Below are 72089 nucleotides of genomic sequence, written 5' to 3' on the forward strand. Positions count from 1 at the left end.
AGTATCATCAATTGTGCATAAGGAAGTAACATTCTTTCTCTCTTGTTTATTGCATGGTGAGCTCATTTATCAAAGTCAAGGAGAAAAATAAATATTCCATCCCAATCCAAAGATATGGAATTAATGAAACGCTGCTGTTGCGTGGCACGCTCCTGGCTGTTCTTACAGAATGGGAGTGTTTTGGCACGTCACAAAACATAATTAATCTTCTGCTAAAATCATTTGCTCCGATTTTATACTCCCTAGTGTTTGAGAAGAGCCTTCTGCTCCTCCTAGCTTCTCGTGGTGAATTCCAGGAAGTCTTAGTGTCTCTGAGCCCCAGTGCTGCATCGCAATCAAAGAGCGCATGGCCCTGGCAGCTCTGCCCCTTGCTTTTGGACCAGGGGTTACCTGCTACTGGCATTCAATGAGCAGAGGCAAAAATGTCCTGACCTAAATGTCTATAAACACCATTTGAACAATGGTGCTAACGATTTCCTCTACAAAGTTCATACCACGCCACGGTGGCGCTAGTTGCCATTAACTGAGAAAAAAAATTAAAAGTGACTTGAGGGGCTAGGAAGATTGCTCAGGGGGCCAAAGCTCCTGTCACCAAGCCTGAAGACCTGAGACCAATCCCTGGGACCCAGATGGTAGAGGGAGAGAAATTGCACTCCCAGGTGTGTTTTCTGACCTCCACGCATGCCCTGTATCTCCCATGCACTCCAAACATACACATACATGCAAAGTAAATGAAAATATGATTTATAAAAATGAAGGGACTCATATTTGGCTTTTTTTATATATTCAGGGTACCACAAAGAAATTCATGAGACAACTCAAGGGATGTGTGGGAACATCCTACAGGAAGCCCTTGTGGCCAAGTATGAAAGAATATAAGCAATAAAGTAAATAATGATGGATTAGAAACTTGACACCAAAACAAATACTTGACCATTTAGACTGATATTACAGAAGTTACAGGTATGAATGGAAGAAGAAGCTACAGAACTGAATTAATAAATACAGAAACCTCTGGACACGTTTTTCCAGTAACCACCACAGTGTGATGAAGAAAGTTGTAGTTATGCAGTGCCAGCTTATCTGCTTAGAAGACGTTTATACACTTATCCATACCCACTAATGCGTGAAAAATACCAGGCAGATACATTGAGGATATTACGATTTTGTCAAGTGTTCTTGGATCATCTTTTACCTGGACAATAGAAGGTTGGGACTATCAGTATCCATCAATGGTATCAGAGTCCTAGTGAACACTCAAAGACTAAGGGCTGCAAAGACAAGAGGATATTCAGAGATGTGCTAACTCAGTGTAATCTAGGATCAGAAGAGACACTAAAAGAAAAGTTGATAGCATTCAAATAAGATCCCTAGATGAGCTAATAGCACTATGTCGATCTTGATTCCAAGTTGTAGTACTAATATTTAGGTCATATAAAATATTGACATAGGGAGAGCGGGACTGAAAAGTAGACAGGAATTCTCTCTGTGTTGTATTTCTTCCTTTTTAGGGGCAACTTTTCTGCAAGTCTGGAGTTATTTCAAACCTAAAAGTTTAAAAGTGAAAACTGTTGTTGCAAGAGGGAAGTCCCAATGGCCTCTGAGCCTCATGCCTGACCTTTGATGTAAGCTACAAAAGAGTGTCTCCTTCGTAGATATCTGCCAACCCATATCAAAGGGAGTGATGCTTTTGAACAACAGCAGAGCTTGTGTCTCTGCTGTATCAACTTTTTAAATGTAAAGCTCTTATGAGCCGTCGGCTCGGTTTGAATTCAGCTCTTCTTCATCGGCAGAGTCAAGAGTCTCTGAGTTTTAGCCTCTACCCTTCACATTGCGACCGACAAAAGAAATCACTCATCTGAATCACTAGCAGAGGGGAAAATGGAATCCCTAGAGGGCCTTCCACACTGCTTCTCCGTCTCATTTTCACATAGCCCACAGCCCTGTAAACGTGTCCTTAAATATGTCCCCAGAACATACATAGCATGCTGTACTCTCTAACACTGAGGAAAAGCCATGACTGCAGATCACTATGTACAGCGGTGCTAGGCACTGTGGTTGCCCAAAGAGCTGGCATAACAAATAGCTTGTTCTTACATATCAGGCATTAAACTAGTTTGTGACTTATTTTTTTGTCCCTTCAATAATTCTATAAGTACGCATTCACTGTATATATCTAGCTTCAGAAGAAGATCAGGTGATACCCTGAACCCTGGGAAGGTGACTCTCTCTCTCTCTCTCTCTCTCTCTCTCTCTCTCTCTCTCTCTCTCTCTCTCTCTCTCCTCTCTCTCCCTCTCTCTCTCTCTCTCTCTCTCTCTCTCTCTCTCCTCTCTCTCCCTCTCTCTCTCTCTCTCTCTCTCTCTCTATATATATATATATATATATATATATATATATATATATACATACACACAAACAGCAAAGTCCATTGCTTCCATTCCATCTATTTACATATCTCGATTTATTTTATTCAGTTGGCATTCTTGGTACATACCTGTAGGATGAAAGAAAGCATAGAGAAGGAAGGAAGGAAGAAAGGGAGGGAGAGAGGAGGGAGGGAGGGTGGAAGGAAGGAAGGAGGAAGGAAGGAAGGGAGAAAGGAGGGAGGGAGGGAGGGAGAGAGAGAGAGAGGAGGGAGGGAGGGAAGGAGGGAGAGAGGAGGGAGGGAGGGAGGGAGGGAGGGAGGGAGGGAGGAAGGAAGGAAGGAAGGAAGGAAGGAAGGAAGGAAGGAAGGAAGGAAGGAAGGAAGGAAGGAGAGAAGGCTCAGAGGTTAAGAGTATAAGAACATACTGCTCTGGTGGAGGACCCAAGTTGGCTTCCTCCATTGCCATATAACTGACTATTTAACTCTAGTTCCAGGGAGATCTAACACCTCTGGCCTTCATGGGTAACTGAACTTGCATGAACACACACACACACACACACACACATACACATGCACACACACACAGACACACACACAATTGGGAATAAAAGTAAATTTAAAAAGAAAGGAAGGCAACACCCCAATTTGCATGGGATCATCGGTTTGATGGGCTTTATGCTAAGGGCATTCCAACACGGAGGAAAAATTCTCAGGAAGAACATGGAAGACCTGCTCCATAATGCAAAGGGCCGTTGGAAGTGTGTGTTGTTCTGTAAGGGGAGAATGGAGACACTGGGTGGAAGTTCACAGCCTCACCCGCTAGTCCAGTTAAGATGGTTGCTGACGGGCATGGGGAGCTCTTGGTCCAAGGTGGAGAAAGGAGGGTAAAGCTGAGGGTAAGACCTTACATAGCCGGGAAGAGCCCTTCTGCTTCTGCTTGCCACTGGCTCAGACCTGTACACACGCCACATGCAGTCCTGACTCCCTGGTGCCACTGTTGGAGACTGCTAACAACGTAGACAAGCAAATCGGATGGCTTTTTGAGATGAGAGTCTGACTCGCATGCCTCTGTTAGGTGCTTACACCGTCCTACAGGGACAGGAGAGATCTGTATGAAGTATGTAATGTGGAAGGTACGTACGTTCCTGAACACATACATCTCCTTCATGGCCATGGCCCATCATCATCTATAAGGGGAAGACTGTGAGAGAACGACCAGTCACTAGCCCAGCTCACTCCATTTTCTTCCCTTCTGACTCTGTTTTATTCCTATCATTTGCTTTGGTTTGATTTGTTTTGGGTTTGGGTTTATAATCATTTTTTTTCCTGAAGTTACATTGGATTCCAGGAATTACAGGTCCAATGGGTAAACATTTTATAACAAAGGACCAAAACTACCCCCAAGTAGCAGTAAGCCTCACAAGACAAAGCACGTTTAATAAGGTTACCCCTGTACCCTTTGCCTGTGCGACAAGCTGCCCAGACAGAACAAACGTTCCACTCACCTAAGCAGCTCTCTTGAGCCTTCAGCCACGGGGTCACAGTGACTTCTAGCCTTCTCTCTACCTGTCTGCAGGTAATGAGTATAGTATGCTTTACATGACAGGTGTGTGTGTGTGTGTGTGTGTGTGTGTGTGTGTGTGTGATATGTCTCTCCAAACAACTTTGACAAACAAGCACTCATGTTGTACCTGAACAGTAGCCTAAGATACAATGGGCATAGGACAATGGACTCTTGTTTCTGATGGTTGTCAGGGCAATAATATTATGATATATGTTGTTTTTTTTTTTTAGGTATTTTCTTCATTTACATTTCAAATGCTATCGCAAAAGTCCTCCTTACCCTCCCCCACCCACTCTCCTACCCACCCACTCCCACTTCTTGGCCCTGGCGTTCCCCTGTACTGAGACATATAAATTTTGCACGACCAATGGGCCTCTCTTTCCACTGATGGCTGACTAGGCCATCTTTTGATACATATGCAGCTAGAGACAAGAGCTCCTGGGTACTGGTTAGTTCATATTGTTGTTCCACCTATAGGATTGCAGATCCGTTTAGCTCCTTGGGTACTTTCTCTAGCTCCTCAATTGGGAGCCCTGTGATCCATCCAATAGCTGACTGTGAGCATCCACTTCTGTGTTTGCCAGGCCCCAGCATAGTCTCACAAGAGACAGCTAGATATATGCTGTTCTTTACGTAACAGGAATCCTTTCAGAAGCTGGTGATTAGCATATTTGCTTTGCAGGCCCCACCCACAGACAACCATGTTCCTGGACTTAGATGCATCCCAAGCACCCGAATATTTCACAGTTGGTCCTCTGATCAGAGTATAAAAGCATTCTATCCTATGAGCACTTGCCACATGCAGCCATGTAGCACTGCATTGTGATTAATCCAAAAAAGGTGATATACTCGTGTGTGTGTGTGTGTGTGTGTGTATGTGTGTGTGTTAAAATATTCCTGATCAGGGCCGGGCGTGGTGGCGCAAGCCTTTAATCCCAGCACTTGGGAGGCAGAGACAGGCAGATTTCTGAGTTCAAGCCCAGCCTGATCTACAAAGTGAGTTCCAGGCCAGCCAAGGCTACACAGAGAAACTCTGTCTCAAAAAAAAAAAAAAAAAAAAATCCTGATCAACATCATCTCACTTTTCTTTTTCTTCTTATTCTTTTATTTTTCTCCCATATATTACATCTTCACTGCAGTTCCCCTCTGAATGTATACTCATAAGCATTAAATACATACCAGATTTTGAAGAAGAGCTTGTAAAATAACTTTCATAATTTTCGAATTGGCAAAATTGTGAACTGATGCATATTATCTTAAATAATAGGTCATTAAAATAAAATTTGCCTGTTTCTTTGTGCTTTTCAATGTAGTCACTAGACACTTTTTAAACTACCTCTGAGGCAGGCCTAGGTTATTCCCAGGATTAGCTGTTTGGACGTCCACACCACTGGAGCATCTCTCTACCTGGGAGCGTAGCTGGAGAGTGGAGAGTGCTGGTGGGATGTGCTGTGTGACCTCCACATGGAATGGCTTTGGTTTGCATACAGATCATAGGGAAGATCTCTGAACTGCAGAGTTCCCAGGATTCTGGGACTCAAAACTGTGGTCATATAGACTGTAGAGAAACAGGGGGCAGTGTCTATAGAGGGAAATGATAATCCGACACCCAGGTTCTTGATGCTTCCAGCCCATGCCTAACCTTAGAACTCTTTCACCTCATGGGGAAATGTGGGAGCTATACTTGCCTGTTCCACTGACCACAGGCTTCAATGTATCCATCAGGTCTGTGACAATGATCCCTACTCACTGACCGGGCCTGGGGTAGCTCAAGTAGGCAGAGATGATGACTAAGTATGGGTGGGTAAAGAGGGGAACCCACCAAATAAGGGCTTGAGGGGCAAACTGGATAAGCTATTTCCTCTATTCCATCTAAGCTCTGGCCAGAGCAATTTAAAATGGAAATTGTTCTTTAAGCCATGGCCACATCTGTGTGAGGTTTGCATTGCCAGGAGGTACCTAGGAGCTGAAGTCCAACTCCGCTCAACTTTTCTAGCTTCAAATCTATGAAGACTGCATGGGTTGAAGATGTCCTTTTCCTAGTTTGTGCAAAGGCATGACAGAGTCCAAATGATCACCCTGTTTCATACGCCCAAGGAAATGCAGTTGCCTGAAAGCCCACCACATTGTAGAAGAATCAAGAAAAAGCCCATGACAGTCCATTATCTTCCAGACAGAAACTGAATGGTTATCTGTGAGAAAAAAAAAAATGTCTAAATACATAGAGCCCTCTGAGATGCAATGAAGGGGCATCTAACAGAATCTTTAAGTGGTCCCTGTGTGACTTTATGATGTCTCATGGAGGTCAGGAAGGGTCCAAAGGAGCCTTAACACACAAAGCTTGCTATTTAATGTTCCCAATACTCTTCTCGTTAACCCTTGAGTGGCTTTCAGACACTGTGCCATTTCCTTGCAAAATTAAAATTAGAATCAATACAATGAATACTCACTATGCAAAACCATTCAGGTCTTTTTCAGCACCAAGTTACATTTAAACTTGGGGGGATGAAAAGAACAGACAACCCTTTGTTCTGTTCATTCCACAGCCCTGCAAATGGCCTCTTAACCAAAATAGCTCCTCTAATCTTTAAGTTTTAATTAGCTGTCCACAATTCATAAACCATCAAGAATTAAAGTGCTGATACCTCGTTCTCCTGAGAAACGGCACACAATTAACCTCCCTCTTCTGGTCAAAGGCAGAAACTGAGAAAGGGTAATGACAAAATTAATCTATTCTGGCGGGGAGACCCGCCAGAGGGCGAGAAGCAGCATCGGCTCCTGCATCCAAAGGGTCAGCGCCGGCTGGTATGTCCGGAACTGCACATTCCGTCCGCCTTTTGTACTCCTGACAAGTTGTCTCACAAACGCTGGGTCCTACTGTCTAATAAAAATGTTTAATGAGTCCATAGAATATACCACCTAGCTCAGCTTTCTAGCTTTCTTCTCTGTCTGAAAGTAGTCACACTACGTTCCAGACTTCACTAAAGCACTAGGTTTTTTTTTTTTTTTTTTTTTTTTGGATATGTGGGTGGAGTAGGAAAAGGATGGGAAACTTAGGGCTTCCCAGTGTGGACGCAAAACTGATGCTGGCTGCAAAGCCAAATGGACTTACTGTCACCGACGTTGTGCCTTTCTTTCCCTGATGGTCACTCTCCCAAAAGACAGATCCTGCTTTGTAATTGTTCAGAGCAAATCACATGATAAATATCTAAAGGGAATTAGATATTTATATTATCTATAGATATTTATAGATATCTAAAGGGAATTAGCCACGGCCACTTAAACTTAGCCAAAAACTCACAGGGCAGAATCAAGCCCATCCTTTAGACAGGTCGTGAGTGAAGTCATCCTGAGACGGTGTTGGAACAGAGGCATGGAGTCCTCCTGCCTGGTTCCAAACCTCACCAATGAGGAGGAGCTGTGTATCACAGGGAACGGTACTGAGCTTCCACGAGCTTCTCTTGTGTGCCTCAAAAAACAGGAACAAGAACTTGTGCTGTAAGGATGAAGAGGAGACTATCTCTGCGCCCGATGATTGGCTCAGCACCCGCCTTGTGAGCACCTGATAAGATCAGCTACAATTATGGTTTAAGTTTTCACCTCTAAGCACGTCCTGGAATCAATTCCCAATACAACAGTATTGGGATTTGTATGGATGGATTAATATTGGATAAGAAGGGGTGTAAGGTCACTTGGTCAAGCTCTTGCTGTCTTGTATCCTTCCTCTCTCCCCTGTGAGTTGCCTTCCACCATGGAATGATGCAGCTAGAAGGTCGTGACCAGTCATTGGATCGTTGATCTTGAGTTCCAGCATTCAGAACTTGTGAGCCAGTGATTTCTCATGATAATTCCAATCGTAGTTGTTATGGTTTGTATATGCTTGGCCCAGGAAGTGGCACTATTAGCAGGTGTGGCCCTGTTGGAGCAGGTGTGTCACTGTGGGTGTGGGCTTTAAGATCCTCATCCTAGAGGCCTGGAAGCCAATAGTCTGCTAGCAGTCTTCAGATGAAGATGTAGAACTCTCAGCTCCACCTGCGCCATGCCTGCCTGGATGCTGCCATGTTCCTGCCTTGATGATAATGGACTGAACTTGTAAGCCAGCCCCAATTAAATGTCGTCCTTATAAGAGTTGCCTTGTTCATGGTGTCTCTTCACAGCAGTAAAACCCTAACTGAGACAATAATCTTCACAGTCAACGTGGCTAGACTTAGAATGGTCTAGAACACACACCTCTGGAAGCATCCATGGCAGTGTTTCCAGGGAGACTCAAGTGAGGTGAGAAGACCGTCGTGGCAGAGGTCCACGGGCTGGGGTTCTGGACTGACTAAAGAAGAAAGTGAGAGGGGTGTGTCAGCATCCGTCCCCCACACGTCTGCAGCCATGCCTTCCCTCTGTGACAAACCAGGAGCCAAGTAAGTGCCTCAGGATGTTTCTGTCAGGATTCTGACACAGTGATGAGACAGATAAGTAACACTTTATCCTCTGCATCCCTAACTCCATTGTCCATACAGATCTATGAACAAACTCTGGGTAATGTCTTAGGAGAGGAAGAAGAAAGATAAGATTTGTTCTGGAGTTATCTGTGGAGTGAAATTCAATAAAATGAGATAGTAACTATACCTCCCCAAAGAGGGACAACGTGATCTACTTCTGGATTGTTCCTTTCTAGAAAGGGCTTCAACTACAAAACAGCCACAATAGGTGCACAGGTCATCCAATGTGATTGATGGCTTATATTAAATGTCTACCTGTCAGGATTAGAATCGCCCACGTCTGCACACACCTGTGAGGGAGTGTCTCAATTAGGTTAGTTTCTGGGAATGTCCATGAGGGATTCATTAAATTGGGCCAGTTGAGGTTGAGAAAGGCCACCCTAAACGTGAGTGGAACCACGCCATAGGCTGGGATACTGGAGTAAATACAAAGGAGAAAACCAACATTTGTCACTCTGCTTCCTGACTGCGAACATGACATGGCCAGCTTCCTCAATCACCAGAAGCTGTCACTCCACCCCATCCCCGCCTCCATGATGGACTGAACCCTCAAATTATAGGTCAGAGTAAAGACGCCCTGCCTTAGGTGGCTTCTCAGGGTTGTATATTCAGCAATAACAAAGAGACTTACATAATTCGCATCTGCAACAAAAATTCTCAATAGTTCTATTTGTCTTCCACGCCGTGGTTAATGTGGCACATGGAATGGCCTCAGGCTGTGGCACCTTAGAGCGGCTGAGTAACTACAAGTTACATGGCACAAAGCAAGGGAAGAATGTCAGGGAGCTGGCTGTGTCGGCTGCCTGCACTGGAGAGGCCACACAGCTATGGTGTCAGCTTTATCCCTTGAGACAGGTGCCCCTGCTCTCAGCTATGTGGAAGCAGGCCAGTTTCTCCTCAGTCAGTCAGGTTGGCTCAACGTTTTATACAAGTAGGTCAGAGTGTGTAGCAGAGCCCACGTTAAACTGCTGGCTGTTTCGTGACTCCTTTAGTGAGGAATGAGATGACTGGGTAAGACACTGATCTATGAGTACATCAAATATCATTAGGAGTCATTTTTATCTTACTTCTTAAGGCTAGTTGCCTTTGGTTTTGCCATAGGTTGTTGGGCTGTCTAGACCCCGGTTCTAGGTTGTCCTAGAAGTATCAGATATGGGTTCCTTCTGGTGGAGTGAGTCTTATGTCCAATCAGACATTAGGAGGCCACTCCCACAAATTCTGTGCCCCCCCCCCCCGTTGCCCTAGCCCATCTTACAGGCAGGGCAGATTGTAGGTCAAAGGTTTTGTCTCTGGGTTGGTGCCCACGTTTCTCTCAGTAGCCTGCAGAATGCCTTCCTGCACCAGAGACTGGATCATAGGGGTGAGGGCTCCATGCAGGCACCAGCTTCACTTCTCCATGACCAACAAGTTGTAGAGGTACTGCCCTCAGCAAAGGGACCCGAGCTGTCAGTTTGCAGAGATTAAGCTTTTGCTTTTGTCTTAGATTCAGCCTGGGTCACTTGGGGATTCCCATGGGACGCTCCTCCCCCTCGCTCCGCACCTGCCCTGGCCAACCACTCAACTGAATGCTGTTCAGACCTTCCACTGGAAACCTTGCCTGACCGCAAGACATAGCCAGTAGTTACTCCATATCCCCCACTACTTAGGAGTCCTCATTAGGGTCACTGTCATAGATTCCAGGAAGTTTCCACTGCACCAGCTTCCATATAGCCCTCCTTTTTTTTAATTAATCAATTTATTCATTTACATTTCAAATGATATTCCCCCTTCCCAGTTACCTGTCCACAAACCTCCCCATCCAATCCCCCCTCTCCCTCCCCTTTGGCTCTATGAGGGTGCTCCTCCATCCATTCACTCACTCCTGCCTCACCCTTCTAGCATCCCCCTATGCTGGGGCATCAGGCCTCCCTCCCCTCCCATTGATGTCAGATAAGGGCATCCTCGGCTACATATGTATCTAGAGTCCTGGCTCCTCCTTGTACACTCTTTGCTGGTTTAGTCCCTGGGGGCTCTGAGTGGTCCAATTACTTGATGTTGTTCTTCTTATGAGGTTGTAATCCCCTTCAGCTCCTTCAGACCTTCCCCTAGCTTTTCCACTGGAGTCCCTGGGCTCAGTCCGATGGTTGGCTGTGAGTATCTGCATCTCTATTGGTCAGGTGCTGGTAGACTCTCTCAGGGAACAGCCATATCAGGCACCTGTCAGCAAACATTCCTTGGCATTAGCAATAGTGTCTGGGTTTGGTGTCTACAGATGGGATGGATCCCTAGGTGGGGTGGTCTCTCAATGGCCTTTCCTTCGGTCTCTGTTCCATTTTTTGTCCTTGTCTTTCCTTTGGACAGGAACATTTCTGGATTAAAAATTTTGAGATGTGTGGGTGGCCCCATCCCTCAGCTACTGTGGTCTCTACAGGCTCTATCTCCCCTTTGTTATGAAACACTTAATTACCCCCAATTCCAGTCCTCTCTCCATCTATTCAATCTCCCCCCAATATAAGCCCACGTTATGTCCCCAGTCCACCCACAAAATCTATTCTATTTCCTCTTCCCAGGAAGATCTGTCTTCCCCTCTAGCTCCCTCCTGTTTACCTAACCTCTCTCGGTCTACAGATTGTAGCTTGGTTATCATTAACTTAATGGCTAATATCCACTTATAAGTGAATATATACCATATTTATTCTGGATCTGGGTTACCTCTCTCAGGATAATTTTTTTTTCTAGTTCCATTCATTTGCCTGCAAATTTCATGATGTCATATTTTTTTTAACAGCCGAGTAATACTTCAGTGTGTAAATGAACCACATTTTCCTTATCCATTCATCTGTTGAAGGGCATCTAGGTCGCTTCCAGTTTCTGGCTGTTATAAATAAAGCTGCAATGGGCATAGTTGAGCAAGTGCCCTTGTGGTAGAATGGGGAGTCCTTTGGGCACATGTCCAAGAGTGGTATAGCTGGGTCTTGAGGTAGAACTATTCCTAATTTCTGATGAACTGTCCTGTTGGTTTCCATCATGGCCATACAGGTTTGCACTCCCACCAGCAGTGGAGGAGTGTTCCCCTTGCTCCACATCCTCGCCAGCATGAGCTGTCACTTGTGTTATTGATCTTAGTCATTCTGCCGATTGTAAGATGGAATCTCAAAGTAGTTTTCATTTGCATTTGCCTGATGGCTAGGAATGTTGAACATTTATTTAAATGTTTCTCAGCCATTTGAGATTCCTCTGTTGAGAATTCAGAATGAGAGTATTCTAAACTCACATATGTTTCCCTCCCTCCTATTAGCTGTCAAGCTATTAAAACAATGGTTCCCAAGATAGGAAGTCTCATGCTGGATGGAGCCTGGTGGAAGCCAGAGGCAGCATTTGTTTCCTCCGAAAGACATTTCACAGTCTGACAATTCATGAGGCCATCTTGCAGGACAAACCGGAACTGAGACAACAGAGTCTGTGACAGACAGGACCACACAATGACTGGGGCTGCTTAGCTATGCATTTCCATAACTCTCTACTTCAGAACCCAAAAGATAGACTTGTGAGGTGGAAGTGTGTGTGTGTGTGTGTGTGTGTGTGTGTGTGTGAGTGTGAGTGTGTGTGAGTGTGTGTGTGTGAGTAGTGTGAGTGTGTGTGTGTGAGTGTGAGTGTGAGTGTGTGTGAATGTGAGTGTGTGTGTGTGTGTGTGTGTGTGTGTGTGTGTGTGTGTGTCTCTCTCTGTCCCTCTTCCCAATATGAGCACGTTACTTTGCATCATTATTTGTTTGCTTAGTTGACATACTGAGGATGGATGGCTAAACTCAGCTTGTTATGGGGATGTGAGGGCTTGGGCTCTGGTCCTGGTCACTCTGGTAGCAGGAGCAATGCAGGACTGACAGAGCCAGCCATAAGAATGCCATATGACAGAGGTCAGGATCTGATGGCACAGCAATGGCAGGAAACCAAATATTGATTGCTCTGGGAGCTGTCAGGGCCTTGATGGCCAACAGCTGCTCTTCAGAGGGGACTCCCCACTCCAGCACACCTGCAGCAGGGCAACATCTGTGCAAATGAATAACCCCACAGGAATTATTGAGTTGATAGTTGAGGCATTAGATACACTGTTGCCATGTAGCCACTTTTCTATTTGTGTTGCACTGTTTGGTTTCTAATTCCCTGAACCCAAAACTTTTATTTAGTTCTTTACTTCTGCTACAACTGAAAGCTTTTCTAAACCTTGTTGATCTGAAAAGTTCTTTGAACTTTGTGTTTAAAAATAGCAATCAAAACTTAGTAAGTAGCATGAAAGATGAAGAGAATTCTCCTGTTGCTAGGATATTTATTACTGTGTCATGTGTAGCTGCTATGCTGGTTCACAGGTCCAGGCTCATGACCGAACTCAAACTGGGTCAGTGTCCTGACAGCTCAAGATCCCCCAAATGCCTCTCCTTGTCTGTTAGACCAGGACAAGCACATGGCTGCTGCTGCTGCTTCTCATTGATCGTGCAGAGGGTTAGAACAGCACTAACTAGCACAGAGGGTTAGAGCAGCACTAACTAACTAACCCAGAGGGTTAGAACAGCACCAGAGAAGGAACTGAGAGCTACAGCCTGATCCAAAGGCAGAAGGAAGAGGGGCGCTGCAGGGGCTTTTGAAACTTGAAAGCACACCTTAGAACCACACCTCCTTCAACAAGGAGGAGCTGAAGGGGTTTGCAACCCCAAAGCAAGAACAACAATATCAACCGACCAGACCCTATCCCCCACCCCCCACCCCAGAGCTCCCAGGGACTAAACCACCAACCAAAGAGTACACATGGAGGGACCCATGGCTCCAGCCACCTATGTAGCAGAGGATGGCATTGTTAAGCATCAATGGGAGGAGAGGTCCAAGGTCCTGTGAAGGCTCTATGCCCCAGCGTAGGGGAATTGGAGATCAAGGAGGCAGAAGTGGGTAGGTGGGCGGGTGAACACCCTCAAAGAAGCAGGGGGAGGGGAAAAACTGAGAAAGGGGATAATATTTGAAATGTAAATAAAGAAAATATCCAATACAAAAAAAAGAAACTTGAAAGCCCAACCTAGTGCCATACCTCCTCCAACAAGGCCACACCTCCTCTAACAAGGCCACGCCCCCTCCAACAAGGCCACGCCTCCTAACCCTTCTAATCCTTCTCAAGACTCTCCCTTATGACTAAGTATTCAAATATATGAACCTGTGAGTGCCTTTCTTATTCCAACCACCACACGTGAATTTATTGTTTATCTATATGACGTTCCTGAAGAATAAAAAAAATTAATTCTCTATGGAAAGGAGAGAGGGAAGGGTGAGAACTATGTAAATACAGTCCTTATTTATGAAATTCTCTAAAATTTTAAATTAAAAAATATTCTCTATATGGATCTGTGGTGTATAAAAAAGAAGCACTACTTGATTTGTATGCCTCAGCTTCATTTAAATATGTCTGAGATTGTGTTGGCTTTTTCCAAAAGCACGCATGTGTGACATGCATTTGTTTATTTATTTATTTTCATCTGTGTTTCCAACTTTGAATGACTGTTGACAAGCACAATGGGATTGTTAACAAAGAGTGCTTAGCAGAACGCTTGGTGACTAGAGAGGACCCTGTAACTGGTGACTGCCATTTTCTGGGAGCTTTGTCCCTGGAGTCTGTCAGGAATACCTTGCTCACTGAGCTGTGGAGCGTGGATCCAGCCTGTAAGTCACGCTTAGACTATTCACATGAACACTGAAATATGTGGCACTAATTTGAATGCCCCACAGACCTTACTAGAATGTTGCTCTGTGGGACACCGCACACTCTTTAAAGACCTTTAGTGGTTAACTCATAACAAGACAATTCACCCTCCCAGACTGCATTAACGATTATTGCGGAAAATACATATATTCTTAGAATTTGAGGCAAATTTAAGCAATTGTATTTCTGGTCAAGTTTCCAACAGCAAACAGATTGAGAAATGATGATATTATAACATGATCCACTGAAAGGGAGACAGTATAGTCGAAGCTAATAAAGGGGGCATGGTGCGTGTGCATACTCATTACGTGAAGGTCCTAATTAAATACACAATGCTCATCTGGTTTTACTGTGTGTGCTATGATTATAATAGCGTCTGTATGTCATAGTTCTGGACTCAAATGAGCGGCATATATACAATAGGAGGGAAACGTTTACTCCAGGGTTTATTTATAAATCACCTTGGACCTTTCTGGGGAACTCTGAGGAGGTAGACACAGCCTGGACATTGACAAAAGGATTGGGCTGAGCACTTATGCTCATGAATATTTAATGAGTGCGGTACACAGGACAATTCAGAACTGATAATGTGTGACATCCATGAGAGAATCCAGCACTCGGGGAAGACAATAAGTTTTCAGGTTACAGTTAAAGACTTTAGTTTCTATGATAAAATACATACAGAGAGACTATAAATAAGAGGTTGGCAATGTGCACACCAGATATAACCACAGAACTCCGAAGGGCGTGTCCTGGGATGGAGGGTGTTTGTTCACCTTGCCCTGGGCTCCATCCAATAGCTTGGCGTGGACCATTTCAGACTAGCTCCAAAATGACGCTGACACGCTGGACGCTGGTCCCCAGACCACACTGACAAATACGAGTCTAAACAAAATCCGTCACTTACTTAAATGTAAGGAGCTATAATGCTACTACCACCCTTTATCATTAAGCAAGTGAACCTGCCCTGGGCCGCCGCAGTGTCGCTCTCTTGCATCTCTAGCAAAATCCTGAAGCAAGCACCTGAGTGCGCAGTAGGATCGGCACTAAAAAGTGGGGACCCGAATGACATTTGGACAGGTCTTTGTCACTTCCAGGGCAGACCTGGCCTGTTCCCCAACAGGACAGAGATTCCAGACGGCCGGCGCGCGCCTGGACTGCCTCCCGGGCTCGCGCACCGGACCGCTTTCCGTGTCCAAGCAGCCTGGAGGCCTTGGCTCCGCATTGCGCACGCGCAGCAGCGCCTCCGACGACACCCGGAAGTGCCTGTGCTTGTTGCCTGCCCCCACGGGTGGGCGAGAAAAACTGCTTGCGTCTCTCCACGACCCCAAGTCACCGAGTCCGAGATGAATTCAACACAAGTCCTCAAATGGAAGGATCTTAGGAAGTTTGCATTCCGCCAATTTAAAACTAAAAACCAGCTGCCGAAACCCGGGATCGAACCAGGGACCTTTAGATCTTCAGTCTAACGCTCTCCCAACTGAGCTATTTCGGCGCCGTGCCTGCTCAATTCTAGAGTATCCTATCTCTGAGTACTTCGGGCCCAGTCCTTCCGTGTTTCTTCAATAATTAACTTCTATTCCGCGTTTTTGCTTGCTGTGTTTGAATCGCGATTCTTCCGTCTCGCTTTTCCCGACTAAAAATGCAAAGATCCTGCCTGGTCCCTTCCCGAGATCTGCTCGGCGCGCGCAGCGGGAGCGCAGGGACAAGCGAAGATTCGGGTTCCCGCCAATCAGGTTTGGGGGTCTCCTAGGTGAACAGGTAACATTTTTGGACAGTACAGGAATGTCCCAGATCTGGTTGGCTGGCAGCGTTTGCCCAGAGCTGTTGGTTGGCTGGGTGGCCGGCCCCAGGTGCGACATCTGTAGAGTCCCTGAGACCTGTGTCCTGCAAAGGCCACACACAGCTCGGTTACAAGCTCTTTGAGGGAACCTGTTCTGCAAACGCTTGGGCAGTTCATGAATGATAATTCAAAGTCAGCGCCCCCTCCCGTCACGCCGGTTTCTGAAGCACCCACTACCTGCTTGCTCCCTGCATCTAACTGAGATTGTTTCCTTTTTGTCTCCGATTAAATAGTATTAATCTCAAAGCAGTTTACTTTCTCTTGACGCCCTTTTAGCCTACTTACGACACTTCTCTTTACCTAGAAGCGTCGCTCTTAATTTGGGTTGATGGATGGATATGAAAGAGAAAAGAAAAGAAAAAGAAAGAAAAGAAAAGGAAAGAAAAGAAAAGAAAAGAAAAGAAAAGAAAAGAAAAGAAAAGAAAAGAAAAGAAAAGAAAAGAAAAGAAAAGAAAAAGGAGTGCTTAGCAACCTTCATTGGGTCCCCCTCATTCAGTCTGCATTCTACAAACGAGTCTCTGAGCGCCCAGGCTGTAGGAACCAATCACAGAGTTAACCAAATCCAAGTAACAAAAGAGCTCGAAAATTAAAGAGGTCGGTGGATAAGGAGGAGAGAGAGACCAAAAAGATGCTTAGATTGGAAGGAGGAGATAGGAAAAGTCATTTAATGTGTTTTCCAGCTACCTTTCGAATTCTCCTCAAAACACTGCAGCAAAGACTTGATGATTTTCGTTAACTCTTTGGGCAACCAGCTATTGTTCTTGTCTGTGGCTGCCTGCCTGCCTGCCTGCCTGCCTGCCTGCCTGCCTGGTCTGTAGAGTGCTGCGAATCAATCTCAGGCTCTTCTGGTCTTTCCACCTCTTCCTCGAGACTTCCAGAGATGAGAAGTCTGAATGAGAAATGTCCCCTATAGTCTTGAACATTTAAACACCAGTTTAGGGGGGGTTAAAACGTGCAGCCTTTTGGAGGAAGAATGTCTGTCACTTGGGGTCCTTAGAAAGTCACCTGTGCACTTTAGGTCCTCAGCTTCCTCGGCTAAAAATTTACATTCCAGATGGTCTCATGAACTGGACATTCAGAGTCTCGTTTCAAGGACTGGACTCTGCTCTCTTCAACTTAAGGCCCTGTGAACAAAGTAAGCTCATCACCAAGATAGATTGCTGCTGAGTTTGAGAGAAAACTTAGCTTCATCGGCTAGACTGCAGAAGGGAGATGAACCATCGGAGGGTCAGGTTGAGTTGAGAAAGAGAAAGTATAAGGATATAGAAGGAGATTCTAGCCTGAAAAGAAACTTTTTGTAGGCTACACTTCTGTCTTCCCAGTTAGCCCAAGGATTTTTGCTAACCCCAATCTAACTGCTTATGATAACTATGAAAACTAGCCAGCAGACAGAAGACAAATTTAAAAAACAAAACAAAAAAGCAAACAAGTCTAAAGGAAGCTTGCTGTCTATGTCTGAAAGTTTTTAAACGGTTGTCAATTGATTATCTGTTCTTAACGTTGTTCCTGGAACCCCTATAGCACAAACAAAACTCCAATAACATTTTACTTTCCTCTCATTTTAGTATTTGTCATAGGGAAGTTTAAGAAAAATTGATGGGAATATTACAATACCTAAAAGCCTACTGACAGGCAGTGAAGACTGGTCCCAGAGCTGAATGAATTCAGTGTCATAGTTAAAGACTCATTCGGTGAAGAATTAACGGTAGCCAGGAATGTAGCTCAGCTGTTAAGAGTGTTTGCCTACCACACATCAATTCCTGTTTCTGGTCCTCCGTCTTACTGGGGTCATGTGTGGAGCTACACGCTTGTAATCCCCACATTCAGGCCTTAGAGGTAAGAGGGTCGGAAGTTCAAGGTTATCGTCAGCGAAATTTCAAGCTCAAGGCCAGCATGGGACAGGAGAGACTCTGCTTCCGAAAATGAGAGAAGGAAGAAAAAGATGATGACAGAAATGGGGGAAGTGACTGAGGTGGCCAGTCGAGGTTGGATAACTGTTATACGAGGCCAGTACAAGGCTTTAAAGGTTCCCTCTACACTGTACTTAATAGTTACAAGGGGAAAAAGTAAAAGCTATGCCATGAAGAAACCAGCCAATGCCTTGACTGGTTCATCAAAGGTAAGATCAGCAGCGAAGAGCATTTGGGCATCATATGCCCGGAGACACCACACATTTACATAGAGTCCAGCCATACATAGCTAGGTTGGAATTGACCATGAAGCAGCGTCAATTGCCAAACAAGAGCTGTTCTCTTGTAGATAACTAGAAGAAAAGCTGGGAACCACCACCACCGCACACACACACACACACACACACACACACACCCCATATTCACACACACACATGTGTTCTTGGAATCAAGAACTAGCTCTCACACTGGAGGAAAAGGAAGCTGTGGGGACATTTGATGAAACTGGGGCTGCTGTTTTCTCCAAGGTTGGCAGCCATAGTTATGTGACTAATGATCCTTGTTTTTAGGAAATGAAATAAATAAAATAATAATGTAAATTCACAATGTTTTAGATGTGAATAAACACATGTAGATATGAAGATTGCAAAATACTAAGAATTGTTGAATCTGGGTAAAGTATACACAAGTTCTTTGTGCTGATTTATAATTTTTCTGAGAACTTGAAACTCAGATTTTATTTTTCTTTTGGTTATTTTCTGGAGGATGATAGTTTCAGATAGAATCATTAATGCCAGAACTGAAAGACAACTTGAGTTTATTTAGCCCAATCCATAAAGTTTGTGTGTCCTCAAGATGAGCTGGAATTATTATATACATAACATACTTAACCTCACTGTATTAGTCTGCTTGAGCAGCCACAACAAAATACCAAAGGTTGTGTAATTTACACAGAAGTTTTGGCTGCCTTGCCCCCTAACACACACACACACACACACACACACACACACACACACTGTCCAATGCATCTGTGTGCATACAGAAAGATACCTCTCCAAAAAGGTCATACACACTGTGGGTTATTGCCCCATTCTTAGAACATCTTTATAAGCCTTATATCCAAATATAAACACAGTAAGGGTTAGCCTTAGATATAAGAACTGAGGAAAGTCCATAATTCGGTCCATACTAGTTAGACAGTTTGGTGCACACAGCAGCTGATCCACAAAGCAGGTTCTGCACCTTGCATTGAACACTTGCATTTTGTGAAGTTTGAACCCGTGGCCTACAGTGTGCCAGGCAAGTGTCCTACCACTGAGATATAACCCCACTCCTTGTTTGAGACAGTTTTTGCAAGTTAGCCCATGCTAGCCTTGAGCATGCTATGCAGTCTGGGCTGTCCTTACCCCATGCCCACACCTCAGCTTGCCATGTGTTGACATTATAGACAGATACATGCCGTCACGCCCTGACACTGTTAACCTTTAAAGAGACCCCATTTTAATTAAAAATCGATATAAAAGTTTAAGTTCATAACCAGAATCCAGGGCTGGGCCTCACCCTTGCTGTTAGGTGGTTTTTTGTTTTTTTGTTTGGTTGGTTGTTTTTTTTTTTTGGGGGGGGGGTTGTAGGTACATGACCATGAATCTTGACGTTTCTCTGTGCACAGAAAGTAACACCTTCACTTGACGAAGGCAAAATGACTTCTCCAAAGTCGCCACTGAGGGGAGAAACATGAAAAAGTTAATAGATTGCAAATATCATCGGTGTGTCGAATCGATCCAAAAGAAGTTAATTTATTTAAAGCCATTAAACCACGGGTCGATGAAGGCCTTATTTTTTTGTTTTGTTTTGTTTTTGTTCAATCACATACATCAATACAAAGCCTCTGGGTACACTCACTGGGCCAGAAACAATTAAGAAAATGATACTCAAGAACAACATACCAAGCTGTTTGTATGTTCTAACCCACTCCTCCCACACCCACTCAACAAGAGTCTAACTCGCCTTTGTGGATTTTGCACGATGCCCTAAAGGTCAAAGAACACTTGGATTCTGGATCCTGAATGTTATAAGCTCGGGCCCTCTTCAGTCCTTCTTATCTTAATTGCTTGTGGCTTACAATTAATGGCACAGTGGACCAGCCTTCCAGGTGTTTTCTTCTCCCCATCTTCGTGCCTCTGCCTCCTACTCTCCAGAGGTAGGGATAAAGCCTAATTATTTCCTAAATCCTTGTTAATAAAAAAAGAGGGGTGGGGCAGGGGAGGGAGGGACCAGGGCTGGAGAGATGGCTCAGTGATGAAGAGCTACACTGCTCTTGCAGAAGACAGGCGTTCTGTCCCCAGCAACTACAAGTCTGTTTCCTTTTCACCTCTTTAGGTGCTTCAAGTAGCTGGGATTCCAGACTATGTCATCAGTCTTAGATGGATGCAGCATTTATTGGAGCTCCTCTGATCTGACTGGAGAGATAGGGACTCCTAAGAGAAAACTCTGCCATGAGCCTCCTTGTCATGGGGAATCCAGCAAGAAGACAGTTGGACAAGACACTGCACAGACATGATTGCAAACTGTCATGCCTTCCAGTTGCTCCCTCTAATGGAATTCCTCTCACTGCTTGCCCCTCCCTTAAGTCAGCCTATCATCCTTAGCTATGCAGGCAGCCTCTGTCTTAGAATGTGAGTTAAAATGATTCCCACCACTCGCTTGCCACAGGCTGAGTCAGAAAGCACATTTGCCCTGTTTGCAGGGACTGTCCATGTATGTGATGCAAAAGTGACATCTCTCTTTGAGAATGATTGATATGTGACTCTTTGCCTCAGGACAGGAATGTTCTTTTTTTTTTTTTAAGATTTATTTATTTATTTATATGTAAGTACACTGTGGCTGTCTTCAGACACTCCAGAAGAGGGCGCCAGATCTTGTTACAGATGGTTGTGAGCCACCATGTGGTTGCTGGGATTTGAACTCTGGACCTTAGGAAGAGCAGTCAGGTGCTCTTACCCACTGAGCCATCTCACCAGCCTGCAATGTTCTTTAAGATACACTGATCAGTGCTGCGGCCACTGGGGACTTGCCCTCACTCCAATAAATGATCACATATGAACGTTCATGCAAGCAACCCAATTAAACCCAGTAGAGCTTGGTGGGACACACACATACACAGAGAGAGAGAGAGAGAGAGAGAGAGAGAGAGAGAGAGAGAGAGAGAGAGAGAGAGAGAGAGAGAGAGAGAGAGAGAGAAAGAAATAGAGACACAGAGACAGACACAGAGACAGACACAGAGACAGAAAGATAGAAACAGAGAGGTGGGCTAGTGGGCTGGAGAGATTGCTCAGTGGTTAAGAGCACTGACTGCTCTTCCAGAGGTCCTAAGTTTAATTTCCAGCAACCACATGGTGGCTCACAACCATCTATAATGAGATCTGGTGCCCTCGTCTGTCTGGTGTGTCTGGAGACAGCTACAGTATACTCACATACATAAAACAAATAAAAAAATTTAAAAAAGAAAAGAAAGGAAACAGAGAGGCAAAGTCACAGTAGGAGAGAGATTTGGGGTCCAACATAACTGAAAGGGGAATGAGGGAGGGTAACAGAGGGGTAAACACATCCAACACATTTATACATTGTGCTGTTTTGTTTTGTTAGCATGACAGAAGCTAGGGTCATCTGGCATGAGGGAACTTCCGTTTAAGAATGACCTCCATCAGACCAGCCTGCTGGTGTGTCTGTGAAGCATTGTCTTGATTAATGACTGATATGGGAGGACCCAGCGCACAGTAGGGGGTGCCATCATGGACCAGATGGTTCTGGGGTAAGAAAGCCATGGAGAGCAACTCAATAAACAGGACTGCCCCAAGGATTCTGCCTCATTTCCTGCTTTGGCTTCCCCTCATGAAGGACTACAGCCTGTAAGATGGACTTTAAACCCTTCCTCGCTACTTTTCTTTTGGTAGTGGCCTTGACCACAGCCATACAGAGCAAACTAAGACATGCACAAATGAAATTGTCAAACATGAAATAATAAATGCGTACTGACATTTGATCCTGTCGGTATGTGATACTGACAAACTTTAAGGCACCATAGGGGACCTGTAGCAAGGCCTTGCTATCACGTGTGGGTCAGTGCAAGCCCAGACCGAATACTGAGTCCCAGTGACACATGTTTACCAACAGAAGTGGGCCTAGAATTTGGTTTCAGGTCCCCAGTCAGAGCTGTCACACCGCATCGTGCTTGTCCCTAAATTAGATTAGCTCTCAGGACAAACAAGCGCGCTATCACTTACGATTCATAAACTTTTAGAGACAGTCAGCTTTGCATCAGAGGTTCTGTAGCCGTGGATTGAAAATATTTTGAAAAAAATCCTCCTGAACATGGATTAAAAACTGTTTTTGTCACTATTCCCTAAACAATACAGTACATTAAATTTAAATTTCTTCTATATTATGTAGGGTATCCTAAAGTAAGCTGTAGAAGTCCTAAAGTATAGGAAAGGATAGATATATATTATATGTCCATAGATATATGTTATATGTAAAGACTTGTAACTTTATAACAGGAATTCAGGCATCCATCCGGTTTTGATGCCCTCAAACTTCTCAGAACCATGTGGCCTGGGATATCTAGGAGCAATCATGTAACATTTTGAGAAAAATGCTCTTCATCACCAAATTCAATACCAAATCTTGGTACTGACACTAGACGAGAATATTTGGATCACATGAAAAACTTTTATATAAGCTTAGCTGAGAATGCTTAGGACTGTCATTAACTAAAAATCTAGACCCAGGGCTAGATAGATGGCTCAGCAGTTACGAGCTCTGGCTCCCCTTACAATTCCCAGAACTCACTTGGTAGCTCACAACACCTATAACTCCAGTTCCATAGGATACAATACCCTCTTCTCTTGGCTTCTATACGCACCAGACACATATTGGGTGCACAAACATGTATGCAGGCAAAACATCCACATACATAAATTGTTTTTTAAAAAAAAACTGGATCCATTCCATTCTTATCTCCTTGCACAAAGCTCAAGTCTGAGTGGATCAAGGAACTCCACATAAAACCAGAGACACTGAAACTTATAGAGGAGAAAGTGGGGAAGAGCCTCGAAGATATGGACACTGGGGAAAAAATCCTGAACAGAATGCCAATGGCTTGTACTGTAATCTCAAGAAATGATAAATGGGAACTCATAAAATTGCAAAGCTTCTGTAAGGCAAAGGACACGGTCAATAAGACAAAATGGCAACCAAAAGAATGGGAAAAGATCTTTACCAATCCTAAATCCTATAGGGGGCTAATATCCAATATGTATAAAGAACTCAAGAAGTTGGACTCCAGAAGACCAAATAACCCTATTAAAAAATGGGGTACAGAGCTAAAAAAAAGAATTCTCAAATGAGGAATGCTGAATAGCTGAGAAGCACCTGAAAAGATGTTCAACATCCTTAATCATCAGGGAAATGAAAATCAAAACAACCCTGAGATTCCACCTCACACCATTCAGAATGGCTAAGATCAAAAATTCTGGTGACACCAGATGCTGGCGAGGATGTGGAGAAAGAAGAACATTCCTTCATTGCTAGTGGGAGTGCAAGCTTGTACAACCACTCTGAAAATCAGTTTGGTGGTTCCTCAGAAAATTGGACATAGTACTACTGGTGGATCCAGCAATACCACTCCTGGGCATATACCCAGAAGATGTCCCAACCGGTAAGAAGGACAAATGTTCCACTATGTTCATAGCAGCCTTATTTATAATAGCCAGAAGATGGAAAGAACCCAGATGTCCCTCAACAGAGGAATGGATACAGAAAATGTAGTACATTTACACAATGGAGTACCACTCAGCTATTAAAAACAGTGAATTCATGAACTTCTTAGACAAATGGATGGTTCTGGAGGGCATCATCCTGAGTGAGGTAATCCAATCACAAGAGAACACACATGATATGCACTCATTGATAAGTGGATATTAACCCAGAAACTTAGAATACCTAAGATACAATTTGCAAAATACATGAAACTCAAGAAGAAGGAAGACCAAAGTGTAGACACTTCGATCCTTCTTAAAATGGATCAAAATACCCGTGGAAGGAGTTACAGAGACAAAGTGTAAAGCTGAGGAATGACCATCCAGAGACTGCCCCACCTGGGAATCCATCCCATAAACAACCACCAAACCCAGACATTATTGCAGATGCCAACAAGAGCTTGCTGACAGGAGCCTGATATAGTTGTCTCCTGAGAGGATCTGCCAGTGCCTGACTAATACAGAAGTGGATGCTCACAGCCATCTATTGGATGGAGCACAGGGTCCCCAATGAAGGAGTTAGAGAAAGGTCCCAAGTAGCTGAAGGGGTTTGCAGCCCCATAGGAGGAACAACAATATGAACTAACCAGTACCCCCAGAGCTCCCTGGAACTAAACCACCAATCAAAGAAAACACATGGTGGGACTCCTGTCTCTAGCTGCATATGTAGCAGAGGGTGGCCTTGTCAGTCATCAATGGGAGGAGAGGCCCTTGGTCCTGTGAAGGTTCTATGCCCCAGTATAGGGGAATGCCAGGCCCAGGAAACAGGAGTGGGTGGGTTCGGAAGCAGGGGGCAGGGGGAGAGGATAGGGGGTTTTCAGAGGGGAAACCAGGAAAGACGATAACATTTAAATTGTAAATTAAAAAAATATCTAATAAAAAAAATCTGGATCCATCATGGGCTGAACTTCTCCCTAAGGGTTTAGGTGTGGTTAATGGATCATGAGGGAAAGAGAGACAATTCTTTTGTGATACAACACTGGTAATATGCTGTGTCCCTGTAAAAACAAAACCGAAAACAAAAACAAAAGCAAAGCATCCACCCACCCACACTCCTGTAGACAACCTCAATGAAGCTCATTACATCTTTCTCTGGATCTTGCCCTCCCCCACTCTCTCTATGGAGCTAGCTTGGAAAGGGAAAGTTATTAGCAGAGCTGGGTGGGGACAAGACAGGGTAACAAGGTTGTACATTTGTCAATATTAACTGGACTACCAGAATGCCATAATGAAATCCATCATTACATATAATTAATATACACAAATTTATAATATATATATATATATACATATATATATATATATATATAGGCCTGTGAATTAAAAAAAGATTAGTTTTTGAAGTAAGGTCTAAATAAGTAAATGGGGATGATGTATATGTGTATGTGTGTGTGTGTGTATGTGTATGTGTATGTGTATGTGTATGTGTATGTGTATGTGTATGTGTATGTGTATGTGTATGTGTATGTGTATGTGTATGTATATGTATATGTATATGTATATGTATATGTATATGTATATGTATATACACACACGTATATATGGACAGGGCTACCCATTGTCAAAGCTTGAATCTCCAGTGCTGCAGTGCATGAGTCAAAGGCTTGGTTGTCCACATCATCTGATGCTATAGGAGGATGGTAGAAATGCTATAGGAGGATGGTAGAACCTTAGGAAGTGAGTCCTGGATAAAGGAAGTTAGGTCACTGGGGGTGTGTCCTTCAGGGAGATAAGAGCTACCAGTTCCCTCTCAGTGAGTCACTGTGAGGCAACCAGCCTCTCTCGTCATATAGTAGACCACAGAGACTTGCCTTGCTACTGGCCCAGGAGCAGTATGGTCAATGGGACAGCTATCAAAACCTCAGAATCGTGAGCTCAGACAAACCTCCCCTCCTCTGATCTGCTTCACAGCATTGGAAAGCTGACACTCGTGGAAAGCTCTTGCTAAAATGTAGAATGAAAACACAGAAACTGGACAAACCAGTTATCAGTACCATGAAGGAAGGAATAACCAGGTACAAACAAGAGTATTTTATATCCTCTAAGATATCTGTGGTCTGCAAGATGCCAATTTAGAAAAGAACACCAAAAAGATGAAGAGATAGTCCATATCAGACACATGTGTTAAATAGCTGTATTTAGCAGACTACAAACATGCTAGGAGGGATAGGGATATGTAGTATGGGGTGCCGTTTACTTGGTAGAATCCTGGCCAGCATGCTCAAAGCCCTGGTTCAATCTTCAGCATCACACAAAACTAAACCTTGGTGGTTCAGGCAAGGGATGGAAGCAGGAAGATCAGAAGTTCAAGATCATCAGGTACAAAGCAAGTATGAGGTCAGCTTGGTCTATGAGGAGACCGGGGAGAGCTAGCAATAGTAAGATAAGGGCCTTTACTAAAGCTAGGTGTGGGGACAAAACTTACAGGGAGACTGAATATGTTATTAAAGAGTGTGAAAATACTTAGTACTTTTAAATGTGAAAATGTCATTCTCGATATAAAACATGGTAGTTTGTAGGAGACCAGTGATGAAATATTTAAAGGTAAATTGTCATATTATTTTTCTTTTCTTTTCTTTTGAGACAGGGACTCATTATGCAGCTTTGACTGGCTAGGACAGGAACTTTCTCTCTATACATACCAGGCTGACCTCTCCTGCCTCCTGCCTCCTGCCTCCTGCCTCCTGCCTCCTGCCTCCTGCCTCCTGCCTCCTGCCTCCTGCCTCCTGCCTCCTGCCTCCTGCCTCCTGCCTCCTGCCTCCTGCCTCCTGCCTCCTGCCTCCTGCCTCCTGCCTCCTGCCTCCTGCCTCCTGCCTCCTGCCTCCTGCCTCCTGCCTCCTGCCTCCTGCCTCCTGCCTCCTGCCTCCTGCCTCCTGCCTCCTGCCTCCTGCCTCCTGCCTCCTGCCTCCTGCCTCCTGCCTCCTGCCTCCTGCCTCCTGCCTCCTGCCTCCTGCCTCTGTCTTGAATGCTAGAGTTTAAAGCATGCATGGCTATGCATGGCTTCAGTAACTATCTCAGACATACACACACAAAGATAAAGCAAAATGTTAACATTGTTGAATACAGATGAAGATGTTTTAAATGTTGTTTGCTTTTGAGAGAGAATATGTATCAGGGTTAGTTTACAGATGTAGAAATATCTGTGTTTGAAGCCTGTGTTCTACTGAACTTCGTTCACGATTGGTCTCAATAGCCTGTGTGCAATAGCGATGTCTTGCTACATATAAACCAGGACCATGCTTCTGGCATCCTCAAACCAGAAATATGCAGTCTGACAAAGGATCTTTATCGTGTTCCTTCTTTTCCTCTGAGACTCTTATCAAAGCTCTCAAACCAAAGATGCCTAACCTATTTTTTTATCAAAATCTTGAAAAAACAATGTCTAACCGAATTTTCATTTCATAAGGAATCAACTTTATTGAAAAATAACACAACTAAGTGAAATTTCCCTGCTTCAAAAATTCAAAACACAGAATTTCCAGATCTTGTAGTCAAGCGCAGTGTAATATACAGCAAAGTTTTTCTTTAACTTTGCAAGGTCAACTTAATCTATCACAACACATGATGGGAGTGAAAATGTCTTCTTTGCCTTTTATTCTTACGTTTTAATTTCCGTTTTGAATCAAGTTTTCTGTCTTGACCTTCACAATTCCTAAGGAAAATCAGATTGCAGCGATTAGAATACTGCAGCTGCCAAGGCCCTTTGATGAGCGTCTTGGCCTAAGCAGCCACAATTGCAGCTCCTGAGAATTCAAAACTAATTTAATTTCAGCTGTGTGGTGCATTATTCTTTTTTATGATAACTGAAATATCTGCAGAGCAAGTCAGAGGTTGTATACATATTTAGAATTCAAGGAAAGTGAAAGAAACATCTAGAAACAGCAGATCGATTTAAGGGGAGCATGCATTTTGTAAATACTAAAAGCTTAGACCTTCCACTTGGTAGGTAATACTCAAATAGCTGAAATGGGTGTTTTCTTCTGGAAGGTTTTCGCCCACAAAGAAAAAGCGCTTTGTATTTTCAGCCCTGTTTATTTGGTTCTTTTGTATGTACTTCTCAGGGTCAGTTGATGTGGTGACCCTTCATAACTGTAGTCCTCATCAGCCATCCTTCAGCAAACGGGGTTTGCCCTCTGCCAGTCTGACCTACGATCTGTCCTTCTTCCGCTGGTTTGCTGAGCTGTCCCCGCGCAGTGGGGATCAGCTTTCTGGGTCACCTGCGTTGCTGTCTTTCTGGATCTCTTCCTTCCTCCAGTCAGGCCTTTCATGTGGAAGCGTCCCCTACTCAGATCAGCTCTTTCTCAATTCTGATGGAACCTACATACTTTCGTCACCTGCGGAAATGTAGACAAAACCTCTTCCCCAACATAACGCATTCCCCTACTTCCACTCTGATGTTAAAACGTCATTACAGCGTGCAGGTTAATCTAAGTCAGCAAGGTTTTTGGCTTTTGGCTTTTGGCTTTTGGTTTTTGGTTTTTTTCTACAATCCATTGTCTTTAAACTAATCTTAGTGCCCCTTTCTGTTTACCAAGGTACAGTTAGGTTTTTATGAATCCGCATATAAACTAGACACCTCGACACATGTCTAGCTCCACACGAGTAAGCTGGGCTTCTCCCGTTTTTACACACAGAAGCAATCAAGCCATATTACATCAGATGTCAATGTACAGCGTCTCCAATACCTAGATAGTTTTCTCTTGCTCTGTGGATTGCTGACAGGAAATGCCGGGCTCATGTTCTCAGGGTACAAGTTAACCCCCTGAGGGAGTTTCCTGTCAGTAAGAGATGACCTCACACATCTCTTGCTGACCAGCATTCATTAGTCTATGCCTGCCTTTACTACATCCCAGAAGGCTGACACATCCCAGAAGGCTGGGGTCTTCTAGCAGAGTCTCTAGGAACATCTTGTCTGCAATCCCTTTTCAAATGACCTCGTTCCACAAAGTGAAAACAATGTATATTTTGACAAGTAGGATTCTATCACACTTCTTGTCCAACTACACAGTCATTAGGGTCAATAGCAGCAGAAGTTCTAACCCACTCATCTATGGGTGCGGATGGAACGTTTAAAGGGCTAAGGACATGTTTACATGCATTTGCATTTTCAAAAGCTGAAGTTTCAGTCAGTGCCTATTTTGCACCTGGAGCTGATACTGCCCTGTTTATAGAGGATGTTAACCTATATAATAACTCAGTAAAAGCCTCTCTGGGGCTTTGATAATCGTTGTGAATTAAAGACTTTCTTCCTTGTTCTTCAACCCAATCCCAGGCTCTTAAAACTACTAAAGTGCACTGTATACAAATGGGGACATCAAATTGCATCCGCTGCCTTAAATCAGCAATTTGACCTTCACCTAAGAATTGGTCTTTCACAACGCTAACACCTTTTGGCCTCTTGTCTTGTGATTTTCCGTAACTGCATCTTTTTCTTTCCATCACATCAGCCCCTGTAATTGAGGACCAGCTTCCAGTACAGACGCTGCTAAACCTTCCCAGTCTTTGGGGGATAACCCCATTTTAGGTAGGCCAGCTAGTTAACATCTGTCTCATAAAAGTGAGCGCATTTCATAAGTCACTATGGATTCTCTAAAATGTTTAAGATCTGATATTCCAGACTAGTTGTTTATTTTGTCAATTTTCACCATTTTATGGCATTTGTCCCCAGGTAACTGGGAAGGCTGGTGGAGGTTGTCACCTTTCCTCAGTTCCATTAGGAGGTGGCCTTGTAGGTTCAATGGGCTCCGATACCTTGATCCTGAATTTCATTAGGTTCTATAGGTTCACAATTAAACACTTCCTGTTCTCTTCCTCAGTCTTTTGTCCCTCAAGCCTTTGTAGTAATACAGCTAATTTTTCTTAGCGAACCGCTATATTTTTTTCAACCTTTTATGAGAGGAAATATATAAAGACTGTAAGCAGGGAGGGGTCTGCTCCAGTGGTCACAGTTGCAATAAGCACTGCTAAAGTCCTTTCAAATAACATTTCTGGTCCCTCAACTCCTACCCTTGCTCTCAAATGATCTCAAATGGAGCTTTTCATTTTTTTTTTAATGCAAGAAAAGCCGGTCTATGTAATTAGAACTGTCTTTTGGAGTGGCTTCCTGTGACTCACTGTCTCAGGGGCTCCTGCATCATTGCTTGCTCTGGACTCGAGACTCCAGCTGTTCCAGAGTCTTCTCTGGGTGTCCAACCAAACTCGAAGAACTAATGCTTCTCGTGGAGACGGCCCCAGGCCGATCTCTCTGGTGCGGCATTTCTATCAGCTGCCTCCTGTCCTCTGGCACCTTTCTGTCAGATGCCCTCTGTTTTTTGCAGTGTTGGTGGATTTTCTTCTTCTCCAGTCATGTTGAGGATCAGCTTCTGCTGTCTTTGGATCAAGATGTAGAGCTCTCAGCTCCTCCAGCACCATGTGTGCCTGGATGCTGCCATGCTTCCCACCACGATGACAATAGACTAACTCTCTAGAAATGAAAGCCAGCCCCAATTAAATGTTGTCCTTTATAAGATTTGTCTTGATCATGATATCTCTTCACAACGACGGAAACCCTAAGATATAAGTTGGTACCAGGGACTGGGAAACTGCTGATAGGCATGACCATGCATTTGTTTGAGTGAATGTAGATTTGGGGACTTTGGATTAGGAAAGCAGTGGAATGCTTTAAGTGGGGACCCCGTGGGCCATACAAGTAGGAACATGAAAGACAGTGGTCCTGAGGGTGATTTGAACTGTGATGGCCTGGCTCAAGAGGTCTCAGAGGAAAAGAATTTTAGTATGTTGCCTGGAGATGATTCTTGTGGCATTTTCATGAAGATTTTGATTGCTTTTTGCCCTTTACTGAAGAGTCTGCTTGAGACTTAAGTGAAGAGATTTACATCAATTGCATTGACAAAGGAAATCTGAAAGCAGCCTAGCATAGCCTCTGTCCTGTGGTTCACTCTTAGGAAGAACAATTTAATCAAACATAGCAAGCTTATAAAGGAAAACTACAAAATGTAAGGTTTAAAGATGAAAAGAGCTAGAGAGATGACTCCGTGGTTAAGATTATTGGCTGCTTTTCCAGAGGACTGGGGTTCAATTCCCAGCACACATGTGGCATCTCACAACTGTCCATCATTTCAGCTCCAGGGAGTTAAAGGTGTGTGGTGTGTCTCCATTCCTACTGAATCACACAGACCTAGGACTTGGAATGTGATCCCTTGCCAGAGCAGCCATGTTGCTAGATGAAAATTTCTAAAGTGACTTTTATTTGCCTGATATAATTGCTATCTAAGAGGCTTTCTGCTGAACAAGCTCACCCTTTCTACTTCTTTCTGAACTCTGGCAAGCTGGTTCAACTCAGCTCTCCTGGCCTCAAACTCCTCTCCACGCTGACTGAATCAATTCTCAGCTTCTCTGCTTGGCCTCAAACTAACTTTGGCAATTTGTTCTAATTTTCTGGATCCTCCTTATGCTCTGGCTTCAACAGCCTCTGCTGACCTGCCCTGAACTGCATGAACCCATGAATGAACTCAACTCCACTACACTGTAGTCACTGCATGGAGTAGCAAGACTCTCTCTCTCTCTCTCTCTCTCTCTCTCTCTCTCTCTCTCTCTCTCTCTCTCTCTCTCTGGACTGGTCTCAAACATTCTCTCTCCTCTGCTATTCTAGTGAGAGCTGGACATATCCTGTCTCTGACTCATTCTGTTAAATCTTCTCTGAGTCATCACTTTGTCTGCCCCTCAGTTAGATGTCACTTTCAAACATAGCTGCTTTCTTCTACAAACTACCTTTACCTACATTGTTTGGTGTGTACTAAGGGCTTGTCTATACTCCAGCCAGAGGGATTAAAGGTGTTTCTGTATTCCTAGGTCTTTGGATGTGATCCCTTGACAGAGCAGCCATATTGCTAGATTAAAATTCCTCTACATTGTCTCTTTGAAAACAGGAGTTGAAGGGACACTAGCCAGCCTGGGCCTGGCAAACATGGCTTTGGCAGGCTTCTCTTCCATTCCTTCTGCCTTGCTAAAAACAGTGAGATTGTATTCCAACAGCTAGACACCTGGTATATCATCCCCTTATTTGGCCGCTTCTTCCTCCTGAGGTTGAGAACTGAGGTCTTTTGTCCACCTAATTAACAAGCCCAGTAAAAATACACCACCACATCCTAGCCCATCCAAACTCAGACCTCCTTTTTTCTTCTTAAAAATCGCACCCGCAAGTCATTTACTGTCTTTTTTTCTGCCTGAGTCAGAAAGCAGCCACTTTAATTTTTCTTCCTGATTGATAAAGGATCTCTCTGTAAAAACAGGCATTTGGGTGTGGCTTGTGCCTAATCCAGGATCCAAAAGGGACCCCCCCACACACACACACTGTGTGGTGGTCTCCTTTAGGAGTTATTCTCATGAAAAGATACTATAAGATACGGGTCCAGAAATCCAGGCATGATTCTGCTCCCAGAAGCTACAAGTCTAACAGGAAAAGCAAATCCATAAGCACATAAATTTGTTGGTATGTTAAAGATAGAGCCTCCATATAGGTAAATAAGGCCATATTAGTCTCTTCTGTCATTATAACACAGAGTAGAGGTGGCTGGGTAACTTACATAAAGGTATAAAAAAATGCAAGTTTGGGCAACCTCATCATTTGGGCCTTTGGTGAAACTCTTGTGAGAGACGTCATCAAAATAAAAGAATGGAGCTGTCGAGATGGCTCAGCAGGTCACAGATCTTGCCATCAAGCCTGAATCCAGTTCTGGAACCCACAAAGTAGAAAGAGAGAACTGATGCCACACACATGATGTGGCCTGCACACACATACACACACACATGCACACATACACACACATGCACACACACACAGGTGCACACATACACATGCACACACACAGGTGCACACACATGCACACACACATGCACACATAAACACACACACACTGACACACATACACACTGACACACACACATACACACACTCACACACAGTCTGAAAAGGAATAAGAATGTGCAACAGATCTCATATCCCAGATGGGCAGCCTGAGAAGAGCTTAGGGGAGTTGTTGTTATTTTGTAACAACTCATTTTCCTGTAAAGTTTCATTAATCCCACCAGAGGTCTTATCCGTTGATCTGATTGCCTCCTACTGGGCCTCAGCTCTTACATGTCCCATCACCACCAGGTCTCATTCTCAGGTGTTAACAGCCATTTAGCCCCCAAATATGTATCTCTAGATCTTGAGCTCAGCAACTTGAGCTTCAGATTCATACACGCGACTGTGTCTGAGTTAAAGCCCCAACTCCTAAATGTATCATTCCAATCTGACAGTCAAAGCCTTAAAATACCACCCAAGTCAAGCACATTTGCAGGCGTGTGCCTCAGGCCTCAGTATCAGCAGCCTAATTTACTGCAGCCTCTTCTCAAGCGGATGCCTTCAATCTTGCCATCCTCAAATCTATCTTCCATACTGTTTCTGGAATAAGCTATCAGAAACATAATTCCATAGTCAATAAAGATGGTAAAAAGATCCCATACCATGTAAAAGTGTCCATGATATACTGTCAGTGGAAAAAAGCCATTCTCTAAGAGTGAGTTTGTGATAATCCCACATTTGGTTTTTAAAAATTAAGTGTCTATACACCAAAAAAGAACATATATCAAAATATTAATGTTGTCTCTCAATGGTAGAATGATTTTCTGGTTTTTACTTAAGTGTTCAATTTCTGCAACACATGCATGTGACCTTTGAAATAAAAAATAATAATAAAACCAATCTACAAATCTGATTATATCAAGCTGTTTAAAAAAAATGAGGTGTGAGGTGCTAGCATCTCTCCATAGCAGACAAAGTCCTTCAGGAGCCTGCACATGTGTTTGGTGAGGTCAGAGACTATCGTTTCTCTTTCTCTATTTCTCTGCCTTAAGAAAAACTTCAAAAGGAGATTTGGGCAGATATATGAAGACAGGGACGAGGAAACGACACAGAGAAGACAGGGATCCACAAACCTAAGCAGAGAGGCCTCATATACTAACTTTGACACCTTCATCTTGATCTTAGATTGCTTGTCTCGAGAAAGTGAGAAAATAAATGTGTTGTAGAAGGCACCTATTCAGCGGTATGTGTGATGGATGTCCCTGCTAACCAATGTGCCTGCTCACGTTGATAGCAGCAGTCTACCAAGGCAAGACAGAAAAGGAACATCTGAGCTGCAGCCTGGGTACAATCAGGCTTAAGCAAGCTGCAAAGGCAGGCCAACGGGACTCTGGATCTCCATCAGTTATCCAGTGCACGAACCTTGCAGCCAGGTAGACAAATGGAAGGAGAGGGGAAAGTCCATCTTGGTTTATCAATGGGTATCTTAGGGTTTTACTGCTGTGAAGAGACACCATGACCAAGACAAGTCTTATAAGGACAACATGTAATTGGGGCTAGCTTACAGGTTCAGCGGTTCAGTCCATTATCATCAAGGCAAGAACATGGCAGCATCCAGGCAGACACGGTGCAGAAGGAGCTGAGAGTTCTACATCTTCATTTGAAGGCTGATAGCAGAATACTGACATGCAGGCAGCTAGGATAAGGGTTGTAAGCCCACACCCACAGTGACACACCTACTCCAACAGGGCCACACCTTCTAATAGTGCCACTCCTTGGGCTAAGTATATCCAAAGCATCACAATCGGTGAGTTGCACACAAGGGCAAATGAGTAGACAGTAGTTGTATTTAAGCCATGCCAAAGTGGCCTTAAAACAAACATAGAAACCTGGGGAGGGTGAGAGGGCTCACCAGGTTGTGGCACTTCCCACTAAACCTGACATCTCTCCTGCATTCCCAGGACCCACAGGACAGGAAGAATCAATTCCCAGAAGCTGTCTTCTGGCATTCACACATGCATGGTGGTACACAACCCCTACCTATAATTAATAAATACAAGTAATTAAATGTGTACAAAGGGAAAACAAAGGACAGTGGTTTAAGGAGTGTGCCTTGCCTGGCATTTACCACATCGAGCAGTGGCCTGCATTGGAATGGCATACTCTGTGGGAAGCCACATGTGCCGTTGCAGAGTGGCACAGGCTTCTGCTGGCCACTACGCATACATAGGCAGGAAAGTTTTTGCCAAGATGAGGTTTTGAGAATTAACCAAAATTGACCAATCAGATGAGAGAAAAGTTAACCAATCAGATGAGAGAAAAGTTAACCAATCAGATGAGAGAGAAGTTAACCAATCAGATGAGAGAGAAATTAACCAATCAGATGTAGGCATGCAAATGAGGTGGTAAGCATCAACCAAGCACAACCAATCCGGGTATGAGACACGCCTCTCCTAGGCCTATATAAAGCAGCACCAGTGCTGGGCTCAGGGTCTATTCGCCTCTACAATCAAGCTCTCCCAATAAACGTGTGCAGAAGGATCCTGTTGCAGCGTTCTTGCTGGTCGATTCGGATGCACGCAAGAATACTCAGGTATGGGCAGAAAACTACTGTGGCCTAGAAAGAGGAGCTATAGGAGTAGTGGTAAGAGAGACAGGGTTGGATGCCTGTGGATGGATGGATGGATGGATGGATGGATGGATGGATGGATGGATGGGAGAGGGTGGGAAAGTACAGACCTGTGTATCTTTGGAAGAGACACTGAACCCAGAAGACAAAAGGGCATGCTTTTAACTTTGCCCAACTTTGTCACCAATGACCATGGCATGACCACACTGGGTATCAAGTCTAAGTTACAGAAGGAGCTGACTTCTGGGACCCGCAACGCAGACCTTCACTTCCCATGTAGTTAACTCACCTGTGAACACCCAGTCTTCAGGCATCAGAGACAAATGGTGAACTCCCAGTATGACACTGTCCAAGCAGATCTGTTACTTGGTGACATGGAGGCGGCTTATCCAGGCACCCAGTTCACCCAGGAAGGCAGCAAAGGGTATGGAGTCAGTGATGGTGGCCAAAGCTGCTTTACCTTTAGCAATTACGTCAGCGATTGCGTGGCCAGAAGTTGCTCTTGTTGGGTGATTTCTACCTCCTTTAACACTTTGCTGTTCTGCCGCCAAAAGGCCCCTGGCTTCTGGCGATTTGAGTCCTGCTGATAGCAGCAGGGGATTAAGAAAAAAAAGCTTAGTGGCCGGCCTTCTCTGGCTCAAGGGCTCCTTGCTGGCCAGGGAATTCTTCCTGAACCAGAGAGAAAGGAAGAGGAAGAAAGGGAGAAAGTCAAGAACATACACAGACTCACAGACACATAGATGTGCATGTTCATGCTCTCTCTCTCTCTCACTCACATACACATACACACACACACACACATACATACACACACACCTTGGCCAGGGCCACCATCTGTCTCATCAGTTCCACAAGTGTTCACACATACTTACTTGCATACACATATACCTACACAGGTATGTATGTACATGCATATAGACAGACACATATAGACACATGCACACATACACACACACACGTTTGGTGGATGGGGCTGAGTCCCAACAGCCACACTTTATTTCTTCACTCAGCCTCTTTATATCTTCTTAGACAAAAGTTCTTTATAAAATGTCCTCATAGATAAAATGTTACACAAAGAGGGAAATCACAGAAGGACGTTGATAGTTAAGTGTGAAGCAGTGTTTCATTCTCTAAGCTCAGTATAAGTTCACAGCAGCAGTTTCACACAGCCTTGCTTTATCATAGTGCACGCCTGCAGCTTCATCCTTGGGCCTGATGGAGGATGAGTCTTTTTGCTTGATCACAAATCTGTCTGAAGCCTGTTTCTCTACTCAGTGCAGTTCATGAAAGCCCATTGTAGTCCTTATTATCAGCCTTTACTTACTATTTTATTCTATTCTTGATTCTAACTTATTACATCTTTCTGGCATAACTACTAAAACCACCTCCTTAGACTTTCTTCCTAACATTATTTAAAACAAATCAGGAATTCTATAAAATCATTAATTAATCTAAACACCATTAATCCATGAAAGTTCATCTTCATGTTTATCTGCAGGGAATTTTCCCAATAGGGTGGACTGACGCCCAGGAATCCTTGGGCTATGTGATAGTGACAGGAAAGGCACATTAGCAGCAAGAAGCAATCCTGGGACGAAGTCTCTGGGGCTGTGCCTCTCCAGAGGGCACCCATCACAGCCATGCAAAACAGTGGGCCATCTCCAGGAAACTCACCCGCTTGCCACAGCCTTTCCTAGATGGCTTCTGTCAGTGGCAAGCTGGCCTGAGTCACCCAGTGGACTTTTTTTCCCCATGAGTGATGATGTTTTTCTGCCTACAGAGCCTGAGCCAGCCTGCTCTCTGCCCACTTTCATACCTCTCATCTGCACTGCCATTGCTCTGGCCTCACATCTGCCTCCCTCAGGACCTCAGCTCCCCTTTCTCTGCAGAGAGGGAAAGAAAACAAAGTAGCTGAAGGGAAGAGGTGTACACTGGAACCTCCTGGCATGGGCAGTGTGGAGGGCGGGGAGGGGTGTCTAATGCATGTATTAATACTTAATTAAGGGTCAAATAAGTCATTTGAAGTCTTACTATGTAGTCCAGGCTGCCTCAAACTCATGATCCTCCTGCCTCAGCATTTAAAAAGTGGAATTGTAGGTGTGAACACCAAGCTCTTTCTGTCTTTTACCAACTTTGTTTTGGGCTGGTGCATGTAGGCTATGGTGCATTTGTGGAGTCAGAAGACAACTCATGAGAATCAAGATAAGGTTGTCAGGTGAAGTGGCCTGCTGAGCCATCCCTGAACCCTCTTCCATTCTCACAGTATGGTGGTTTGATTAGATATGGTTATGCGTGCTTGTCAACTTGACTGTATCGGGAATGAACTACAACCCAGAACTCATAAAGATCTCATGAAAAGAAATGAAAGTTTAGGTCCAGGTGTGGTGGCAGAGTTCAAGGTCAGACTACAGAGCAAGTTCCAGGACAGCCAAGCATAGGCAGTGAAAGAAATCATCAAAACCAGAAAACTATGTAATTGAAAGAAGGGACCATGTTCCAGCCCTGGCAAGCAGCTTAGACCATGTGGCTCTACCTCTAAAGTCAAAAGTAGAAGGGGACTGTTACTAGGACAACTGATGGTTGTTAGCTGGAGCTAATAGATTAGCTAGCAGTGATTAAGAAGAGACCAGAATCACTGAGGTGACATCTTCTGGAATGTTTTCTGAGAGCACAAAGCTGTGTTCCAGAGATAACCAAGGTTGTACCTCGTTCTGGCAGCTGGACTTGGTAATGTATGAATCACCAGCTGGTACTGTTTTTGAAGTCATGAAGGGGTCACACAAGCAACTGAGACTTGACAATATGAGAAACTAGGGAAGGCCATTGGTGAAGGCCCAGGACTGAAGGGGTCATGCAAAGCAGTTGAGGTTTGGCACCATGAAGAGAGCCTATGAGGGGCTAATGGTGAAGCCTAGATGCAGCAGAAGACCCCAGCATATTAGAGGTGCCACTACCATGGGATGACAAGAACAGCAGCAGCAGTGGAGTCAGCCAGAGCTTAGAACTACAGAGAGCAGAGCTGGAAAAGTGACCCAAACCCATTGGAGGAGCCCAGAAGATCATGTGTGGATCTCAGATATTCGAATAAGAAGTGGTGGAACTGAAATCGCCTTGCAGACCCCAAGATGTTAGAGATGCCAGAGCCATGGGAAACCTGCTAACAGGGAGTGGAACCAGCCCAGGAGAAACAATTGTGTCGCAGTCAACAACGTTGAAAGGAGTTGGACATCAGACATGGAGAAGCAGAGTTTGGAGTTTGCCCAACTGGTTTTAATCTTGCTTTGGTTCAGTGTTTCCTCACTATGATGTTTTAGAATGATAATGTATACCCTGTAATGTTGGAAGTATGTGATCTGCTTTTTGCCCTTGCCTGAAGAGTCTGCCTGAGGCGAAAGTGAAGAGACTCAGATTAATCTCACGGACAAAAGAAGTCTCAAAAGAGCCCAGCATGGACTTTGTCTTGTAGTTCACTCTTGTGAAGAACATTTTAATCAAGCGTAGAAAGTTGAGGAAGGAAAATACAAAATTTATGGTTTAAGGGTTAAAGTGGCACCAGGAAGCAGAACAGAACTAAATTCTGAGTTTTAGGATATTAAATAGAATTAAGGGAGTGGTGACCCTGGGGCAAGGTCCCACTCAGCTAAGCTTATTGCGTATGCATTTGCAGCTGTAAAAGGTATAGTTACATTGTGTTGGGCATCATGATGACCTGGTTAGCATTTTCATTTATTCATAAGGAGATATGATTGTGTGTCAAATTGACAAGGAATGGATACCACCACATTAATGTGTTTGTATGAATGGCCCATAGAGAGTGGCACTATCAGGAGGTATGGCCTTCTTGGAGTGGGTGTGGCCTTGTTGGAAGAAGTGTGTCACTGTATAGGACTTTGAGGTCTCCTAGACTCAAGCTACTCCTAGTGTGACATACAGACTCCTTCTGGCTGGCTTTGGATCAAGATGTAGAACTTTTGGGTCCTCTAGTACCATGTCTGCCTGCATGCCACACAGTGATAATGGACTGAACCTCTGACACTGTAAGTCAGCCAAAGTGAAATGCCCTTTCTAGAAGCTGCTGTGGTCACAGTGTCTCTTTACAGCCATGGAAACCCTAAGATGAAATCTACATTCACAACAGAGCAACCTTTACTTTTGCCCACCCAGTATCAGCTCAGTTACTTTTCAAAGTTGCACTGAAATCTTTAGGATAAAGAGATTAAAAATGCATGATTATTTTTTAAAAAATTACAACAAAATAAAAAGACATTACTAAAAAAAAGCCACAATCTGCATTTAATATATTAAAATATATGGACACTTTCATAAATAAAACCATTATAAGTTGTAGATACATGATAAAATTTCTGATACGGGTTATATAAAATTAACAACTGATTTTAAAAATGTAAGAAATTTACATTTTACCTTTAAAATCCATTTAACTTAATTTTATACAATTATCAAAAGTTTAAAAGTGCTAGTCTTGTGTTTTGCTCAACTTTCACATCATCAGACCCTAGGAAAGACTGGCAGGACAGAATATCTGAGATCACCAGGTACTGGGGAAGGCTGGGAGCCGGCAGAAGTCCAAAGCAGCCCAGGATGCCATCACGAAGTACCACTTCCTGCCTTTGTTCTCAGAGCCAGGGCCCTGTCCTGCTGGGCCACTGCCTGAGTTCTAGGAGAAGTTGGCCAAGGGAATCTCCACAGTGAATGCTGGATCAATACTGAAACTGCTGAAGACTCTATCCCACCCAGTGCTGAGGGCATCGCGAGCAGCCCAGGAGAGAAGATGGCACTGCTTTTAGGCACTTGATTCACATCGCTGGCTGAGGTAGGATGATGTCCTCGTCTCTGCAACGGCAGTTACATAAATGGTGGCTGGACTGGAAAGGGCTCTAATGCCTTTTCTGCATTCTTCCAGTTGTGAAAATTCTTTCGGTACCACTCAACTGGCAAGAAAATCAAGACAATGAAAAATTTAAAACCAGACATCATTTAAAACCAGCATTTCCTGAGGCCCTACTATGTTAGCAAAGCCCCTTCTTCAAGCTGAGGTGAAAGCAGGTGACTCATCCCAGGAATTCTGGGAAGTAGCTATGGGTGTGTCCTGCAGCACAGAGCCCCACCCCCGAGGGTAACGCAGAAGACGCTTGGATGTTAGTAATGTCCAGTGAAAGACCTAAGCCATTCATGCTGGCTTTAAAGTTACTGTATAAAAAGGGGACGCTTGCTCATCTTCATTCACAATGACAGGGGATCAGGAAGCATGAGATGACAGCTCTTTCTACAAACAGGTGACATCAGTTTACGGTGTGCACTATAAGCTTTTCCAGTAAGAACTACAAGTTTAGTTAAAAATGGAAGTTTCTTTGCCTTTGCTTTTTTAGCACCTGACCCAAGTATTTTGTATTTAAAGTTTTGAATCAGGACTCTTTTGTACATGTGGGAAAATCCTTTTCTACAAATACAATTCCTAATAGATTTTTTTATTGCTCTGTTTTGTTCTTTGTCTTCTGAGACAGGGTTTCACTAATGCAGCTCTAGCTAGCCTGAAATTTGCTATATATATGTACCAGGCTGGCTTCAAACTCAGAGATCCTCCTGCCTCTACCTCCTGAAGGCTGGGATTAAAGTCAGGTCAGGGTCCAAATAGTTTTAACACACACACACACACACACACACACACAGAGTCTTATTTTACTAGGTTTTATGTACATTTTGAATTTACAGAAACTTTCTTCAAACCTAAGCTCCCACTGACCTTAACACGGATCATTATTTTCAGGTCATCAAGGGAGAAGCAGGCTGCAGGAGAAGGGGACTTGGGATCAAGAGGGAAATGAAGAGCTGAGCACCCAGAATCAGCTCGGAGAGGCAGGCAGGCTCAGGAAGAGCAGTGAGAGCTAAGCCTACTGAGCACCCACTGCTCAGGAGACAACTGATCTACACGAGGCTGAGCAGCTGGGAGTGCGGCCGATCCTCACAGAGCCCTAATCAGTCTGGTGTTCTGGAAATGAGCGGCCTTTCCCTCCATTGGTCTGCACTGCTCCCTCCCCAGATGATCACGTTACTACATACCTGTTTTCTTTATTCCTTCTTCCCATGGCACTTTGGGCTTCCATCCTAAACTGTGAATTTTTTCAGACTTCATTGGATATCTCATGTCATTGTGAGGTCTTGGAAGGCAAAGATTTAAGATGACACTGAATACACATTTGCACATCTGAGACAGAACGCACACGCACACGTCTTCATAATTCACATTACAACAAAATCACCCTGGAGGCATGCTTATTGTAGAAACATTTTATAAACATATAAAACCCATAACTACCAATGCCTGACATTCTCTATAGCCTATCCTTTCTAGAACTTACTTCACCATAATTTAGGTGCAAATGAAGTACCTAACATATAGAAGACAAATAATAAATGTCTGATGAGTGAAGAAATAAATCACACAAATGTAAGTAACTTAGGATTCTTGGGTGTCAAGCTTAGGACAAGAATCTTTGTCTATATTGTAACTATAACTTAGAATACTTTTCTAAGGAGATAATCGCCAGATTTCACACGGGAGGAAACTCCACACTGGGAAAGAGTCCCTACAACTTGAAGCCCACAGCTAGAAATAGTGCAGTCCTTAATCTCTATGACACTTAGGCTTGGGAAGAAAATTCACAAGTTAAACTATTTTTCTGACGAGTTCATACATTGTATAAGCACCTATGGCTTCACCATCTTCATCATATGTTCCAACTTGTCATTCATGTAGTTCACTCACCTGTCACTCAGAGTCCATCCACCTATCACTCACACAGTCCACTCACTAGTCACTCACATAGTCCACTTACCAGTCACTCACAGAATCTATCCAGTCATTCACATAGTCTACTCACCTGTCACTCACATAGTCCATCCACCTGCCACTCACAGAGTCCATCCACCTGTCATTCACATAGTCTACTCACCTGTCACTCACATAGTCCATCCACCTGCCACTCACAGAGTCCATCCACCTGTCATTCACATAGTCTACTCACCTGTCACTCACATAGTCCATCCACCTGCCACTCACACAGTCCATCCACCTGTCATTCACATAGTCTACTCACCTGTCACTCACATAGTCCATCCACCTGCCACTCACACAGTCCATCCACCTGTCATTCACATAGTCTACTCACCTGTCACTCACATAGTCCACCTGTCACTCACATAGTCCACTCACCTGTCACTCACGTAGTCCACCCAGCTCTCTGTTTCAGACTCTGAATTGGTCTCTTTGATCTGTCAAATGAAGCAGAATTCTGAGCCATGTTACAAAATGAGAACCCGGAGCAACAACTGTATTTAATAGCTGACAGAAGCAGAGGAGAAAGACAACTGCCTCACAGCGGGAGGGAGCAGGAGGACAGCAAAGGTTCTTCCATCCTGATAGCTCACACTTAGTCCACAGACCTCATCAAGAACACGGACTGCATGAGCATGGGAGATGGGCGAACGCCTAGGATGAACGTTCATGCTGCGGCCTCGCAATTGTTTATGCTCCACTCACTGCTCTGTGACTGACTACAGTGTTTCCCAGCTCTGAAGCTCAGTACATCTTACAGCTAGAAGGCGTTCTTTCCCTGAAGAACTAATGCCGCCTCACATGAAGGTGCATGGTACACATAATTATGAATTATTTTCCCACGTGTTCAGTTTTAGTTAAGTGAATGGTATACAGTGACTCAGTGGTCGTTTGCATGAGAAATGTCCCCTATTCGCTTGTGTATTTGCATGCTTGATCCCCCACAGGTGGCACTGCTTGGAGATGCTACAGAGACTTCAGCAGGGGAGGCTGTGCCCAACAGAGGACATCAGGCTTTCAGGTCTTACAGTCTCGCCCCACGTTCTGTTCTGTCTTCCTTCTGTTTCCTGTTTGTGGATGAAAATGCATCTGGCCAACTTCCTACTCTTGCCTTCAAGCCATGCCCCCACATCCGGTTATCCCTTGCTCCTGACATGCACGCATGCACGTGCACACATGCGCACCCCCACCCCCTCCTCAAGTCGCTTGTTTCACTACAGCAACAGGAACGTAAGTAGCACAGTTACTAACTAAATTCTTCATTCCTGCCACGAATTCGGGGACAGCCTTGCCAGCGCCCTCCATAGTTGACATACCAGCTGTATTAGCTCTTTCGCAAGCTGGACGACCGACATCTCAAAGTTGGTCCCGATGTTGTAGATCTCGCCTGGCTCGCCCTTTGTGAGGACAGTGAGGAAGGCTTCCACCACATCAGCAGCATAAAGGAAGTTTCTCCTTTGAAGCCCTGATCCGTGAATACAGCTAAATGGATTAAAGGAGGCAGAATTATAAGGTGCAGGACTAAGCCACGGCCAGCTCAGTGCTGAGGAAGCCACTGCCAGAGGTCCTGGAAATCTCTGAACGAACAAATCAATTCCCTTAAATTTTCATCCCCATTTCTTATATGTACCCAAACTTCTGAAGGATTCCTCATTTAAAAAGTGGAAAACACGGATCCCTAAAAAATATCTGTTAGTTTTACACCATCAATTCATTTTGAAAAAATACCTAGGCTGGATGGGGTTGCACAGAACTGTAACTCCAGCCCCCGGGGGGCTGAGGCAAGAGGCTCCATGTTCAAGGCCAGCCTAAGCAACTTCAAAAGTTACAAATGAAGTCACAGGGCTGGGAATGGAGCTGGGGCGGCAGCTTGTTAGCAGAGTGCCTGCCTAGGACGTACAAGGCCTGCCTTTAAGGTCCACAACCTAAGAATAATGCGTAAGGGAAGGGAAAATGTTAGTTTTATACTAATCATCTGGAAATATGAAGCCAGACAGATGTCAAAACTTGATTTTCAAATTCAAACTTCTACAGCAGATAACTTTGGAATTTACCTCAGTAACCTCTGAGGACAGTTTAGTTATGAAACACACCACATGAAGTGGAGCAAGCGTTCCTGAGCTGGCTGAATGCTGAGCCCATGGCCTCTGTGGCTCCAGGATTCCTACTGAGCAGACGGCACATGAATGCAAAAGTAAACAACGTACCACTTCCTGTTGTGCTGCAGCAAGGATATGAACTTTGGAATAACCTGGAAGAATATTTAGATGTCATTTCAGACTTTGTAAATGACATTAATATGAATTTAAACATGTAATATTAAAAGTTATGTTATATGTATATGGATACATTCCAATTCTTTTAACCTAAATTCATGAAAAAATACAATATTTGGCGAGTAAGAGAACTTTGAGGTAGTTTGTGATTTCATAAAAACTTTATAATCAAACGATAGGTATCACAGGAATTCAGAAGTCTGCAGCCAGCGCTCGCCACCTCTTTGGTGACTTCTCACATAGCGGCAGGCAGGCGTCATATCTCACTTTGTCCCTTATGTATAAGCACCCACACAGTAAGTCCAAGCTCCCCACAACACTGCCTAATTGGCCTTTAACTTCTGTATGCCCGGACACATCTGCAGACAGTCTTAAGTGCTGTATGGTGCTTTAGAATCCAAGGAAGACAACACGTGGCCACACACATCCTCACACTGGACCCTAAAACTCCTGTGTTTTCATTGCATCCCCACTTTAAAGACAACGGCTGTAAGACCTAAAGGCATGGCAGCTGCAGTGTACCAAGCTGCTGCTGTCTCCAGGCTGTGTAAGCCTGAAGGCAGCCTGCATAGTGCATGCAATTATGCAGCCACAGCACAGACTAGTTCAGAGAGATGACCACTCAGAGGGAGAGTATTTTCAATAACTACAACCAGTAAAAACCACTACGAATTTAGAAATAACGTTTACCTTTTCTGGATACTGATGTGGTCCATAGACATTGCTGCTTCTTGTGATGACAACTGGGAACTTAGAATAAATATTCAACATCAGTGACAACCGGGTTATTTTAAAATATACAAAGTTTCAAAACACTGGTGCCTAAATGACCCATTATCAGCACATACTGAAGGGTCTGTCTGAGGTAGGTAGGTAGGTAGGTATGGGTGTGTGTGTTTTTATTGATCATTTGGGAATTTCCCGTTGTGTCCTCTCAGACCCTCCCACCCCATGCTCCAGCTGACAGTGAAGTGAGGAAAGCTTCCTCTGCAGCTGTGCTGATGACTGCAGACCTACAGTTGAGGAGGAGTGACGTAGAAGCTTCTGTGACAACCTCCACTGCCACCCCGACTCTTCCAACAAGAGGTAAGTCTCAGAAAGACGGCTCGCACCCGTATTCCTGACACTCATGGGCGAAGGCAGGAGGATTCCTAGCTCACAGCCAGCCTGAGCTATGTAATGAGACCCGTTTTTTTGTCTTTTAAAAGTCAGGCCTGGTGGTCCATGCTTTTAATACTAGAATTCAGGAGGCAGAGACTGGTGGATCTATGAGTTTGAGGCCAGCTTGAGGCCACATAATAAGACCATATTTAAAACAAACAAACAAACAAAAAACCCCACACAGACACAGGTACACACAAAGACACACAGACACAGACAGATACAGACACACAGACACACACACACACACACACACACACACGAGAGCATGGGGCTCAGATAAAGGCAGAGCATCTAACAGGAAGAACAGGCTCCTTCCCTAAGCACGGAGGCCTTCCTTCCACATGATCATTTCCAAGATGGCTTCCAGCAGTCTACACCTTAGTTACCCGATAGATACCAAGTTGGCTCTCTGCACTGAATCAATTCTTATCACAGAGAGCAGGAAGAACCTCTTGCTTGTGTTTCTGACCCTCCCCTAGTCCGAGACCACGGCTGGTGGGAAGGCGAGTGGATGTTCAGCACGGGGGCTGCTAGCACTTGTTTCCCTGCAACTCTGGTATGGCACTGTCAGAGCCACCAGACATAAGTCTACAAGTCTACTCCGTACAGAGCCCAAACTTGTGAGTCACACAGGAAAGCCACTGCCAGGAAAGCGGCCTTGTAGGATTTCCCCGGTGCTGCTTCTCCTAGACCTGCAATGTTCTATTACTGAAGCAGGGTGAAGTATGTCCCAGGTTAGTGCTTTCCTGGGGGAACTGAACAAGACCTTGTCCGTGCCATGTGAGAGTTCGATACTTATAGCCCCTATACCCACATTCAAGCCAGGTCTTCCATGCCAAAGCCAGCTTAGAATTTTAAACCTTACATCCACACTTAATGGCTTAAGGTTTCAGAAGTCAGGCCTGGTGACAATGGTCAAAGTATTTTTTACTGCCAAGCCTGATGGCCTGAAGGCAGGATGCAAGGAAAGAGCTGGCTTCCACATGCCACGGTGCCCTCTGACTGCCACATTCATACTACAGATCTCTCTCTCTCTCTCTCTCTCTCTCTCTCTCTCTCTCTCTCTCTCTCTCTCTCACACACACACACACACACACACACACACACTTACTTTCACAATAGATGATAGATGATAGGGAGGAGGGTGGCCGTGTAGGTAATATATAGTAGGAAGATAGGTAAATAGACGCATACATAGATGAATGATTCATAGATAGATGGTAGGTAGGCAGATACATACGTACATACATAGATACATACATAGATGCCTCCAGACATACATGAGTGACACACAGACGGCACGAGGAGCTCTTACCTTGTATCTTTCCCAGTAAGACTGCACAAAACATTCAGCAGCTGCCTTGGATGAAGCGTAAGGGTTTGTAGGTTGTTTGGGGGACGATTCATCGAACTCCTAGTTTTAAAAGAACACATGTGAGTCACACATATGCTCTAAGTGGAAAACATATTACAAGGTCTAAGCATGTGGCTCAAGAGTAGTCAGGTCGCATTTAAGAGGACCTGGAGCCAGGCGTGGTGGCACACGCTTTAATCCCAGCACTCGGGAGGCAGAGGCAGGCGGATTTCTGAGTTCGAGGCCAGCCTGGTCTACAGGGTGAGTTCCAGGACAGCCAGGGCTACACAGAGAAACCCTGTCTCGAAAAACAAAAAACAACAACAACAAAAAAAAGAGGACCTGGGTTTGACCCCAACTCATACACAGTGCATACTCAGTACTCCACAGACACATGTAGCAAAACAAAATGGAAACCAGCCATGCTACCAGTGTGGAATGTCAATTACTGCATCTAAGAAACCGTCTCTTGCTCTGGTGGTCACATCTGCAACCCCAGCACTTGGGAGGTGGAGGAACGAAGGCCAGAGTTGAAACCCTGACTCAAAAAAGACAAAACCCAAACCAACACAGGGATATCTTGAATCCTAATCAGGGAAGAACAAGTGCAGAGGTCCTAAAAGGCCAGTGTGTGGGGAAAAAAAATGGAATCCAAGTTACTGAGCTGGTTGGAGGCCATTTTAAGTCAAGCCTATACTGTCAGCCATTTAAAACTAATTACTTATTAGTAAATATATGTGTGCATGCATGGGTGTAAGTGCACCACATGTATACAGGGACGCATGGAAACCACACAAGGGCACCGTATCCTAGCACTGGAGTTACAGATTGTAAGCAACCACACAGATATCAGGAACCAAGCCAGGACCTTCTGTAGGAGCAGAAAGTTCTCTTAATCAGTGAGCCACAGCTCCAATGTCATTTATTATGTTGGAGACGGACTGTTACTAAGTAACACAGGCTAGCTTTTAACTTAGGACCCTCTTGCTTCAGCCTCCTAAACTCAGACTATAGACCTGGTCACCAGGTCTGTGCCTCCAGGCCTGGCTAAAATGTCTCTACGCCCTTCTTGGGAGGATAAGCCACTGCCTTTGTCCATCTTCTGGTAGCTGTTGACAGCTACTGCTGCAGCAGGCTGAAGCTCACCACTGAAAGGGTCGTCAAGCAAAATCATGGAGTTATTTAGTTATAAAAATGATCATCAGAGTAGCCTCTATAATAGAGAGGAGCTATATACTGTACTGACACCAGGCAAAATGATAGGAGGGAGAAAGTTTCTGTATCATCCTTTTTGTGCAATCAATAAATAAGTCAAGTTTCCTGAATAGAAGGACAGCTGCATAGCCTTGGGACTGGAGCACTGGAACCCTGTCTAAGTACCTGACACTGTTGAATGCTTTCTATAAACATGGGTCTGAAGCTCATCCAGAAAGTAGAAACCAACTGCTGGCTAATACCATACCAAATGTCCATAGATTAGAAATGGTTAAGAGGGGCTGGAGGGATGGCTCAGCGGTTAAGAGCACTGACTGCTCTTCCAGAGGTCCTGAGTTCAATTCCCAGAAACCACATGGTGGCTCACAACCATCTGTGATGGGATCCAATGCCCTCTTCTGGTGTGTCTGCAGACAGCTACAGTGTATTCATATACATAAAATAAATAAAAAAATTATACAAAAATATACTTAGCTAAAGGAGTCTGCAGTTTTCCTGGGGAACAGTTGGGTGCTAACACATCAACCATGACACTGATTTGAAGATGAAAACTTCAGAAATATGAGGAACCATCCTCTTTTCTACCTAATTAAATTTCTGACTGCCATTAACTCTTTCGATCTGTACAAGATCACGATTACACAGGGTGTTAACTATTTAGACACTATCTTAACCACTCTAATGGTTAGATCACGACTACACAGGGTGTTAACTATTTAGATACTATCTTAACCACTATAATGGTTAGATCACGACTACACAGGGTGTTAACTATTTAGACAGTATCTTAACCACTATAATGGTTAGAAGCAAGCATACAGTAACTGTTACCTGAATACAGATTTTTTTTTTTGAGGCTTTTTTTTTTTTTAAACCAGCTTCCTCATCCCTGACCTTCTAGTGTGTCTCCTGCCCAGAGGAGGGGGTGAACAGGGCAGGCCGCAGCCCCGGAGATGATGTCATTGTGCTGTAAGCCTAGGACAACACGTGAGGTCTGCTGCACACAGTAGGTGAACCTTAGCCAGCCACACGTCCATCCTTAGCCAGCCAGCCAGACGTCCGTGCTGGTACCCAGTAAGCAGAATGCCCTTCCCAAGCTTACCTGGTCGAGACTGCCACCATAAACTTCATCTGTGCTGACGTAAATAAATTTCTCCACTCCGGCTTCATAAGCAGCATTTACCAAAACATGAGTACCATAAACATTGACGTACGTAAACTCAAAGGCACGGACAAATGAAAGATCTAAAAAAGACGAGAGAAAAGCTACAATACTTCTGTTCATAGGAAAAAACAAATGGCAACCGACTGACTGGGGTGTCAGAGAGCTCACTGCCCATTGCTCACCACAGCTGCAGCAGGTTAGGAAATAGCACAAAAGAGGGCAGCATGGAGCCTGGCGCCTTACTTACTCTTGGCTATGCATCCCACTCTTGCTTTAATGCTGCACTTGGCACCTGGCAACCTAAAACACACCAAATCCCTCCTGCATTGGGCTGCACTGCCTCTGACTACACATACACAACTCTGAACAATAGCACAAGTTTCTCCACCCCTAAACATAACCACATTTAGATAGTTTCTCCTCAAATATATTCCTGATATACCTGGATACGAGACAGAAAGGCCAATCTGGAATGGACTGAGGTGCACGTGCAGGAAGGTGAAGAAGGGCCTCCTAGTAGACTCTTAGGGTCAGTTACCTATTGACTACCTTATATCTATGCATAATTGGGCCACCTATGAGTAAAACCAGGTGCATCATGGGGAGGGACATGAAAATTAGGAGAAATGATTATCTGACATAATCTACCAACCGAGATAGACAGCCAGCGAAAGCATGCACCTCAGCAGCCAGCTCCTTGCCTATCCTCTGTCAGCACACATCGGAGCCTGGGCCCTGGAGCACCCTGTCCACATGGCTCACTGTCAGGCTGTTAGGACAGGCGTGTGGGCACAGGATGTCCATCGGTGGAGGAAGAGTGCCCACAAGCACGTGTGATGCTGGTGCCCAGTGCAGCCAGGACAGGGATGCGGAGGAGCCCAAGAACAAAACAGAAAAGCCTAAGCTAGAAACAAAATAAAAAATATACGACAAGGTAGGAAAACTACTTGAACTTACAGGAGATAAACAGGCCATATCAACAATCTACAAAAGATTTATAAAGCCAGGTAATACTAGCCCCGCAGTAGCATGTATACAAGACACAAATAGTGTAAACAATGGTCCTTGAGCTAATAATGCTCAACTTCACTTATAATAAAGAAAACTCAAATTTAAAACTCTTATTCATCAGACTAATGAAAAATAAATATCTGAAGCCAGGGACTGTGGAGATGGCTCTGTGGCTAAGTTCTTTCAGATTCAACCGGCATCTACACGGTAGCCAATGACCACGTGCTACCTGTTCTAGGGGATCTAATGCCTGTTTGGACTGCCACAGATCCCTGCACACATGCAGTGGGCAAACACACACTCAGTACTTACAGAATGTGCAAAGATACTTTGGAGGTGAGACTAAGCAGGGTGAATGAACACACTTCTGCATACTGGGCTACAGCAGTGGGTCTCAACCTTCCTAACGCTGAGATCCTTTAATACAGTTCCTCGTGTTGTGGTGACCCCCAGCTGGAGAACTACCTGCATTGCTACTTCCTAACTCTATTTTTGCCACTGTTATGAATCATAACTCGAGTATCTGATATGCACACTATCTGATATGTGACCCCTATATGATAGGTCACTCTCCTCTCGCGGGTGTTGAGCGCACAGACTAAGAGCCACTGGTCTACAACAATGGAGTCTAAATCGGAGGAAGGCAATCTGGTGATACGCAGGCTGCACTGATGTACACGTATCCCCTAAATCCAAGCCTGTGAACTACACCTGGCCCTTACTTAGCACATCAGGATGTGACCATGTTTGGAGACTGACGCTAGGGGGACACACAGAAGAAAAGCTGAAGTGGAAAGTTCTGGTTTCTTTGGAAAGTCAATTATATCAAAATAGGTTTAGCTGGGGCACACAGATGAAAGGACGTTTTGCTACAGCAGACACGTGAAAGGATTCGTGAGTTTGGAAGGAGTATAAATGTGATCCCACAGACAGTGGGAGCTCAAGCACGGGTTCACTTTGCTCTGCATCACTGGTCTTTGCTGACAGCACACATGTATTGGTCCGCCTTACACTGTATAGTTGGGCTTCACTTGTGGTGACGTCCTAGAGAGAAACGCACCAAAGAACTTCTCCTGAGGTTCCTGCCGTTTCTGGCAGTTTTCTGCAGTGGACTCGGAACGGTTGGTGAGCCTTGCAGTTTCTTCTGGATTGAACTGCCCTTGCTGGTTCGTGGGTCGTGACTGCCAAGTGAACTGGTCTGCTGACTCATATTTGGTTTGTTATTGGACTGAATTGCTGATATCCTGAAGGTGAAAATGGGGCTCGCCCCCAAAGAACTATTTCTAAACAGGTCTACTTCCCTGTGACCCCAGTCCTAATAACTTTTCTCTTTCACTACTTCTTCTGAGTGCTGGGCTAGGGGAGAGGTTGAACCCTTATTAAAGTAGGTTGAGAAAAATTTGTGCCTACATAAAGCCATGTCAGGACAGTGTCAAAAGCATGCTGGGAAACCACGAAGACAGGCACAGGACATCCTGCTTCACCAGAGATTAGGACGGTGTCAAAGGCTACTAAAGCTATGCCAAAGAGGATGCAAGAGGCAACCAAACGCTGCTGCCAGTGGCTAACAGTAGGTGTGAATGCCAAAACTAAAACACCACAACCGACTAAAGCAAACAAGAAATAAAAGTAGCACACCTCTTTAATCCCAGTACTTGGAGGGCAAAGGCTAGTGGATCTCTGGGTGTATGAGGTCAGCATGTTCCAGGACAGCCAGAGCTACACAGAGAAACCCTGTCCAAAAAACAAAAAACAAACAACAACAACAACAAAACAAGAAGGAAGGAAGGAAGGAAGGAAGGAAGGAAGGAAGGAAGGAAGAAAGAAAGAAAGAAAGAAAGAAAGAAAGAAAGAAAGAAAGAAAGAAAGAAAGGAAGGAAGGAAGGAAGGAAGGAAGGAAGGATGGCAGGCAGGCAGGCAGGTCTCCCCTGTGTGTTGAAACCCCATGAATTCACAATGATACTTATAAAAAAGGGAAGGGACAGCAGACCCCAGCCCGTGGGTAACAAGAAGGCACCCGGCTGGCTGCCAGCATCAGCTGAAGCCCCAGGTGCCCTAAGAACTGATATGAAGAACCTGCTTAGAATTCTGATTAAACATATGACTGGATTAAAAGACAACGAGAAAACCATCATTTCCAAAGCTCAAATACACCTGTTGACAACATAAGATAGCGCTGTAGAAAACACTAAGGCTGATCTACAGTGGAACTGAAAACAAAACAAAAACAACAAACTAAACACAGCAGACTGAAAATCTTGGCTAAAAACAAGGCTGGGCATAAACAAAGCCAGGGTGCATGGCCTGGGAAGAGGGCAAGGTTTGTGGAGTTTACTCTGAAAGGCTGATTGCACTGTGTAAGGTGCCCACCCACACACTACCTCCCAAAGCAGCAGAGGGAAGGAGGAAAGAAACCAATGCCGAGCTAGTCTCTGAAAGACAACAGGAGGGTAAATGCCATGGACGACCACATAGGTTTTTCAAAGGAAGGAACACCTAGGCTGAGGATGAAGCTCAAGGATAGAGTGCCGATAGCCAGCATGCACAGGCTAAGCCACAGACAGACAGAGTGCTACAAATAACCGCATAGAAAAGACCAGCCAGAGTCACGCCGACTATAAGGATTTCAAGGCAGTCCACATCACCGAGGAAGAAAGATCAGCGCTGGGGAGGTGGGCTCAGTGGGTTTGAGGACTTGCTGTGCAAGCATGAGGATGTGCGTTCAAATCCCAGCACCACACACTGGGTATGTCTGTAATCTCAGCACCACATACACACTGCGCATGTCTGTAACCCCAACACCACATACACACTGCGCATGCCTGTAACCCCAGCACCACATACACACTGCGCATGCCTGTAACCCCAGTACCACAGACACACTGCGCATGTCTGTTACCCCAGCACCACATACACACCGCACATGTCTGTAATCTAGCACCACACACACGCTGCGCATGCCTGTAATCCCAGCACCGGGGAGTGGACACAGGTAGAGCTCAGCAGTTCTTGGCCACCCAACCTGGACCAAACTGTGAGTTTCAGGTCTAGTAAGAGACCCTGTCTCAGAGCATAGCAGAGTAAGACATGGGACGTCCTCCTCTGGCTCCTGCATGTGCCAGCCCAGGGACATGTACCTGTTCAAATGTACATACATACAAATGTCTCCTCCCCACCCCCCCCATGCACACACCACACACACACACACACACACACACACATACATATCGCATACACACATGAAAATGTGATATCATTAAGATACAGGTTCAGGGAGCCGGGAATACAGACGAGATCACTGCTTCTCAGTTTGCTTACTAAAATATCTCTCGTTAAGATATTTCAATATGAAAAATGTAAACAGGCAATTTTTTAAAAAATGGACAAATAATTTCAACAGAATTTTATAAAAGAAATGTAAATTATCAAAAATATAAAACCCACACAATCTCCCTACAAATCTGGGGAAATATAAATTAAACCTAATGAGAGTTGGCTGCAGAGAAACAATCTGACAGGAGCTGCACGTCAGCGAGGCTGCCCTGCAAACCTGCTTGTGCCATCTTCACTACTGAAGCAAGCAAGCCTTGACCTGGACAGACGTCAGACAGAAGGTGTACTAGCCAGGGACACGAGAGTTCCCAGGACAACAAAGTTCCCAGCAATAATGCTTAAAAGTGCCCAGAAGTGAGAGCAACCCAATGACCAACAACAGTCAAAACACAACTGCAGGCCACCACAACCCACAGTACCCACAACCAGCCACCCAGTATCTATGAGTACAGAAACTGACAAAAATGTAAAAATCCTGCATGCATGTGCACCATGGTGTGTTTGCACACATACACTTGTAGTGCAAGATTTAAAAACAGCCCACACTAGGCTAGTAGACAGCAAATCCGTAGAGAAGAGCAGAGGAAAGCACAGGTGTGAGTGCATCGCTCACGGGTGTGAGCGAGTGTGGCGGAAGCAGGAGAGCGCTCCTGCCAACTCCTGCCAGCTGCTTCCGCAGCAGCGCTGCCTCTGCTTGCATGAGGCAACACCAGTGACCACGTTACCATTACCTATCTAACTAAAACCGTCTAAATCTATGTCGCGTTTCCTAGGAGAAAGGCTACCTGCCTTATTAAAACAGCATCTCAAATGCACACAGTGATCCAGACAATGTTCTTTGGGGCACCCGCCACTCAAGAGGAATGACATAAAACAGTAATTAAAGGCTCATCTCAGTCCTTCCTTTCAGAATTAACCATTGGTGTGAATTTGATTCAACTCCAAGTTTTGAAAGCCACTTTTAATGCTCCACGTCAACACACATGACAAGACCGTGACCTATAAGAAGCGCCAGTTATCAGGGCTGAGACGGTGGCTCAATCGACAACAGGAGTGGCAGTCAGCTCAGGCGTGAGAATCTAAGTCTGATTCCTGAACCCTCGTAAAAAACCAACGAAAACAGAGCCTGATTCTTCCTGTCAGAATGTTCAGTGTGGGGCTGCGTTTGCTGGTGCCACAGGAATATCCCCTTTCAAAGACTGAAGTTCCTGCTTAGTCAACCTATTCCTGAACTTGGGATTTATTCACAGTATAAGACAGTGCTTACCTACATGTGTCTGTGCAGCAAAGTGCAGTACTATATCTATTTTCTCCACTTCAAACAGCAACTTCACAAAGTGAGAATCACAGATGTCGCCCTGCACGGAAAGGCAGACATGGAAAGGTGGGTTTCTTAGGTGCTCACATTTGTAATAACCAGTGTTACTTCAACCCCCCTCCAGCTCTCACCCCTAAACTCAACAGAGGATGTCTCCAAGTCAGGCAAGCAGCCAGGCAGGTGTAAAAACAATGTAGTTCTTTGACATCTTAGAACACATGTATTTAATTCAAAATAGTTCTGAAAATATGCTTCAAGTAATCGTTCTGCTGAGCACCAACCTGTGCTAAATAAGTATTGTGCTGGCTTCTATCACCTACTTGTAAAGCTGGAGCAGCCAGGACCTCTGGAGAGCAATACTAAAACAGATTTAAAACATCACAAAAGCTGGAGAGATCCTGGGAAGTGTGCCATCACCACTAACTAACCCGACAGCACCGGCGCTCGCCTGCATGTGTGACCCACGTCATTGTCACAGCACCCAGAGGTCTGCCAAGGTCCCCAAATTCCAGCTGTTTTCCCCTCTAAAAGCGGAACTCTACGTCAGGAACTACTTCTGGAATTACCTGACTTTTAACATGTTTGTAACACAAAAAGCTTATGACTAAGAGGCACTGTCAAATGCCCGTAACAAAACTTCTGTACCTGTATAAACTTGTAGTTTTGCTTGTTAGAGACTGGTTCCAGATTCTTCAAGCTTGCACAGTAATCCAGCTTAAGAGAGAGAATATCGGTGAGGAAACAGGACAAAGCAAGCTCTTTCTACAATGTGTCAGTTTAAAGGTCATTACATGTTTAACACTATGAAACAAGAACAAGTCTTCCTAAGGTTTCACGCAGCTTTACGCCTTTAAAATTTCTGACCTCCTAAAAGTAAAAGCAGGTCACTGTTACTTCTCAGAAGAGCAAACTCCAGGAGCAGCACTGTTACAAGTTTCTCTTTCAAAATGTTCCTGTTCTAACTGTCCTCTGAGAGGCTCCACCTAACAGCAGACAGAAACAGATGCAGAGACCCACAGCCAGGAACTCGGGGACTCTCGTGGAAGAGTCAGGGGAAGGATTGTGGGCTCCAAAGAGGAAAGGGATTGCACAGGAGACCAGCAGAAGTCAACTAACCTGGACCCTTGAGAGCTCCCACGGACAGAACCAACAACTAAGAGCAAGCATGGACTGGACCTAGGCCTGGCATATACCAGACATGCAGCCTGGTCATCATGTGGATCCCCCAGTGACTGGAATGAGGGCTGTTTCTGAATTTGTTGCCTGCCCGTGGATCCTATTCCCTAGTAAGGCTGCCTTGTCTGGCGTCAGTACTACTCCTGCAATGACCGATTTGTAGGGGCTTAGGGGACACCCCCTTCTCAGACGAGAATGGGGAGAATGGGAGAAGGACCTGTGACAGGAGGGTACTAGGAGGAGGGGGGCTGATATTGGGGCGTTAAGTAAATAAATAGATTAATTAAAAAAAAGAAAGAAAGAAAGAAAGAAAAGTCCCTGCTTAAGCTCCCTTCAGCAGCTGCAGCTAGAGCAGCTTAGTTCTTGACAGGAAAGGAACAAGCGACTGAAGATAAAAACACCTGCTTTATACATATCTTGCTAGTTGAGACTGGAGAGATGACTCAGAGGTTACAAGCACTACCTGCTTGCTGTTCCAGAGGACCGAGCACGAGCTGCTATTCGAGATGACCTGAGTTTGGTTCCCACCACTACATCAGTGGCTCACAACCACCTGTGACTGCACGCCTGGTGTTCCAGATGCAAGACCTCTGGCCTTTGAGGGCAACTGCACTCGTAAACACATGACCCACATGCAGAACACACACCCCCACCCATAGTTTATTAGTTTTTATTTTTATTTATATACTGTGAGACAGGGTTTCAGTATGTGCCGTTGGCTGCCCTGGAATTCCCTATGTAGACCGGGCGGGCCTTGAACCCACAGAGATCCACCTGCCTCTGCTGGTTGTCGTTTTACACAGTAGAAGGATTTACTAAAGAGGCAGATATGCAAGAATCAGAAGTTAAGGGGCAGCCTGGGCTATACCTTGAGAGTGGGCCGGATGACTCAGTGGGTACAAAGGTACGTGCCACCAAGCCTGAACCCAGGAGTCACGTAGGGAAGGAAAGAACTGTCACCCACAAGCGGTCCTATGATCTCCCTGTATGTGAGCTATAGCTCACAGATGAGCCTGCCCCCAAATAAATGAATGATAGGGAAAAGAACTCTGCTTACCTCTTTAGAACATTAAGACGGGAAAAATATGCCGAGAGTTAACGGCTATTCTTTGCCTGCACATTTTTACCACTGTATTTTATAAAAATAAGAAAACCATTTGTATCTTTTGTTTAAACTAAAGAATCGTGCTCTTTAGGGAGACTTTAACCATGACCTCAAGACTGTCAAGACTAAGTTATTTTCACTGTTTTGTTTGTTTGTTTGTAGACAGGATCTCATGTGTTCCTAGGCTGGCCCTGAACTTGCTGTACAGTTCAAGGGTGACCCTAAAGTTCAGATCCTTCTGCCTCGACCTCCTCAGGGCTGAGATCATAAGCAAGTGCCGCAGCAACTGGTTTTCGTTATAGTCTACTGCTAAAAAGAAATATGCATACAGGTGTTTCTGGGAGGTAGCAATTATAAAATCAAAGTTAATTTGAAACAGTCAATACCCTCTCAAAATAGTTATCACAAAATTATAGTATATATAGAATTTTTTAAAAGGTAAAGCTTTTCTTTGGCTAAAAACACTGCACTTAAAAACACTGAGTTTGTAGGCTAGCAAAATAAAAGTTTCAATTTGACCTAAGATTAAACGCAGCACGAACACATGACAATGCAGACCCTGAGAGGCTGGGACGACCACACAGAAAACACAGGAAACACAGCCTGTCTTGCCAGGCGCTACTCTTCCATTCCCTGGCACTGCTGCCTAAAGCTCCCTGGCTTGGAGGTAAATGGAGGTCGGATTTTAGCACACGAAGCTCATTTGCATACTTACCTTGTCTAGATTTACGATCATATAGTCGGGATAATCCTCTACTAAGGAGACAATCACATGGGACGCACTACAAGAAGACGAGATCTTTGTGAGTGGCAAACCTTAACTTCCCTCGATTCTTAACATCCCCTAAGCCATGGCATGGTACGGAAATAGTAAGAGGTAACACACCACACACAGGCACTTTTAACCCTATAAACAAACTCTCATATCTTCCCTGTGCCACATAAAACTGTCTGGCACTGAGAATGAAGAAAAAGCAAGTTAAATCAGAGGATGGCACCCACACATGCCGTGAGTGTGAGCATGGAAAATGTAAAACTTGGCCGGGGTAACTGCACAAGTCCTGTTTGCTTTCCAAGGCCTGGGATGGATTTATACAGATAACAAATGACAGCATACTCACTGTCATTTGCCTATGCTTACAGTGACTTCAGCAACTGCTCTCTTGGTACTATACTATAAGTTGGCTTGGGTAAGCCTAAAATCTCAGGAGGGCCCTGGACTAAACCCAGGTTTCCTAGATTAATGATAGTTGAGTTTGAGCTTGGTACTGACAGTGGTTCCTGGAACTCAGAGGACCCTGAAATGGAGTTATCTCAGTAAAAGAAACAGGGGAGTAATGGCAAGCACTGACCAATTGTGAAGGTGAAGTTTGTTCTTGGTGACAAACTTCACTTTCCTTCATTTTCTAGGACATTCTTTGTGAACCAGCCCTTCCATGCAAGTAGATGCATTTCCCCACGTACACGTCTGTTAATTAAGTGAATCTCAGCTTCCTGCTACCTACTCTCAGCAAAGTGTCTGTTGGATTTAAAAGGCCCACTGCATGTTCTTGGGCAGTAACCAAGACTCTCTGACCCCTCCCCATGCAGGAGACACTACAAGGACAGAACTTCCTGTGGATCGCTCCTGCATCCATCCACTCAACTCTTACAAAAGACCTTCACCATATGGCCCTGACCTTTCTTTCTGTGGGAGCTTAATGAACATCAGTCTACTCTCACACAGTTTATACTCTAGAAGAAGGGCAAGGCCATAAACAAGTAAACACAAGTACTCAATGTAATTTCAGGTAGTGCTGAGTGGATGGGTGGCCTAAGGTGTTCCCATAAGCACTCTGAAGGAGATATGCGGGTAAATTAACAGCCTATGCAAGAAAGAAGTACAACTGTCTCAAGGCGGGAAGCAGCACTAACCTACTGTGCTCCGAGAAGCCTGAGAGGGTTGTGGGCGGGTACAGAAAAGCAAGAGATTAGGTTGGGAAGCAGGGCTCGAGCACCCGTGTCTTCTAGATCTGATAAAGACCTTGGACTTTCATTACAAGTCTCACAGAAACCATGACTGTAAAATTCTATGCAGCTGCATCTATCTCACTTAGGAGCGATAGGATTGATTACGATCCTCACGTCGTGTCGAGGCGAGCTTTTGGAAAGGCCTTCATCTGCTGGCGGGAGCTTTGTCAGAGAGCGGGAAGAAAAGGGAATGAAACTGATGTGTACTTCTCAGAAAAGTGACAGGTGGTAAACGGCCCCGGGCAGGTAGGGGGTGGGACAGCAGCAAGGCACTCCTGAGTTCCCCTTTTTGTGGGGAAGGTGTTAAAGAAGTCGCATTTTCGTAGCAACCTCGTCTTGGCTGGCCAGAAAGTGAGGGAAACCGGACGGACATCGGGTTGTGCATTGGGACCCTCCCCATATCGGATCCACAAAGCCCTGGACCCAAAGTGCAAAAGACAAGGAGAGCCGCGGGGCAAGGTTAGGATTTGTGGGGAGAAACTTCTCAGCCACCAGCACCGTTACCTACATGAAACCAGCACCCCCGGTCACCAGGACCCGCTTCGCGAAGCTGCCGGGAGGACCAGAGCGCTCCTCCCGGCTCACAGCCGACATCTTCAGCTCTGCAGAGCCAGCGCCGTAAAGCGCGGCGTCTGAAGAACCGAGGGAAGCAGCTTCACGACGCTTTACGACGTGCCCCGCCCCCGACACGTTCAAAGGAAGTCGCAGAGGCTTCCGGGTTCTCCCAGACCTCCAAAAGAGGGGCGGAGCCGGCAGTGGCACTGCGCAGGCGCGGGCTCTCTAGTCGCTTGTCACCAGCTAGGAGAAATTAGGGTCTTTGGTAACTAGGGTCTGGAATATTTTCTAAACAAGTGTCACCAGCATGGATTACTACTATAGGTGCCTAGAAATTCGGAGTTCTGAATCGGTGCCTTCATTTTTGAACTTCAGCTATGCTCATAGACTAACACCCAGCTGAGCAGAATCCTCTAGAATGTATGCAGTATGGAAATGGGAAGTTGCATTGCAAAATTATGTTTCACTGTTGTAAATAACTATCACAAAAGGCGAAGACCGCTTGCAATCATGATAAGTATGTTTTGCAGAGTTCCCTGGAAGGTCTTACTCTCTTCTCTTGTCTGCTCACTGTGCCCCAATCCTGGTTCTTCTTGCTCTTATTTATATTACCAGGTGTTCTTCCCTGGTCTACCTGCCCTTTCCTCGGATGTCTGACTAGTGTTTACCTCCTTCAGTTCTCGGTTTGAGTGCCATCCTATTAGTCATTCCTTGAGTCTAACCATGCAGAACCATTTTTTTTTTTTTTTAACTTTTCTTCTTAGCATTCATCAACAAATTGGCCACTGATGTAATTTCTCACTGTCTCCATGGAGGTAAGGCCATTCATTTCTCTGGGACCAGATCTATCACACACTCATCAACAAGTGGGTTTATCATATGATTGCTCACTGCTCTTTATATTATAGTCTGCTGCTTTCTATGAATTCGGAGGCTCTACCAAGTGGGAGTGGTTAGCAGTCATATTCATTTATGTACCAAGGCATCCAAAAAAAAAAAACCCTGTCTTCAGTGAAAGTGAATAACATTACTGGTCAAGAAGAAAGACATGAAGCCGGCGGGTGATAGCACACACCTTTAGTACCAGCACCTGGGAGGCAGAAGCAGATGGATCTCTGAGTTCAAGGCCAGGCTGGTCTACAGAGTGAGTTTCAGGACAGCCAGGTTACACAGAGAAACCCTGTCTCAAGCACACACACACATATACACACACATCCTCACACGCGCGCATCCGCACACACACACACACGCACACATACACACACGCACACATACACACACACACACATACACACATGCACACACATACACACACACGAGACAAAGGGAAAGTACTTACAGTAATCAAAGCCCATGCTCTGCTTTTCCTTTAGGATCAACCTCACCCACATTCTTAGTTTACCATTTACACAATTAAAGCTTTCAACAACTTAAACTTAGTAGGGTTTTATTTTATCAAACAATGAAAAACCTAGCAATGCTCTAAAAGAAAGGTTCAGAGAGCACCATCAAGAAACCCAGGCAGTCAGTATGTATAAACAAAGGCTGGAGGGAAGTGTGGCCCAGTGGTTACGAATGCTAGTTTCTCTTCCAGAGGACTCAGGTTAGGTTCCCAGCACCCACATGGTAGCCCAAAACCTTCTGTAACTCCAGTTCCAAGGTATTGGAAGTCCATGAGCACTGTGCCCATACGGTACATAAACATACATGTAAACAAGAGTCCCATACACAAGAATATAAATCTCGGAAGTAATGGTTAGGAGAGACTTTACAGGTTATGGATCTAATTGTGCCTTCTCAAAGGGAACAATATCTCTCCCGTATACAAACATAGTTGGTCAGTTGGGAGCATGCTGACTGGCTAAAGCTGACTAAGTTAGGTTGCAGTTCTGATGTAGCAATTCAAAATACTGGGGACAGTCTCCAGGCAAATTTAGTTTAACACTACATATACTTGCAGAGGCTTATCTGAAAATATCCACTGGAAAATATTAACAAAGGCTACATATCAGTATTGGGCACAGGCAAGGAAATTGGGAAATCACAACTTAAAATTGTTGCTCTATATACTTTTGGCTATGAGTTCTTCTAAGCTGCTTGCTCGATTTTATTTCCTCAGGTGAAGGAATGGGATGAGAGCCATACCCAAGCTGCGTGAATACATGGCTTGCCTGAGACCAGCACATTACTTTCTCTGTTCTAACCATCCCTTGGCCTAGGCTTTCATACAATCTAATCTTTCAAGCTGACTGGTTTAATCCAGTTTCTCTTGGCTTCTAACTGAATTGCATTGCTTGGCCTCATACTACCTTTGGCAATCTGTTCTAATCTTCGGTTTCCTTCTCATTCTCTCTTCACCTGTGTCTAACTTGTTCTCTCTGAAACCCGTCTTTGTAAAAACTGTCCTGGTATAAAAATGCTCTCTCTGTCTCTGTCTCTCTGTCTCTCTCTGTCTCTCTCTCTGTCTCTCTCTCTCTCTTTCTCTCTCTCTCTCTCTCTCTCTCTCATTGCCTCCCTTTCCTGTGCTGTTCTCGAGTTCATTGGGCATATCTAATCTCTGATTCATCTGTCAAATCTTTCTCTGATTCATCACTTTGTCTGCCCATCAATTAGGCATCACTTTCAAACATGGCTGTTTCCTCCTAGGAACGAACTTTACCTACATTGTTAGGGAGTAAAGCTGTGCACTAAGGTGTCTGTATTCCAGGCAAATGATACTTTAATCAGAGCATATCTGCATTCCAGCCAGATCACATAGATCTAGAATGTCTTTAGATGTGAACCCTTGCTAGAGCCGCCATGTTACTGGATTAAAATTTCTCTACATGCATGAATTGCTCTTATATTTAAAAATAATTAGGATAGAAATTAAAAGTCTCAAAAAATACGAATACCCTTATTCTGGGAATCCAGAAGCGCTGAAACTGCTGTTCATGGGGCTTCTTTATTTAAGATGAAGTATGTGGTGAGGACGTGCTTTTGTGTTATTAAAAAACATCTTGTTGGATGAAGATAATTTGTACGAACTTATTAATGACACAATTTTGAGTTGCTGCCCTCACCACCTCTGACCATCTTCATCTTACAATAGAGTGAGAAATTCAGATGAGCTGGAGGTCATTTACAGAATTTTGTGGTAATTGACCTGGTAAGGAGTAAGATATTCTGGTTGCACTGAAGTCTGATACAGTCTAAACGTGTCAGAAGGGCTTCTTTGAGTGTGTTGGGAAAGGAGAATCTAGTAAAAAAAAAAAAAAAAAAAGCAAAGTGAAGCAAAGGAGAGAAAAGGTAGGAAGTACTCCAGCCAACGGGATTTGCAAATGTCATCGACACAGGGGTTTAGGGTGGGTATGGAATTGATAGGGTTAAGGATGGGTGTTGTGATCATAAAAAGGGAAAGAGCTCTAACTATATGTTCTGGTGGAGTTCAGGGAAAGAGGGGTGCCTTAGCGGGCAGCCCCTCCCCTCGAGGGACCGGACACACACTGGTAAAGTATAGAATAGAGTTTATTTAGGGCATGGGGAGGGGAGTTAAGAGAGTAGTAGAGGCAGAGAAAGGCAGAGAGAAGGTGAGAGTAGATAAGTGGAGGCAGGCCATGGAAAGAAGGGGTAAGGGGATGGGGGGGGGCACAAGGGACAGGAGGCAAGAGAAAGGCAAGAGTGTACGTGTAAGGGCCAAGCAACCCCTTTTATACTGGGTCAAGCCTACTTGGCTGCTGCCAGGAACTGTGGGGATGGAGTTTAGACAGAATACCAACAATGGGCATTAGTTGGGAGACAATCATTTGAAATATTTGAACCCATATTCCAAAGAGCGTGGGTTGTGTACTAAAGGGATAAAGGAAGGTGGCGCTGGAAAATGATGTTTTCTATAGTGTTCTGTATGTAACTCAGAAGTCAAGAGGTGGACTGTACCTAAGTAGAATCAACACTGGAGGGAGTTCAGTTGCCATAGGTCAAAGTGATGGCAGATAGTGTCCTGGCTGCCGCTTCAAACCAGCAGAAAGACCAATAGATCTTTGACTACACGTGAATGAAGGTGGTCACTGTCATTCTCAGCTGTCTAGCCAACTAGATAATCAGTTAATCCAACCAGTCCAGGAACCCTATTCAGGGAAGGGACAATCGGTTTGGTGCCAAGAGAAGCCAGGCTTTTCAGTTTAGATGTGTGAAGTATCCTCGCAACATTAACGCGCGAATAAGCAAGCGCGAGAGAGAAAAAGCAAAGAACGTGTGTTCCAACTTTGAGGCCGTTTTCCTGACAGCTATACATTTCGGCCACGTATTTCTCAGTTCTTTCCTGGAAAGCCTCGGACGTCAATGACAGGCGCGCGCACGAGCGCGTGCGCAGTGGCGTAACGCGCAAAGGCAACCACGGCGATTGTTTCCAGTATCCGTAAACAGCATCCCTGGAGGGCTCCATTTAAAACAGGCGGGAATTAGCAGCATGGCTGGGGAGCGACGGGACCCGCACTGCTGCAAGTCCCGCCCACCGCGGCCGATGACTGGCTACTGTCCCCGGCTCATGGAGCGCGATCACACGTCTTATTGGCCGTCAGTCTCCGGCCCCGCCCCCTAAGCCCCGCCCCGCCCTCCGCTGCCGACGTGGGCTGCAGGCCGCAGGCGGTTGCGGGGCGAGCGAACGGAGCGGGCGGCGGGCATGGGCGGCCTGCGGCTGCTGGCCGTAGCCCTCACGTGCAGCTGCTGGTGGCCGCAGGGCGGCCAGGGCAAGACCCTGCGTGGCAGCTTCAGCAGCGCCGCGGCCCGCGACGCCCAGGGCCAGAGCATCGGCCATTTCGAGTTCCACGGTAGGTCCGGGCGGGCCGAGCGAGGGGTGGAGGCTCGCGGCCTCCCTCGAGCCCGGGGTCGGTAGGCGGCGGCCGCGGTGCCTCCCTCCCGCCACGTCGTCCGGCCCTCACCTGGATCCCCGCAGCACCGCGACCCTGAACCTTCACTATCGGGCTGCAGCCTAATTGCACCTGAAAGCCGTTTCCATTTCCCAGACGCTCCCGGTGCAAACCGGACCGCTCTACTGCATCTCCCCAGGGCTCTCCTCCAACTCCGCACTTGGCCTGATTGTATGCATTCGAGCCCTGTGGTTATGAGTGGATGTCAGCCCAGGAAGTTAGCTTCCCTGTTGTTTGTAAGACCGGTTGCACGAAACCTGCTTGGAGCGGATTTGGGATCTGTCATTGCCGCAACAGTTTAGTTATTACCATGTGCCTAGAGTTCATTTGGTGAAGACGGTGTTTAAGTGTTTAGAAAGTTTCGTGATTGGTACACTCTGGCATGTGTGTAAGAGTTGCACTTCATAAGTACTTCCTGGTATCCTCCAGGAAAATCAGTGGTCTTCAGTTGATGAAATTGCAATTCGTTCTACTAATTTTGCCCCGTTTATTTGTTCCCTTGGAGTGTTTTCTTGGTCCTTTGAACATTACTGCATTTCAAGGGAGTCATTTGCTTACTGAAGCTGAGATCTTCAGCTTCTATGATGGAGTTGCTTTAGAGATGCAGCCGTATCTACTGAAGAGAGGGTCTTAGGAGAAGAACATAGAAATCAGAAGCTGCCTGGCATGGGAAGGAAAGCCAAGTCCTGGGAACTTGTAGATTGGTGCTGTAAAAGGAGGCTTTAAAAACAAACATTGAAGGTTTTACAATTCTGAGAAAAACATGTCAGCTTTTAAAAATGTGAATAAACCCAGGTGAATGAAGAAGAGACCCCCAAGCAAACAGCTTTGTTGTATTTTTTTGTTCTATTTTTGGTCTCTTCACCACCTCGTTGTAGCAGGTCCTTTGAGACCTGACAGCACAGTCACTGTGATCTGGGTAGTGCTGGTAAGTCAAGGATCAGAGGAAGCTGTGATTTGTACTGTTCGTGCCCCACCGATAACTGATTGTAATTACCTTGTGGAGGGGAAATGGGCTAAATCTAGGTTATCAAACAGACACGCTGGATGCTGTTCAGGAAATGTTATCAAGTATCAGCTGAATTGAAAAGACAGGGTTCATGTTAAGTTGCCTACGTCTCATGGCAGGTTAGGGAGGGGGTAGGCCAGGTAGTTTCTCTCATATATTATGCAGATATAGTTCTCTTACGCCTCGTTGTTGCCAGGTTTTGGTCGATTCCAGCTAAATACATACAGTCAAGCTATGCTGAAACCTAACTGTCACTTATTACAATTTAAAGTGTTAATAGTACTTTAGAGTCACTTCGTAACACTTGATACAGTATACCGACTTACGTAAAAGACTTTTTCTTTAGGTACAGTGTCCATTTTAACTTATGTAAAAGGTTTAACCAAAGCAGTCATTCTGGTAACAAAAGACCTTAACCAGAAGAATAGAGGGTTGTAAAACGAGTCTCGCGTTTCCCCTCTCTTCACCCAGCGTCCCTTCACCCCCCCCCCCCCCGCAGGCCCCTGTTTTCTGCTATTTCTATGCTAAAAATTTTTAAATTAATACTTTTGTTCATGTGTGCATTCCTGTACAAATAACATTACGTGTGTCCCTTTCATGCAGGTGTCTTTGGGAGTGAGAGTGAGGCCAATCCCCTAGAGCTGGAATTTTCAGATGGTGTGAGCTACCATGTTGGTGCTGGGAAGCAAACCCTTAGTCCTTTTCAAGAGCAGCAAATGCTCTTCCCGAGTCATCCCTTCAGCCTGTAAAGGGTTCTTAACTGGTTCTGGGTGCAGCCCGGCTCACTCTCTGTCATTCACCCCACATACTGTTCTAACAGTTGCTTTGTGAAAAGTCATAAGTATAAAAATATGAGTGTAAAATAGGTATCCCAGGCACGTGTTACCTGTGTTTATTTTCACATGAAAACATAATTAGGCACTAATAGCCTTGTCATGTTAAAAAAACCAGATACTTCAGGAAAAGTCTGTGTAGGTTATGAACAAGTGCATAAACACATGGATGGATTATAGAGAGAAGCAGAAGTTCTGTGATGATCAATGTCCGTGTGTCCCAGACGAAGCTTTTCAGTGAAATGCTACCATGTACCACTGCAGTCGCACGGATTCATTCCATGTTGGGTGAACTCTTGGGCCTGAACGAGGTGTCTGTTGTGTTGAGATTAATTTACATAACAAGATTTAAGAGCAGTTCTTCTACAAAAGCCCCATACTGTGGTGCGGAGTGTGGAGTGTTGTCTCCGTGCTTTATAGGAACAAGCGAGTTGATAATTTCTGTTTTAATGTCAAGGTGACCATGCTCTTCTGTGTGTCAGAATCAACAACGTAGCAGTGGCTGTTGGAAAAGAAGCTAAACTCTACCTGTTCCAAGCCCAAGAATGGCTGAAGCTGCTGGAGAGCAGCCCTGGCTACAGCTGCAGTGAGCGGCTAGCCCGAGCTCAGCTGACAGGTGAGCGCGCAGTCTTCCCTCGTCACTCGTCAGCTGCGGGGGTTTCCCCTTCTGATGTTGAAGAATAGTCCAGCATGGTACATGTATGTGTATGCTGAGATGTTTTGTGACTGCATACATGTAACTGCCATGATATTTTGGTTACTCTGTTTACAGCCGCATTTTTCAAAGGCTAGCCTTTTCTTTGTTTGAGGGATAGAATGCTTTTTCTCCTTTTATCACTCAAAAAGTTTGGAGACATCCAAATAATTTATAGAGGAGTTGTCATTTATACTATGTTTTATGTATTTCATGCTAATATGACATCATTTTCAGCTGGTTGTAGTCTACAGTGAATAACATTGGTTTGACTACATACTATTTGCCAGCCCTGTGCTAAACACTAAAGATGCTGTGTTATTTGATACAGCTTAGCCCAAGTGATGCTGTTTGTAGACTGTAGAGGCTTAGTCGTACCACGTTCTTATAAATCTTAGGGGTTCTCAACAGGGTCTCATGATTAGGATGCTAGCCACTGAGAGAGGGAGAGAGACAGAATGAGAGAGAGAGAATGAGAGAGAGAGACAGACTGACTTTTATATCTTAGGAATGAGGTACCTGCCATTCTGCCTGTTCCACCTGTAACTAACTGCTTGTAGGAGACAAGGTTAGAGCATCAGTATCCGTTTCTTTCTGCTGCTGTGGGAAGACACTATGACCAAGGCAGCTTATACAAGTTGGGGCTAGGGTTCCAGAGGGCTAGAGTCTCTGGCGGCTGAATGAAAACAGCACCAGGCAACTGGAGTTTAGTCAGGTGCTCACATCCTGACCCCACAGGCTGGAGGCAGAGAGCATGCTGGGATGACACAAGTCTTAAAACCTCAAAGACCTCATAATCCTTCCAAACAGTGCCATCAACTGGGGACCAAGTATTGAAGCACATGGTCTCTGAGGAACCTTCTCATTCAAGCCACCGTGTCATCCATGAGGAAAAGCCAGCAATCACCCTCTCCCCTTTCTCCTGTATTCATAAACATCATCCACACGCAGGATTGTGGATCCATCATCCCCTTCTAGCCTAGTCAGTGGAGCGTTCCCATTTCCAGGCTGTCTGAGTACCTGCAAGGCGGCGTCAGAGCAGGGGTGGCGGTGGTAGCTCCTTTCCCTCAGTGTCCTGGGGATGCTTGTTGCCCAGACATCCTCTCAGTCCTTAAGGATAACGCTGACAGGAATGAATCAGATCAATGTAAGGAAACGTACAGTCAGGGCTAGAGAGATGGCCCGGCTGTTGAGTCTTACTGCTCTTGCTAAGGACCTGACTTGTTGGGCAGCTCCCACAACCTTCTGTAAGTCCATCCCCAGAGGATTTGACACCCTCTTCTGGCCTCTGCAGTTTCCCTTCATCCCTCCCTCACCCCTCTCTCATACACACACACACACACACACACACACCCCTCTCTCATACACACACACGCACTCATGCACGCACGCACGCACGCATACACACTAAAATTAATAAACAATATTCCATGACACTTCAATTACAGTAAGTGTGGAGTATTACTTACAGGGTATACGGTGGAATGGCGGTCTGAGGCCTGGTGTGTAGTGAAGTGTGTTTTGTGTGTGCCTGGAGGATGAGCAGTTCCAGAGCCTGGCGTGGCCAGCATGAGGGGCCCTGCCTGTTGACGTTCATCTGGCACCATAGAAACCTGTTCTTGTTCCAATGAAAATTCACGAGCAGGTTAAAAGCCTTGGCACTTGGACTGTCGTTTTGTTTTCCTACCCCACGTGGTTCATGTTGTATTGTATCCTGTATCCATATACAGAACACCCTTCCCTACATTGCCAGAGTGCAAGCCCACTAAACTGCAGCCACTGCTAGTGACTTGTGACAACCTGTTCATAAAACAATTGGACTGTGCCTGTTCTGTGCCCTCTGACATGCTGCGGCTGGATCATCAGCGTGGGGTAGACGGAAGACTGCAACCTTTGCCTTTGCTGTTATTGCTGTGCATCTCTTCCCTTCCTTGATCTTTCAAAGACAGGAGTATTCTACGAATTATGAAGTGAAAGAAAACAGGAGGGGCTGGAGAGATGGCTCAGTGGTTAAGAGCACTTGCTCTTGCGGAGGACCTGTGTTCAGGTCCCAGCGCCACATCTGGCAGCGCATAACTGCCTGTAACTAGCAGGAATCTGGAGGTGCTTCTGGCATCCGAGGGTACCTACACATACATAATTATAAAAAAGAAGAGAGATAGCAGGAGATAGGAATTTTAGAGGAATGAATAGTTTGTTAAATTTAGGAGCCTAAAATAAAGTACTAAAAATGCCTATATATTACATAGTTGTTACATATCTTTTCCATATATATTCTATGTAAAACATTGTGTCCTAGCTTGCTTCTCTAGGTAACAATAAAACATTGTTACTTAGAAGCAACCTGGGGAAGAAGGGGACAGTTGAGCTTACAACTGAATCATCAAGAGAAGCCTGGGCAGGAATTCAGGCAGGAACTGAGGCAGAGCCTGTGGAGGAATTCTGCTTACTGGCTCGATCCCCAAGGTTTGCTCAGTCTGCTTTTTATGCAACCCAGCACCGCTTGCTTGTGGGATCACCACCCACAGTGGACTGAGCCCTTCTCATTAACTGTCAATTAAGAAAATGCTCAACACGGCCAATCTGATGGAGGTAATTTCTTAACCTAGGCTCCCTCTTCCAAGATAACTCTGGCTTGAGTCAAGTTGACAAACCAGCTAGTGTATGTATGTATATAATATGTATTACATACATACATACATACATACATACATACATGTGTTATTAATTTCACTGGTTTTCTTGTTTTCAACAGAGCCCTAGCCATGCAGTGTTTGAATCTTCCGACTCAGTAATGTCATATTTATAGTGCGCTGCTGCTGCTCCCGCGCCTTCCGTGAGGAAAGCATAGCCTTTATTCCTGACACTGTAATAGGGCCACATACTCACTTTTGCGCCCCGTACTTTTGGAGCAAGCACATTTTCAGACTAGTAATCTGATTTTTACAATGTAACGATCTTAATAAACTTGTTAATTTTACTCTGCCCTTTGTAAAGCCTTATTTCTGGCTCACCTTGTGAAAATGACCACTAATCTGAAATATCAAATCTCCCGAGACTGAGCTAAGAGTAATTGTGAGACCTGGGTGGTGCTGGGAACTGAGCCCACGTCCTGTCCTCTGCAACAGCAGCAAGTGTCCTAACCACTGGGCTGTCCCACCATTCCTAGCATATATGAGATCTTCTCTCTCTCTCTCTCTCTCTCACTCACTCACTCTCTTTGAGTGTGTGAGTGTATGTGTGTAAGTGTGTGTGTGTGTGTGTGTGTGTGTGTGTGAGTGTGTGTGTGTCACAGGAACTGCTGCAAGCTTTGCTCCCAGTGCAGGTTTTTGTTTAATGCTAAAAACTTCTTTGTCCATTTTAGTTCAAAACAAACACAGAAGACATTTTAAAATTCTGAAAATTTCTCTTAAAAACTACATGATGCCAAATAACTTGTTGTCTGATGAAGTAGTTAAGTGTTGATATTTCGTAGAGAATGATCTCACACGTGTGATCCCTTTTGTGTGTACAGTATACTGTAAAAGTCATCTAGGCGTTCGTATTTTACTGTGAGCATCCGGCCAACAGCATTCGTTTCTTTTTATAACAATTGGAGAAGTAACCATTCCACCCTTGGTTGGTGATTCACATGTTGTTAATATTTGAGATACTAATTATACCCTCATAGAACATGCATGCTGTGCTGTAGTCTTTTGTCTCAAACACAATAGCACAGTAATGTCAAGAGGCTTGCTGCCAAAAGACAGTGAGACCAGAACCAAGCCAGTGTCCGTAGGAAGCACTGCCGTGTTTCCGTTTGATGTGAGTGCGTACGATTTAAACGGAAGCATCCGAAGCTGTGCCATGGTCAGATACACAGGCACGGTTTTTGTGCTATGGCGATGTGGGGAAAGTCTAAATGCTAAAACAACATCACAACAGGACTTTATGCCTGGGGTCCCAAGTATGTAACAAGAAATCTTATACTTGGGCAGCCTCATTTGAACCGTTTTATTGATGTGAAGTATTTATTAAGAGTCCTCAGGTACTAGCAGGAGCTAAAATTATAGCCACTTTAAAAAATTTATTTGTATTCTGAAATATATATTTTTTTTCTGAATATATGTATCTGAATATATATATTCAATATAATATATATATATATATACTTATACACATACATATACCACACACACACATATATGGGACAGAAGAGAGACAGCTTTTCTCTGTGTAGCCCTGACTGTCCTGAAACTCATTTAGACCAGGCTAGCCTCAAGTCTGGTATCTGCCTATCTCTGCCTCCAGAGTGCTAGGATTAAAGGTGTGCACCACTGCACCCAGCTCAGAATCTGTATATTTTAAAAAGTAGTTAAAGTCAGATATCTTAACTTTGACCAAAAAAACCAAAAACCAAAACCAAAAACAAATGATGTAATATTAATCAAATTCCCTTGTCCAGTTTAAGCAACAATGAGTGAAATGTTCAGTTGTAAAGTGTAAAGTGTCCTCCATCTTGAGTACCAGCTAGATTTCCCTGCATTTCAATCAGAATGCAAAAAGGTTGCTATTCCAGACACCATCTGTGCGTCCTCCGCTTAGACTTCATAACTGGTGTGTAGCATTTCCTTTATATCTGCGTGCGTGCGTGCGCGCGTGCGTGCGTGCATGCGTGCGTGCGTGGCTTTTGTTTTGAACCCTATGAAAATTGTCTGCGGGCATTATTGAGAGTTTGCCTTCTGTGCATACATGGCATGTATTTATTTTTAAAGAGTAATGACGCGTGTACATTGCTGTAATGACATTATTATACCTGAGGAAATGAATTATTTTATCAAGTCCTCTAAGGTTAGTCTATAGATGCAAATTTCCCAGTACCTCAAGAACTGCCTTCTTTATTGGATAATTTTTATAAAGTTGAGAAAAGTCCAGGCCTGG

The 72089-nt window shown here is 44.7% G+C and overlaps 2 protein-coding genes and 1 non-coding gene across 3 annotated transcripts in view; 1 reads left to right on the plus strand and 2 right to left on the minus strand.

Annotated features, from left to right (window-relative positions):
- Positions 1–15564: 15564 nt before the first annotated feature.
- Trnaf-gaa (transfer RNA phenylalanine (anticodon GAA)) lies at positions 15565–15637 on the minus strand. The gene has a single exon. It is a non-coding gene; the product is annotated as a tRNA-Phe (tRNA).
- Positions 15638–39458: 23821 nt separating this feature from the next.
- On the minus strand, positions 39459–59790 carry Tgds (TDP-glucose 4,6-dehydratase). Its single transcript, XM_021181936.3, has 12 exons — positions 59680–59790; positions 57877–57943; positions 55526–55594; positions 54830–54920; positions 49156–49298; positions 46800–46898; positions 45011–45070; positions 44252–44295; positions 43361–43526; positions 42423–42481; positions 41270–41367; positions 39459–40140 (listed from the first exon to the last, which is right to left on the minus strand). Exons 1-12 carry the CDS (start codon positions 59763–59765, stop codon positions 40055–40057), a joined length of 1068 nt encoding a protein of 355 aa, XP_021037595.1. The 5' UTR covers positions 59766–59790; the 3' UTR covers positions 39459–40054.
- Positions 59791–64314: 4524 nt separating this feature from the next.
- Gpr180 (G protein-coupled receptor 180) overlaps positions 64315–72089 on the plus strand; it is a 25283-nt gene continuing 17508 nt past the window's right edge. Inside the window, exons 1-2 of the mRNA XM_021181791.3 lie at positions 64315–64534; positions 66933–67091. Coding sequence (XP_021037450.1) covers positions 64387–64534; positions 66933–67091 — 307 coding nt within the window. The 5' untranslated portion in view covers positions 64315–64386. The remainder of the gene's footprint in view (positions 64535–66932; positions 67092–72089) is intronic.

The sequence above is a fragment of the Mus caroli genome, unplaced genomic scaffold, assembly GCF_978045245.1.
Source record: "Mus caroli unplaced genomic scaffold, Mus_caroli_1 scaffold_12, whole genome shotgun sequence".
Taxonomy (NCBI): domain Eukaryota; kingdom Metazoa; phylum Chordata; class Mammalia; order Rodentia; family Muridae; genus Mus; species Mus caroli.

Coding starts and splice junctions, on each gene's coding strand:
- Tgds (XM_021181936.3), bottom strand. CDS start 59,765: ATGTCGGCTGTGAGCCGGGAGGAGCGCTCTGGTCCTCCCGGCAGCTTC. Junction 46,899..49,155: donor ATGGTGGCAGTCTCGACCAG/GTAAGCTTGGGA, acceptor TTTTAAAACTAG/GAGTTCGATGAATCGTCCCC. Junction 45,071..46,799: donor CTTACTGGGAAAGATACAAG/GTAAGAGCTCCT, acceptor ATTTATTCTAAG/TTCCCAGTTGTCATCACAAG.